At 37.7% G+C, this 63,491-nt stretch overlaps 2 protein-coding genes and 1 non-coding gene across 3 annotated transcripts; all 3 read right to left on the bottom strand.

Annotated features, from left to right (window-relative positions):
* Positions 1–5,419: 5,419 nt before the first annotated feature.
* LOC106053813 (serine-rich adhesin for platelets-like) lies at positions 5,420–50,069 on the bottom strand. Its single transcript, XM_056011650.1, has 20 exons — positions 49,928–50,069; positions 47,920–48,168; positions 47,131–47,231; positions 46,559–46,658; positions 40,245–40,439; positions 38,391–38,491; positions 32,038–32,128; positions 30,252–30,477; positions 26,379–26,475; positions 25,486–25,645; positions 24,476–24,721; positions 22,637–22,720; positions 20,130–20,264; positions 17,988–18,151; positions 15,950–16,050; positions 12,274–12,403; positions 11,190–11,333; positions 8,784–9,096; positions 7,759–7,922; positions 5,420–6,822 (listed from the first exon to the last, which is right to left on the bottom strand). Exons 2-20 carry the CDS (start codon positions 48,005–48,007, stop codon positions 6,178–6,180), a joined length of 3,285 nt encoding a protein of 1,094 aa, XP_055867625.1. The 5' UTR covers positions 48,008–48,168; positions 49,928–50,069; the 3' UTR covers positions 5,420–6,177.
* On the bottom strand, positions 18,662–18,752 carry Trnam-cau (transfer RNA methionine (anticodon CAU)). Its single transcript is given in 2 exon segments — positions 18,662–18,697; positions 18,716–18,752. It is a non-coding gene; the product is annotated as a tRNA-Met (tRNA).
* Positions 50,070–55,827: 5,758 nt separating the features above from the next.
* Positions 55,828–62,188, bottom strand: LOC106061746 (uncharacterized). The gene is made up of 3 exons (XM_056010659.1): positions 61,939–62,188; positions 57,022–57,194; positions 55,828–56,048 (listed from the first exon to the last, which is right to left on the bottom strand). Exons 1-3 carry the CDS (start codon positions 62,044–62,046, stop codon positions 55,949–55,951), a joined length of 381 nt encoding a protein of 126 aa, XP_055866634.1. The 5' UTR covers positions 62,047–62,188; the 3' UTR covers positions 55,828–55,948.
* Positions 62,189–63,491: the final 1,303 nt, after the last annotated feature.

Raw genomic sequence — 63,491 nt, 5'->3', positions numbered from 1 at the left:
TTTAGTTAAAATGAGATGCGGACTATCTCTCCACCCTATTCCCATTTCTCTTTGCCAGACATCTCCACCCCTTACAAATATTTCTTTTACAATGGGAATCTCTCAATCAAAACTTCCTGGTGTGGATTTAAAAAATTGATTCTTGTTTTGTCAGGTACAAGAAATAATTGTGCAAAATTTCAGCTTGATCCGAGATTGGGTGTGGAAGAAATAACGTGTACAAACTTTTTACCAGACAGACAGATTTAGCTGATATAAGCTTTGTAGAAACAGTGAAAACTTATAGTTGTAAGTAAAAAAACGGCTGAGTTAATTTGAAGGTAAATTTTTGCTAATAGTTCTCTAGCTCATTAGCTCAGTTGATAGAGCGTCGTGCTAACACACAAATGTCGTTGGTTCGTTTCCCATACTGGCCTTTTCTGTCTTTCTTATTTCAATGACAGTATAAGCTAATAGTGGGAACAGTAACACAAAAAGATGTACACCTTACAAAACATCTCTACTGATCTTTGACATGTCCTCAAAATACCCTTTATTATGTCGCTCTAGTCCTCTACAGATATCGGACATCTCACATTTGTAAAAATGTTTTATATGTTTCGGATGTTCCTTCAGAGTTGAAGGTAATTACTTCCTAGTCCAAACCTCCCGCAGGACGACGGGGGATGGGAGCGGGCAGGATTTGAACCCTGGACCATCCATAAATCTGAACGACAGTCCAGCGCACAAACCGCACGACCAGGCAGCCAACACATTTGGTTGCATTTTGATTGCTATGTTATGAGGAAAAAAGACAGTGTGTTAATCTCACTCTGTGGTGACACCATTGTAAAATACAGCTTTATCTTTGCAGCATCCTCAAATTTTTCAATCTACCTTAATCTTCACCTTAATCATATAACAGTCAAACCAGAGTTTTCTAGTGTGGTCAATTAGTTAATGATGTGTTTTTTTTTATCAAAGATTAACTGTAAATATTCTTGAATAAAATAGAACCATTTTCAATATACACACACCTTTTTTTTTTCCCAAGATTGTATTTCCACTTGTTGTGCGCGCGTGATGTGTTCTTTTCGTGTTTAAAAGTTGTGTTTTTATGTCTAGGAAGTAGTTTGTATTGGGCGCGTTTTATTGTCAAGAAATTGTGTGTGTGTTTATGTCACGCTTAGTTCTCGTATTGTCTTTGCAGCAGAGAGAGAGCGTTCTAGCTGTAGAATAAGGTTACGCTACAGTTGCACTGTTTCCCCGTTTTAACTGGTGTTAGGTTTAGGGTTATGATGAAGAGTGTAGTCTTAAGCTCGCCATTGGAACCATGACTGACTCTTGAGTCTTTATCATAGTATTTGAAACATCCGAGCCGTATGACTTATCTTATCTTATATAATACAGACGTTACTTCAAAAAAGAAGATGATTACGTCCTACGCGTCATGCATTTAGTCATGCATATTAACCAATGACTTAAATTCTGCCAAGTCACTGGTTTTCCTGGCTAGCTCAGGCAACCCATTCCATGCTCTAATAGCACTAGGAAAGAAGGAGTATTTGTACAAATTTGTCCTAGCATATGGGACGAGGAATGTGCCTTTATCTTTGTGTCTTTCAGAGTATTTTATTAAATTTTGTTTTTGTATTTGAAGATTATGGTTCAGTGTTTTATGTATGATTGCTACTTTACTTTTGAGCCTTCTGTCCTGAAGGCTTTCTAAATTTAGTGATTTTACTAAAGGTGTTACTCTAGTCAAATGTGAATATTCGCTTATTATGAATCGCACTGCTCTATTTTGTGTCTGTTCTAGTTTCTTAATGTTTTCTTGAGTTGAGGGGTCCCAAACAGAGGATGCATATTCTATTATTGGCCTAACCAAGGTTAAATAACATTTTAGTTTTATGTTCTTATTTGATTTATAGAAATTTCTTTTAATAAATCCTAATGCTTTGTTTGATTTTTTTGTAATTTCATCAATATGTGGATTCCATGACAGTTTTTCATTTATTATAACACCTAGGTATTTTGCGTTTTTAGTCTGTGTTACTGGTTTGCCATGAATAAGATAAGTGGAATTAATTTGTTTTAGTTTTTTTGTTACTCTTAACAACTGACATTTTTCTGGGTGGAAAGACATGCTCCAATTCGATTCCCATTTCTGTAATTCATCTAATTCTCTTTGTAAAATATCTGTGTCTTGTGTTGTTTTTATTGTTCTATATATTATGCAATCGTCTGCAAATAATCTGACTTTTGTTCCTGAAGTAATGCAATTTGGTAAATCATTTATGTAAATTAAAAATAGTAGTGGACCCAAGACTGTTCCTTGAGGTACACCTGAGTTTACTGTTATCGGTGTTGATTTAGAGCCATTTATTATTACAGTTTGTTCTCTCCCTATCAGAAAGTCTTTAATCCACTGATGCAATGGACCAACAATGCCAAAATATTTTAATTTTTTAAGCAAACTATGGTGGTGAACTTTGTCAAAAGCCTTAGAAAAATCTAGTAAGATAGCATCTATTTGTTCACTATTATCTAAACCTTTTGAGAAATCATCAATTAGTCCTATTAGTTGTGTTTCACATGATCTATATTTCCTAAAGCCATGTTGGTATGGTGTGAGGACATTATGTTTGTCTAAGTGGTTTATGATGTTGCTACATATTATGTGTTCTAGGATTTTACATGTGATGCTGGTAAGTGATACTGGTCTGTAGTTTCCTGGGTCAGATTTTTCTCCTTTTTTAAATAGGGGGGTGACATTAGCTTCTTTCCAGTCCTTTGGTACTCTGCCCTGGTTAAGAGAAGCCTGAAAGAGTATTTTGAACACTGGGGCTAGCTCATTACTTAGTTCTTTGAGTAATCTAGCTGGAATACCATCAGGTCCAGAAGCTTTATTTGGTTTGGTGTTGGCTAATAGTTTTTGAATTCCATTTTCTTGTACTACTATATCTTCTATGTTGTCTACTTGGTTCAAATTCAGTAATATGTCTTTGTCTCCTGGGGCTGAGAATGCTGATGCAAAGTATTTGTTTAGGATGTTTGCTTTAGTTTCATTATCATTATGTATTATGTTCTGTTCATCTTTTAATGGCGCTACGCCTGTTGTTTCCATTTTCTTAGACTTAATGTATGACCATAGGTTTTTGTTGTTATCTTTAGATATTACATTGTTTATGTATTCACTCTGCAGCTGTCTGCTTACTTTTTGGGTTAAGTGTTTAATTTTTATATACTTTTTGTAAACTCTTTCTGCATTAGTTTCTTTAAATTTTCTATATAGGTTTTCCTTCTGTTTACAAAGCTTCTTTAGTCTATTATTAAACCAACATTTATTTATTTTGTTTGATGTATATTTAGTTGGTATATGATTTTCTATAATGCTTTTAAGATGGTTTTTAATGAAATTCCAGAGGTCATCGACTGGTTGGTTAATGTCTTTTTCTAATAAGAATGTTTGTTGAAAGTTTAATGCAGCTTGGTGTAGTTGTGTTAGGTTACATTTATTCCAGAGTAATATTTTTCTTTTGGGTTTTGTATTGGCTACTGCTTTTATCTGACTGTGTATTTTTATGATCTCATGGTCTGATAGACCAGGGATAATATCATAATCAACTACTAATCCAGGTCTGTTGGTTAAGAAGAGATCTAATGTGTTGTTTAATCTAGTTGGCTTTTTAATGATTTGATCTAAACTTAGGTTGTGTAAAGTTTCTATGAAAAGCTCATTTATGTTCTTAAGGTTTTGGTGTTTATCTATGGTTAGTGTTTTCCAATTTATATCAGGTAGGTTGAAATCACCCATAATCCAAAAAACTGCATTTTTATTTGTCTCTTTAAGTGTAGTAATCTGATTACATAGTTCCTGCATGTACTCTAAACTAGAATTTGGTGGTCTGTAAATGCTGCCTATTATTAGGGATGTTGAGGTGGTATTAATTTTACAAAATGTTGATTCTATATTTTTTGGGTTAGGTAAGGTAATTTCTTCTGCTATAAGAGTGTTTTTTATTGCTAAAAGAACTCCTCCATGATTATCAGCCCTATCTTTTCTAAAAATTTCATAATTACTATTGAAAATTTCTGCATTATAAATTTCAGGATGTAGCCAAGTTTCTGTGCCTGCAATTATGTCTGGTTTCTCACATTCTAATAAAATTTCTAAGTCTGCTGTTTGACTTATGCGTGTGTGAGCTGTGTGTATTCTGTATATTTACCAATGCATTATTTAAATACCCATGATTTGTGCATGTTGGAATATTGCTTATTTGTATTTAACTTTATTATTATTATTATTATTTACCAATGCATTATTTAAATACCCATGATTTGTGCAGGTTGGAATATTGCTTATTTGTATTTAACTTTATTATTATTATTATTATTTACCAATGCATTATTTAAATACCCATGATTTGTGCAGGTTGGAATATTGCTTATTTGTATTTAACTTTATTATTAAATATTGTTCTTGTTGAAAAAATCGTTGATCACAGTTATTCACTGTTCAGTTTAAATGACCATTTATTCACTGTTCAGTTATCATGCAACTTGGTATGCTGTTGCTCGTTGGTTATTGCATTAGCCTGTGGAGGTGGGGAACCCAGTCAAGTTAGTAAGCCCCTTGATAAACTCGGAAGCTGGTTGGTGGACTACGCCCCAGAAGTGGACCACGGGTAGAAGAGATGACGAGATGATCATAATCATCATCTTTTAAGCTCTTCTATTTGCAACTTTTATTTAGTTGGCAATTTTCAATTTAACGTCCTTGACATTGTAATGTTTAGCGTGAACATCTCCAATAAACCACAAAAACTCCAACTAGCCAGGAAACAGAACGTTTGATAACTAAAGAAAAAACAAACTTTTATGTCAGTCAAATAAGTCCCCTGTTCATTTCCAGTCCCAGAAAAGATCTAACTCCAACCACTGCAAACCTTCAACTCAAAGCATTCCGTTCACATCCAGAGCATACTGTTTCCATTCATAGCTTGGGACTATGTATACAAAAGGATATGTCTCTTTCACACCAAAATAACAATGCATCGAAGCTCCCCTAACACGCTACTGACATATAGTGGTTTTAATCATAATATAGAAAGTCGCAGCTGGGGCTGCATAGACACTTGAAATACTGCACCCCTCGTTAATCTATGGACTCGTAGACAAGCTTTAGTATTATTATAGAAAGTAGGAAATAGCGATGATATTAAGCGAGACCACATTATCTAGTAGAAATATCATTATATAAGATATTAATTCAAACACAATCAAATGAAAATTTTTTTAAATTTTTTAAAATCAGAATCAGATTTAATCTAGCATAAAATTCCATGAGTTTTTACACAAAGTTTGGGTGTGTTTTGTAGGAAATTATTTACAGCGCATATATCATTTGCTGGCCTGTACGAGTGCACAAAAAAAAAAAAATCGCAATGTTTCCCAAACATTTTCCTTAACGGAACACTTCACACATTCTGAGTATTTAGCTGAACACTTCACACATTTCGAGTATTTAGCGGAACTCTTCACACATTTCGAGTATTTAGCGGGACACTTCACGTATTTTTTAAGAGAAATTAATTCAAGTGGTGGCATAATAGTTGATTATTCGCGTAGCTTTTGGAACACTAGGGTTCCGTGAGTTACCTGTTTTCAAACACCGAATTATGGCGTATATTGACCTAGTTTAACAAATCGTATATATACAAAAATGCATAGTGTCGCTGGGATGGATGGGTGTTCACTGCTGAGACAAAATCCTACAAGGGCTCCATTTCCCCTAGTGCCATTACAGCATGGAACGGGTTGCCTGAATCAGCCAAGTATGAGTCTCTAATTAACATTCACGACTAGATTAACACATGGATCATTAAGGGACGCAATTATCTCCTCTTATGAAGGCACGTATAAAAGATAAAGATCTTTGCGAGCCCTAAGAATTTCGTGATATGGCTGCACAGTTTCGACAGTGGCCCATAATGCTGCCCAATTGCTATGGTACTCCTTTTGTATTTTAGATATTTACAGTATACTTTTTATTGTTTATAATACTTACATGTAGAATATTAAGAATGAACCCACATTTAAAGTAGTAATTGTGCGGTTCTTTCACTATTTAAAAGTTTTGTTTTTAAAAACTTATTTAAAAGATATTTTCTATGTTCCACTATATCTAGTCCTCAATCATTGAATTCTACTTTGTTTCCTAACTAAATTTGTACGATTTGTGGAGTGCGACGACTTATTCGACCAAATATTGTGGACAAATTGAACAAGGCGAATGGCGTCAGAGAAAAATAGGAAAGCAAAACAGGATGTAACCAATGCGATACCGGAAACGCCAACGGCATGACAAGATGGCCGGTTCTCCCAGATGCTTATACTTTTTTGCCTGTAAGCGAATATTCCGTTTTTATCCAAGAGGAGCTCTTGATGAATTGAGCTTATTAAAGCCATTATATCTTCCTGGGACAGGTTTTTGGCTTGTCTTACAACGCAGCTGCTTGGAGGTACGCTAGAATTATTCTCCACGGCCGTAGGACTCGTTGAGACGCTCTGGGCTACGGTCGCTGTTGTGGTGGACGCTGTTACTCCTGCTGTTGTAGTCTGGGCGTCGGTCTCCCACGGCGCGGTGGATGATGGCGTCGTTATGGTCTGTAATGTAGTCTGAACCGTGGGTGTGTTCGATGCATTTTGGGATGCTGTTCCCGTGGAGTTGGTTGTAGCCGAAGTGGTCCATGAAGTAGTGGTAGTGAGGTTGGGTATAAGTGGGCTGGGAAACGTTGCGGTGTCGTTGAGCTCGATGTACTGCAATGCTGGAAATTTGACCTGAAAAAAATACGAGGTTCACTTTTTGTACAATGCTTTGTTATGACATGATTAGGAATTAGTTATTTGTTTCGGGAATAGGGTAAAGTTTTACTTAGCGACGATGACGTAAAGTGGGTTAAAAAACAAGAACGCTCTAAGTGACGCTAAAAAGAAGACGCTTCTTGTAGAGCAGTAGAATAGATATACGGATTTACGGACATAGCTGACATCGGACGATTCCCTTCTTGATTATTAAATATATTTGTAGAACAACATCAGCGTCGACTACATATTTGATTGTTTCGGCCTTTCGCCGGTGTTACTGAAGTAGTTGAGTTCAGCGTTACTTCCAGTCAGATCTACACTAGATATATTTCCAAGAATCAACACCGCGCGGGAGCCTTAACAGCTTATATTAACTCACTCTGTCTAGTACAAATGTTGAACACATTGTTCTTCCATTTACCATTCTCGGATAAAGTTGACACTGTGCACAATTATTCAATGTTCCCAACAAAACACGAATTAATCAACAAAAATAACCAACTAGTTATTTAAAAAGTGGTAATTAATTTTGTTTGATATCGAAAAGGGAAATACATTTTACTGTATTGAGATATTCGGGCTGAAAATATGGAGTTCATCCCATTAGATAATCTTTGCGTGATGTGGCAGATTCTTTCAGGGTGTAGCATTGTGTCTTACTAATTTTCCTTTAGGGCTTACTTCCGAAGTCCCCTGTTTGGGTATAGCCTCAGGGCAGCAAAGGTTTGGACTCTGAGTTTGGCTTCTCCTAGCTAAGTGTACGATAAGGCTAACAAGCACCACCTGCCCAAAACTTATTCATCAATTGTTCATTTATAAACGGGTGAAAAACATCGTCCTTAAAAAAATATAACTAGGTCACAAAGATTCGTTCAATCTTAGAAATTTTCTCCTTGACTGAATATTCACCTGTATATCCTTGGGGGACTCAGCTGTGCTCAGACTGTGACAGAAGCTGGACTTGGCGTTGGAAGAATGCCACATGTAAGCTGAGCTCCTCCAGTCCGTCTCGTTAAACCCGAGAGTGTGCTGCCCTGAATTCAGGTGAAGAGTACAGCCAGTCAGAGCAGAATCTGATAGATAGACGCATAGTAAAACAATGCTAAACACAGAATCATGGTAGAGAACTATGTCATGTGAAAAATAAAGGGTGGCTATGTTTTTTTCTGTTGTTTATCTGTTATAAAGTTTGGGTCTCAAAAACTAACAAGCAAAATAGATTTAAAAAAAAAAAGCTAAAAGGGAAGAACTCCGTCCTTAAAACTATATCTACCAATATGTACAAGTTATTTCCCTTACTCGATATCAAACAATATAATTAATTACCAATAATTAATTGACTAATTTAGTATTTTTGTTTATTGGTTCTTGTTTTGTTAGTAGGCTGATTGATAAAAACTTGGATACTGAACTGAGGGTTCCGGGTTCGAATCCTGGTGAAGACTGGGATTTTTAATTTCGGAATTTCAAGGCGCTTCTAAGTCCACTCAACTCTATTGGGTACCTGACTTTAGTTGGGTCAAGGTAAAGGCGATTGGTCGTTGTGCTGACCACATGGCAACCTCATTAACCGTGGGCCACAGAAACAGACGATCTTTACATCATCTGCCCCATAGATCCCTAGTTCTGAAAGGGAATTTACTTATGACGTTTTAGTCTTAAATTGTAAATACAAATTGCTTTATGTTAGCTCATTTTGAAATTATCCAAGACTGACAATGATCTTGTACTATAGACCTGATGCATGTTTTTTTTTTTGTGTATTAGTTATTGGCTTCTATGGCTAGCTTTTTGGTGTATTCGGTGAACCGAAATTTTTAAATTGTATATGCATACTTTTTGGGACCTTTTTAGCGATGAATACTCACATTATCTGAGTTCTTCCGTTTACGCTCTATAATCTGAATAATACAAAAGTAATTCCTGTACTTAACCTGCAATTAGGCTACACAACTCGGCTGATATGTAAGTATTGTCTACAATGAACTTTGAGGTAGAGTTCCTCTCCATGACAACGAAGACAGCCTGCTGATCAGACTTGACGTAGACACTGTAAAGCTTCGTCCACAGGGAACCCGGCGTCAGCGACGTCAGACAAGACCCGAGGAATCCCGAAGACAAACTCACGGCGTAGAACGGATGGTAGACGTCACTTTTCAGGTAGTGGAAACCGATGGACTCCAGAGCTATCACCCCGACGTCACCTGCCCTGGCAAGGCGGTAGATCCGCACAATAGGACCATAGATCTGTACGAAGGTAAGAAACATTGATTTAGTCAAAAACAATCGCGATTAACACATATATGCTTATAAAGTTTGACCAGAATAATTAAATACAAGCAGAGGCATAGCTAGGGTGGATGGGAGGGGGAGAATTTGAAAATCCCCCCGGGCCCACACTTAAGTGGGGCCCCAAATTAGTGTGTTTTTTTTACATTAAATGTTAAATATTAAGCAAAATGCAAGGGCCCCCAAAGGGGTCAAGCCCCCCGGGCCCCCAAATGATGGCAAAGTTCCTAGCTACGCCCCTAAATAGTTAGAACGAAGACAACGAACGTGCAAGCAGGCAAAGATCTAGAACAAAAGGGGTAACATTGAGCAATGTTTTTTTAGCATCGCCAAAGTAATGTTCCCTGGCCAGATAAAGCAGCACTCATTTATTCATGTTTCTAGTGGCTTGGCCAGATTCTTTTAGCTTTGGCATGTAAACGTTCGTCCTGAATAACCAATCAGTTTAAGAAAGTGTGTGAATCTTGAAATTGCTCTCCATTGTGGTGCTATATAATCTCTACTTTAAACTGCGACTGAAAACGTACCGTAAATTGAATCGGAATAAATTTTAATTAGTTTTGGCATGCAACGTTAATAAACCCGCCAAAGATGGATATATTTCACACATACTCGATCAAGCAGAACAAGAAAAATGGCTTAGTACGGTGTTGCAGTAAATGAAGCATTTGTTGTCAGTGTATGGCTGGTCGTGTGGTTTGCGCTCTGGACCGTCGTTAAGATTTATCGATGGTCCCGGGTTCAAACCCTCCCGCTCTCATCCCCCGACGTCCTGCGGGAGGTTTGGACTAGGAAGTAATTATCTTCAACTCTGAAGGAACATACGAAACATGTAAAACATTTTACAAACATTTATCGTTACGAAACATGTGTACAGTCAGCGTATCGTGTTGCCAGTTGCACAATAATTTTCTGTTGATTTAAAATCTATTCAAGTATCGCATTATTTTAGAGCCCTTGTTGTCAAGCATTATGAATTGGTTGTGTTATGTTAAGCAGCGTTTGTAGATAGCCTGGATAGTGAGAATCGTAACACTGGTGTCTTGAGTTGGGATTTACTGTGGCTTCTATCACTGTTTAAGGAAAATTCATAAGCTGCATTGGTCTGACCACATACCAGATACTGAAATCCTATAGTTGTCTAGCATGAATAGTATCCATGCCACAGCGATAGGGCCACAATATCGATGGGCGGGACATGTAGTCCACATCCAGACTATCGCCTTCCCTAACGACTTCTGTACGGGGAGCTGTATGCAGGAAAGAGCCCCATACAAGCGCTGTAAAGACAACCTTAACAGTTCCTTCAAGGAGTGTGATATTGAAGCGTGAAGCCATGTCATGAAATACGAAACAAGAAGAGTGGCCAGCATGAAAGAGCGACGAACCAACCAAAAGCTGAGAGAAGAAGCAGGCCTATCTGTAACTGACCAAACCCACCCATGCCACGTATGTGGCCGGCCTTTTAAAGCGAGGATTGGACTTATCAGTCATCTTCGTGTCCATAGAAAATGAGAAATGTGTTCATCTTCGATCACGAAGGAGGAGCTATATAGATGCTATGGCTTCAGAACAACTGCTGGACGAACTTCATTTGCAAGAATTGAAAACAAGAGGTCCGATGTCGAGGAATGAATGGGAGAAAAAATGATTTGAAAACATCTGGAGAAATGAAGAATTTGTTCTATTGACTCTGCATTAGCTTTTATCTTTGTGTCTCATACATCATTGTCAGAATATAAGTGGTCATTCAGAAATATGCCATCGTTTTTTAAGCCTTGTGAATGTCCGTAAGTAGTTGGTTGATATTTCTTTAAATATATCTATAATAAAAATCCATAGTGCCTAAAATAAAGTGACTATTCCCAGGCAGTTCTTCAAACATGGAAACGTAATTGCCTATTGTGATGTTAGTATCATCATAAAGTATTTTGGACTTCAAAGTTGAAGCACATAAACTAAAGTTTATATTTACATACAGTTGTTTGTTTACGTTGAACAGCCTACTGTAAAGTTAGTGTATATAGAGCTCATTACATTGAATTGCTTACCGTAATGTTAGTGTCATCATACAATGCTACAAGCTTCAAAGTGGAATTGCCCGGAAAGGGAACTGTGATGTAATTGTAACTCAAACTGTCTACACTTAACACCATGTCCAGGGTAATGTCTGCAGCATAGGATGTTATTGAACTCTAGGAGGAGAAATGAGTTTTAAAATATCTGGAGTCAGTAAAATATTTTATTCATACAGGGGAGAACAATGTTATCTAACAAAATCATTGACAGTGTCACTATGCTCTTTTTCATTATGGACTTCATTCACCAATGGACCTCATTCACCAATCGTAAACAAACAATATTTTGCCACGTGGTTCTCTATCTCTTCTATACAAATTACGATCTAATTTTAATACATAGTGGCTGTCACGTGACAGTTTTTTCTGTTGTTTTATCAATATGATCACGTGACTAAATGTTGTTTGTTTACGATTGGTGAATGAGGTCTATTGTTAACAAACAGCATTTAGTCACGTGATAATATTGATAAAACAACGAAAAAACTGTGTTAAGAGTTAGCATCCAATTCATATTTAAAACACACACACACACCTAGCACGTGATATGGAAGCACCAGGCACGGAGCTGCTCAAGTGATTGACCTGTATGATTTGCATATTTGAAAACTCTGCACGTAAATCTAGAGCCACACTAAGCGTATGCCGGAGGTTCAAATCGGATCCGCTTTAGAAAACTGAATATATCCATATCATGAACATGAATCATATGATAAAATAAGCACCAGTGATTTTTCATGTATAAAGACACAATAGCAATCAGTATAAATAATAAATCCACAGACACAATGTTTAAATGAAGCATATCAAATAAAACACTTACAATTTTTACTTTTGCCCATTTCTATACTCTGAGATATCAGAATGCTTGTAGAGCTCTCTGGTTTCTGGTAACTGCAAATTCTTTCTATTTTAAACCTCCCTTGATTTTTTTATGAGCTTGTTTTTTTTCCCTCTCACTTAACCTTTCGGTGCGTTCTCCGAAAAATATTCTGTCAAAACAACTTTAGCAAATTTATAAAGTAGATCTAGATAAGTAAATGGTTTGGGATCAAACCTGTATTCTGTTCCCAGAATAGACCACAACGGGTTTGTTGGCGTAGACCAAAGTTCCACTGAGATCTTCTGGAGACTGTAACTGGAGACTGACCAGGCTGCCAAGTGTTAATTTAGTTAGTTGGATCTGGCTGAAAGTAATAGCAAAGTTAGAGAACTCTTTGAGAAGTCAGTAGTTGTTGTTTCCTGATTTAACTTTCCTTAAGTTATCCCCCTTTTGTTCAGCCCGTCCAACGTTATAGTATGTAATAATAATAATGGCAACTTCTTCGATTCCGAAAACTAAGGATGAGTCTAGTGTTGCACATGACTGGAGTTTTGAGTTTTTAGTTTTGGCACATCGGCACAATTTAGGCCATGTCGTGCCCGTAATCCTTCAAGGATTAGTCTCCTTTACACGAGCTAAATTCCATACAGTTAAATAATTAAAAAAACAAGGTCTATTCACGGTTAAAATAGTAAAAGTAGTAAAAATTTAATAATTACTAAAAATCTTATGTAAATATTATAGGGTCACAATTTCACAAATCAGATCTTCGTAGTCAACCCCACCTCCCGGACAAAGCCCAGTATCTTCCCTGGGTCGACATTGTCGAATAGTGTTTTTAAGTTGTGCGCTCTAAAAATTTTTCCCTAACATCCTGGTATCTGGGGCAATCAATGAGGATATGATTCACAGTGAGCCACAGTACTCACAAATGCATATGACTACGCAGACCTAGTTGCCACATGCATATTCTTCCGCATGTTATATTATGTGGATGGGGGGGGGGACTGATGTGTGGGTGACAATCGTTCCGACCACAGCTAATGCCCAGGCATTCATCTCAGGCTTCTTGACTACCGAGCTTATGTAAAAAGTAAAGTTATGTTCTCCTTTCAGACCTTGTGGTCTGTAGGGCAGATGATATAATGGTCATCTGTTTCTGTGGCCTACGGTTAACGAGGGTGTCATGTGGCCAGCACAACAACCAACCGCCTTTACTTTTCCCAACTAATGTCAGGTACCCATTAGAGCATAAGAGCTGGGTGGACTCAGGGGCGCCCAAAGATCCCGAAATTAAAAATCCCAGTCTTCACCAGGATTCGAACCCAAGAATTCCCGCTTCGGAAGTCAAACGCTTTACCGCTTGGACACCGCGCCTCCACCGATATTATGTAGAAAAGACTCAAGAAAAAAAAAAAGACAATGTCGACTGAGTTTTGTTGTTCGCCATTGACTTTGATATGATTCTGGATTTTATGTCGGTCTCCAGTTTCAGAATTTCAAAACTTACAGAAGGAAATTTTTCCCACAAAGATAAACATAAACTGTCGAATATATTGGTAAGTCGTTAGAGCCGTATTCGAAATGTCGAAGTGTCCAGGATCCAACTTTTTTAACCCAAGAAGAATTTGCCAGCTTATTGGAGGAATTGTAAAAATAATTGTTTCCTTGTGAATAATTTTATGAAAGAAAAAATTCTGCTTATCAGATAGACAAGAAAATGTGTATCCTGCTTATCAAATAGACAAGAAATTGTGTATCCTGCTTATCAAATAGACAAGAAATTGTTTATCCTGCTTATCAAATAGACAAGAAATTGTTTATCCTGCTTATCAAATAGACAAGAAAATGTGTATCCTGCTTATCAGATAGACAAAAAATAAGAAAATGTGTATCCAGCTTATAAAATAGACTAGAAATTGTGTATCCTGCTTATCAAATAGACTAGAAATTGTGTATCCTGCTTATCAAATAGACTAGAAATTGTGTATCCTGCTTATCAAATAGACTAGAAATTGTGTATCCTGCTTATCAGATAGACTAGAAATTGTGTATCCTGCTTATCAGATAGACTAGAAATTGTGTATCCTGCTTATCAAATAGACTAGAAATTGTGTATCCTGCTTATCAAATAGACTAGAAATTGTGTATCCTGCTTATCAGATAGACTAGAAATTGTGTATCCTGCTTATCAAATAGACTAGAAATTGTGTATCCTGCTTATCAAAAAGACTAGAAATTGTTTATCCTGCTTATCAAATAGACTAGAAAATGAAAATTAGAGCTGGGTGGACTCAGGAGCGCCCAAAGATCCCGAAATTAAAAATCCCAGTCTTCACCAGGATTCGAACCCAAGAATCCCCGCTTCGGAAGTCAAACGCTTTACCGCTTGGACACCGCGCCTCCACCGATATTATGTAGAAAAGACTCAAGAAAAAAAAAAGACAATGTCGACTGAGTTTTGTTGTTCGCCATTGACTTTGATATGATTCTGGATTTTATGTCGGTCTCCAGTTTCAGAATTTCAAAACTTACAGAAGGAAACATTTTCTTGTTCCTTATCTCAAAATGCCCTCGTAGTAAAGTTGTAGATGTCAATCTGAACCTAGAGCATAGAACGCGTAGCCCGAATCAGTAAAAAACCTATGACTTTGCGGAGCCTTAAGTCTTTAACTAACATTGACGACTAGATTAACACATGTATTTTATTACATCCCCCCATCCCAGTGGAGCTAGAGCCCATGGAGGTATCTGGGCTGCTTCAACACATCCTTCCATTCAGATCTCTCCTGGGCCTTTCGTCTCCACGCCCTAACCCCAAACTGTTGCTGATCTGCCTCCACATCATCAATCCATCGCTTTCGGGGTCTGCTATTGGGTCGCCTGCCTTTTGGATTTTGGATTTATTCTCTTAGGACTTAATACATTTTATTTATTAATGTAATTGTAAATAAATTGCGTTATTTTATTTTTTCGCTGTTTATTATTTTATTTTAATAAGGGCCACCAAATATCTATGGCCGGTCCTGTTAAAATGATAGATACTACATAATAATAATAATAATAATGATGGGTTTGTAGCCTCGGTAGTGCAGTAGGTAGCGCGTCAGTCTCATAATCCTTATAAGTAGAGCGATCTGAAGGTCGTGAGTTCGATCCTGGGGCATACTTTTTTATTAATTTTTTTTAATCACTAATATTTTTCTACGAGAATATTACATGAAGCTCGACCCTGGCAGTACCAGAGAAGGAATACTCGTTCGTCTGTCACATAATAATAATAATAATAATAATAATAAATAGGGAAATATAGGAAACCCCAAATTGATAAATATTAAAATTTTACTTAACTGTTATATATTAGTTTCCCCTTTTGCAGACACTGCGCCCACCCCTTTGAAACCGTAAACCATATCCTCTTTGAATGCCCCTCCCTAATCCACTACAGCCCAACATAACCAACACCCTGTACGGCAGTGCTGAACAACTGGAGAAAACAGCACACTTTGTTTTCCTTGGCACAGTCTGCAAAAGAGCTCACAGCTCAGCAGCAATAAAGCTGGCTAGAAGAAGAAGAAGAATATCTTAGTTTCTGTAAAATGTTATATAATTGTAAGTAAAGTTAACTTTTCAGACCTTACTACCTATCACAAGGTAGTGTACAGACCCTCTGCCTATATCGGTGACTATTAACGAGGTTGTCATGTGGCCAGCACAACGACTAACCACCTTTACTCTCCCCAACTAATGTGAGGTAACCATCAAGAGTTGGGTGGACTCTGAGTCTTCAGATAAAATCCCGAACTTCAAAATTTCAGTTTTTTTCAAGATTTGAACCCTTTACCCTCAGTTAGTAAGCCAAGCGCTTTACCTTATTGGGCAACATATAACTATTAAAATGACAACGTACTGAAATGTCATTCCGCTGTAAGTGACTGACACTGGCACTGTCTGGTCACGTGGATACCGGATTATAACCTCAGTGTTATTGAGCATAGCAGAAATAGAAATCTGTGAAGTAAGGGAGATAATTAAAACAATTAATATAAAGATTTATTAACCAGATTTGTGTCCCTTGATAACGAACTGATAATTCAGCGTTTATCAGACCCACGAAAAAGAAAAAAAAAGTAGGAAAAAAAAGGGGGGGGGCAATGAACGTGCTGTTTATATTTTTATGTCAGAACGCTCAAATTTTTTACCACCATAATGTAGAATAGCCTAACGTGAATGAAAGGTCATCGACATGAAGACCTACTTAAAACTTACTTGACCTAATTTTACAAGCCTTTAAAAAGCAACCTATTTGGACATGCACTCTTCCTGCTATGAGAAATGAATGCCAGGAGAATGAATTCAGAATGAAGGAAAACGCCTGGAGCCGGAGGCCCGGCCCCGGCCATGAGGGAAATGGGGTGTTTGTCACAAGCAAAAGTTTGAGAAACACTCCAGTACATGCTTAGATATTACCTCAGTATTATATTGATATAAGCCCCCAATAGTGACATGAAGCCTTGTCACACCTCATCAAGTCAGTGGAAACAAGACCCCCTTTCTTTGACTGGGGAATCTCTTGGGGAAATCCATCGCATTTAAAAGGAAATGAAGCAAGCATCAAGTAGGTCAGATAACTGGAGATAAAGGAAACTTTCTTATTTTCATGCGCTAGGACAAAGTCATATAAGTTCTCCTTCTTCTCTAGAGCCATTATGTCATGGTCGGGTTGCCTGAATCAGCCAGGAAAACCAATAACTAAGTACAGCTCTGTTCTTTAATTTACACACACATCTTGATAAACACACAGATACGCATAGCACGTAATTGTCTTGTGATTTGAAGAAGCATCATTTATGGATAAGATAAGATAAGATTAATCTATGTCTACAATTACATATCTTTTTAAAATCTGCAAAGTTGCATATAGAAATGACCACTGGACTGACTTCATAAACTGACCACTAGACTATTTTAAAGTCGCGCCTGTAATTTATAAGACGAAGTGATAAGACGAAGTGATATTATGAATAGACAGTGGCGTAGCAAGGTGCTCATGGGCCCAGGTTTAAGAATATGATGGTGGGTCCCTCCACTAGATGGTTAAATGACAAACAAGTCCAGTCATCATGTATGCATCAGCAGGTTATTAAAAAAAGTCATTCCTTTGCTGGTACTGCCCTTTATAACACAAAGAAAGCCGAGTAAAATTATATAAGGAATTGATACCTTTGGTTTATAGATTTTTTAAAGTGCTTTTGTGGGCCCCTATTGGTCATGGGCCAGGGGTTCATTGAACCCCTTCGCGCCATGGATGCTACGCCACTGCATAAAGAGTCATATATATTGGTGCAGGCATGTATTCCTGAGGTCGTGAGCTACCTTGTTTAAAGAAAGAAAACTTGTTTGGGAAAGGGAGAAACAGATCACACCGCAGAACTGTTTACACCTGGACTACATGTAGATAACTTTTTTTTTTAAAAGAGACAATTGGGAAAAGTTCGAATGTTTTTTTAAAAAGAGACAAAAGTTAGAATTTAAAAAAAAAAAGAGAGAATCGGGAAAAGTTCGAATTTTAAAAAAAGAGACAATTGGGAAAAGTTCGAATTAAAAAAAAAAAGAGACAATTGGGAAAAGTTAGAATTTTTTTAAAAAGACAATTGGGAAAAGTTCGAATTTAAAAAAAAAAAAAAGAGACAATTGGGAAAAGTTCGAATTTAAAAAAAAAAAAAGAGACAATTGGGAAAAGTTCGAATTAAAAAAAAAAAAGACAATAGGGAAAAGTTCGAATTAAAAAAAAACAAAAAACAATTGGGAAAAGTTCGAATTTTTTTTTGAAGACAATAGGGAAAAGTTCGAATTTTTTAAAATAAGACAATAGGGAAAAGTTCGAATTTTTGTAAAGAAGACAATACTGAAAAGTTCGAGATAGTGTAGTATGTGTTTTCACTTACATGACTTCCTGTGCTGGGCGAGCCAGGGGTCAAAACGAAGTAACTCGTGGCGAAGTTGAGAAGAGGGTAGACCAGAGTTGTCCCTGTTTGATTGTTGGATTTTTGAAACAGGACCACAGTCACGTGTCGAGTTGACGTCAGAACGTGCACCCCTTTGTAGAAACCTAGGAAGGAAACACATCCATATGTTATACTAATAGATACCTTGCTGCATGGGAGGCCCACTCTTATCTTATTAAATACAGACGTTACTTCAAAAAAGAAGATGCTTGTTAACCTTAAATTCTGCCAAGTCGCTGGTTTTCCTGGCTGGCTCAGGCAACCCATTCCCTCTTGTGAGGTCAGACAAATGGCTATCAGTATTGAGTGGCAGTTCTCTTTAGTTGTTATTGATTTCCTACGTTACACACACACACACACGACTTTATTTTTCATGCATTTGTGTCTGTGGGTGCGTGTGTGTGCATGCATGTTTGTGTGTATATGGCATGTGTAATCGCATATAAAAAGGTGTTAACATCAATCAGGCAAAGTATAAGGACAACTTGACGGAAAACAAATGTGTTTAATTGAAACAATTTAATATTATTAGGAAAACAAAGGAAACAAATTGGGACAGTATTGTTATCGCATGTAACAGTCACGTGGAAAAAATTGGTAATTAAAAAAAATTATGCCCCGGGTGAGGATCGAACTCACGACCTTCAGATCGCTCTGCTTAATTGGATTATGAGACTGACGCGCTACCTACTGCGCTACCGAGGCTACAAGAACGAGGGTGGAAGGAGAGATAACTCAGCTCTCAAAGGGACTTTTTTAAAACGTACATGTTACATCCATATGAACTATACATTGTCCGTCTTGTGTGTTTGCTTGGGTAAATAACTGATTGTCAGTGCCGGATAATCGTGTGTGAAGGCACTGGGCAGGACTTTTGTGCAGACCCCAAAACGCTTCAAACGTTCGTATTCATGCTTGTAATGTTTAGCATATTTCGGATGTTATTCCAGAGTAAAAAATAATCTACTTCCGAGTCCAGACCTCCCAGAGGACGTCGGGGACGACAGCGGGCAGGGTATGAACCCTGGACCATCGTGTCGACCGAACGACAGTCCAACGAGCATACCGCACGGCCAGGCAGCCATCCACTTAAATAATATTATTAAATCTAATAGCATGTTATATTTCTGTCTCCGTGGCACAGTAGTGGTCACAAGTTGGGCATACGTAATCATCAGGCGCGGTTGCAATTGTAACCCTTCTTTCTACTACTGTTGTGTATGGCATATGCAATTCGGGACCCTTTCTTTATGCTCGCTCTCCATGTGGATCTATCTAGTTCCAAGTCATGGTTCCTTTGAGAGATGAGTTATCTCTCCCTCCACCATCAGTATTGTAGACTCAGTGGCGCAGCAGGTAGCGTGTCAGTCTCATAATCCTAGTAAGCAAGGCGATCTGAAGGTCGTGAGTTCCATCTTCGCCTGGGTCATAATTTATTTTAATTACAAATATTTTTATAATTTTGCCGCCCAATGCGCTAACGGCGCGGGAGGATCTAGGTCTAAGTAAGTAAGGCGAAGTGACTTAGTTGGTCCCAAAAGAAGTTAAAAAAAAATAAATAAATAAACAGCGAAACAAAAAATTACGCAATTTATTTAAATCTCAGAGTACTCCAACAATAACATTGGACACAAGTTTCTCTTTTTCTTCTCTAAATTAAAAAAAAAAGATTTGAGTCCTGTGCTAGGCCCCTTCTGATCGGAGCCCTGGACGGCTGCCTGATTTTCTTATGCCTAAAGCGGTCCCAGGTATATATCAGTTACTGTGAAATCATGTATAAATTATAAACCCTAAGGAGTCGCCATTCAGATTAAAAGTTCTACTAATAGCTGACTACTTCGTCATAGTTACACATTTGAATAATTTATTTTGACCATTTGTCATCATCTTAATGACTGCAGTAAGCCTACGATAGTGACAAGCAATTTAAAGGGACGTTACTATTTTATTACGTTTAATATTTAGACAGTCCATATTTGTATTCTTTCTCTTCCACTACGAGTCTCCGACGATACTCAGATGATGTCAGTCCTAATCAGCTCAATTACGCTTAGCAAGAAATGAATAAAGTGGGACAGTTACCAGTGTCGTTCATTTCTGCTTCCACGTTCATTGGGATTACCGCAGCTCTATATGACGTCACCCAGTCGTATATAACAGAGGCGGATCCGTTGGTCAGGTTTTGTTGAAGTTTAAGGTAGGTTACATCAGAGGCCACTGAAAACAAGGCGGAAATACAGCGTTGAGTTTTTTTTTTAATTATCTATCTATCTATCTATCTATCTATCTATCTATCTATCTATCTATCTATCTATCTATCTTTCTATCTATCTATCTATCTATCTATCTATCTATCTATCTGTCTGTCTGTCTGTCTGTCTGTCTATCTATCTATCTATCTATCTATCTATCTATTTATCTATCTATCTGTAGATATAAAGCCAGTTAATACCCGATCTAGATAGACTATGTTGGTTACTACGTGACATGGTAAATAATGAAAGGCTAGATAATGGTAACTTCGTTGGAAAGCAACTTGATAATTTGGTCACTTGTAATTCTCTATTTGGTAACTTGGTAAATTGTTGACACGGTGAATTGAACTACGTAGTAACGTGCTGATAGAGTACATCGTCAACTTGCTAACTTGGTCACACGGTAACAACTTGGTAACATGGAAAATTTTGTCACATGGTAACTTGGTAACATAAAACTGAGTCACATGATAACTTGGTCACATGGTAACAACTTGGGCACATGGAAAATTTTGTCACATGGTAACTTGGTAACATAAAATTTTGTCACATGGTAACTTGGTAACATGGTAACAACATGGTCACATTGAAAATGTGTCACATGGTAACTTGGTAACACGAAATCTGAGTTACATGGTAACTCGATGACATTTCATTAAGCCAATTAATTCCAAGCTTACGAGGAGCTTTTATGAGTTTCTCCTTTCTGAAGTGGATTCAAAATTACAATCAATTAATTTCTTTATTTACAGTCCACCCAATTTTCACACAATTTTCATGTGCGTCTATTTATTTATTCAACTCATTACTGAATACAAAGAAACATTGGAGTCGAATTCGGGAATTCCCTCTGAAAACTATTCGAAACACAAATATACATTTGAGTCAAGTGCTAGAGAGCATATTTAAAATTGCCAACTTTTGTTTTTAAGATGTTTCTATTTATAACGGTCAAACCAGAGTTTTCACTGTGTGACCAATAAGTATTTTTTTCCCACAAAGATAAACATAAACTGTCGGATATCTAGGAAAGTCGTTAGAGCCATACTGGAAATGTCAAAGTGTGATCCAACTTTTTGAACCCAAGAAGAATTTGTCAGATTATAGGAGGAATTGTAAAAATAATTGTTTCCTTGTGAATAATTTTATGAAAGAAAAAAAATTCTGATTATCAGATAGACAAGAAAATGTGTATCCAGCTTATCAAATAGACTAGAAATAGTGTATCCTGCTTATTAGATAGACTAGAAATTGTGTATCCTGCTTATCAGATAGACTAGAAATTGTGTATCCTGCTTATCAAATAGACAAGTGTTCATTGTATCAGTTTTAATAGATTTATTATACAAATATTTTCTGTACAACTCTAACTGCTACAAACTTTCTACTAATTGTTCAACAAACTCTCACTACAAGTTCTAGCTCTAATTTCACTCTCTAAATTCTAACTCTCTCCTCAAGCTCGAAGTTCTAACTTACTCTCTCTATAAGCTCCAAACTCTAACTTACTCTCTCTTTAAGCTCCTAATTCTAACTAACTCTCTCTATAAGCTCCAAATTCTAACTTACTCTCTCTACAAGCTCTAAGTTCTAACTTACTCTCTCTACTAGCTCCAAGTTCTAACTAACTGGCCCTAACAAAAATTAGGCCTTAATTGCATTACATGCATTTTCACATGTACCAGTTCGAACACACCACGAAGAGACTTTGATAGCCTTGCGTCTCTCAATCACGTCTCACGGTCACCCACCCGTATCGTATCAACAAACATCTTTCTCTCATCCAGACATTGACACTTGTGCCTCTCGTCTCTCCAGCCCTCACACTTTTGCGTATCAAAGATGTCAATAAAGCTGATCAGAGCGACTTCTTCTTCTTCTTGAAACTGTCAGGTAGAGTTGAGCCTTCGGCTCTTGGAACTCTAGGCCAGCAAAACTGAACAAGAGCTCCCTCTCACCGGCCTGAATAAGAACAGTGTACACTGTTCTGTCTGACGGGTGGGTCAGACTCGCGGCAAGAGACCGCGTACACTAAGACGCCCTCCATTTTCCTTTTCTATACCAGGCTAACTGTGCGGGACACGCCATTTATGTAACGGCCCCTTGAGGAACAGCGCTTGGATTGTGACAAGGTTGTGGGAGCTTTTTTACAACTCCGCACAGTGCAATGAGGATTCTCTCGCACCCCCTTAGGCACCCCCACAGGAGTCTTGTTTTGCTACCCTTTAGCCTAATCGTTTCCTCCTACGATCGTTTCCACCCGGGCGCCACTATGAGGCAGGGTAGCATGCCCGGGATCAGAGCGACAAGAAACTGGCAATTGATTCTTGTTACCTGACGTGACTTGCAACTCCGCACTTTTCGATGACGTCATCTCAGTTTCAAGTAGTGGAATCAAGTAAGTGACATTCAAGGCATCTGAAACATCCACAAATTAAATAAGTAGGACAAAAGAAAGTGGCAACAAGAAAATATAAAAACAGTTTAAAAATAAACAATAACAATGCTTCTGTTTAATGTAGCTGTATCAACTAGTTTGAAACAGTCATCAATTAAATTTGTAATAGGTCTAGATTAAGAATAATAAAATCTTTGCGATTAAAAATATTTTTACCAATTTTTTTTGTTTGTCGCAATTTCATGCTTTTAGCTTTGTCAATGTGCTATGATCCTATCAGTTGTTTGAAACAATTGGAACAAAGGGAAGGGGACGAAAGAAGGGGTAACAGTGTGAATCATGAATGTTTTCGTGATGGCTTTTTAAATGCATTTATAAAAAGAAAAAAAAAAGTTGAAAGACCTGAATTCGAACTCGAGGTGTCAAGTCTCCTCAAGCTAAGACACTAACCACAGTGCGAATCGCTTAAGAAAATAGAAGTTTTTATGCTAGCAATATACCTGATGAAAACATCGCCAAAATGCAACGGAAGGCATTTTTGCAAAGACCTTCCTATAGGGAACAGTCCCAGGAAAAAGAAGAACAAGCAGAGAAAGCGATGGAAAGACATCATAAAAGACTGGGCGAGCCTGCCATCGAAAGAGGTTCTATCGAAGACAGAGGAATGTAAAAAATACGGTCAACAAATGTGGCCAGTACAATGACCAACCGCTTTTACTTTCAGAACTGATGTCAGATACCCAACAGAGTTTAATGAACTCAGGGACGTCCTTAAGGTCGAGACTATGGGATAGAAAGCCAAACGCTTTACCACTCAGTCACAATGCCCCAAAATAGAATAAATGAATCTACATTAAAAGTATCTGATTTCGCACACACACGAAAACAAACATTTGGTGTACTTGATTTATTCCCCCCTCCTTGTTTCTCCTCGTGACTTGACTTATCTTATCTTCTTATCTTATATAATACAGACGTTACTTTTAAAAAAGAAGATGATTACGTCCTACGCGTCATGCATTTAGTCATGCTTATAAACCAATGACTTAAATTCTGCCAAGTCACTGGTTTTCCTGGGTAGCTCAGGCAACCCATTCCATGCTCTAATAGCACTAGGGAAGAAGGAGTATTTGTACAAATTTGTCCTAGCATAAGGGACGAGGTGTGTGCCTTTATCTTTGTGTCTTTCTGAGTATTTTATTAAATTTTGTTTTTGTATTTGAAGATTATGGTTCAGTGTTTTATGTATAATTGCTACTTTACTTTTGAGTCTTCTGTCCTGAAGGCTTTCTAAATTTAGTGATTTTACTAAAGGTGTTACTCTAGTCAAATGTGAATATTCAGTTGTTATAAATCTCACTACTCTATTTTGTGTCTGTTCCAGTTTCTTAATGTTTTCATGAGTTCAGGGGTCCCAAATAGAGAATGCTTATTCTATTATTGGCCTAACCAAGGTTAAATAACATTTTAGTTTTATGTTCTTATTTGATTGATAGAAATTTCTTTTAATAAATCCTAATGCTTTGTTTGATTTTTTGATAGTTTCGTCAATATGGGGATTCCATGACAGTTTTTCATTTATTGATATAAGTAAGATTTCAATGCAGGACCTTTTTCGTCAAGAGTGATGCACCATTTTACAATTGTACGTAATCAAAAAGAATGTATTCAGGGTTTTCCCCCTTGTGAGCCTCGTGAGGTCAGAGGTTGTAACAGGGGAAGCAAGCGGTCGAGAACGTGTAAAAGAAAGAAAAAATAAAGGACATGTCCTTGACCTTTTTGACACAGAGGTCGCCCTAATACAGTAGTTCCGTTGAAGTCATTAAGCTGTAGAAAGATCTGCTCTGTGACATAGACAGCCCAACTCATGCTGTCCTCTCCTTTCGCTTCGGTGAAGTCGTTAGGCTCGCCAGGAAACCAATCGCTGATGTTGCTCGGGGTGTCGGTGGATAGCCAGGTGAAGTAGCCCTCGTGGCTCATGTCGCTGCCTCCCAGGTAGATGTTAGTTCCGTACAAGGGATCTGACAGAGAACGTAAGAATAGATTAAGTGCTGCTCATAAGGTATCGGTAAAGGTGTACTAGTAAGGACAATTAAGTATCGACATTTGGCGAGGACATTCAGGTAAGGACATCAAGTGCCAACATTTGGCGAGGACATTTAGGTAAGGACATTAAGTGTCGACATTCGGTGAGGGCATTCAGGTAAGGACATCAAATGCCAACATTTGGCGAGGACATTTAGGTAAGGATTATGGTGTCGGAAGTAGGCTTTTAGGTGTAGAAACTGAAACCCCATAACAGTTTAAATATAATAATTTTATTTATAAACCGCTGTTAAAGAAAAAAATGTAGGCTTTAGACGCTGTGATAACATTACAAACATAATCACGACAGATACAATGACAAAATAATCTAAAAAAAAATTAAAACAAGGTAGTTCTTAATGTTTTTGAAATAAGTGTAGCTTGTTGTAGCTTGTCTGTCTGAGATCAATGGGGAGTGAATTCCAAACCTTTGGTCCGTGCACTGAAAAAGCCCGCAGACCGTAGATTGTGAGGTAGAATTGAAAGATAGTGTTAGTCAAAGAAAACTCCAAGATTCCGCACAACATGGAGATAAGGAACCTGGCAGTTTGTGATAAAAAGAAAATCTGTGCTCTCGACTTTTAAGATATTGTTCCGAGTGTTCATGTTAATTATTTCTGTCTGAATCTTATTATTTGGCTAACATACAGTAGTAATAAATAGAACTTGACATAAGTTTTCTTTTGAAACATTTACTTACCCTTCAATTGCCACACCGCGCTGGAGCTGCCCGTCACTATGGCCATTCTGTTGATGGTCATCACCTGGGATCCGATGTAACTGAAGTTCATGTAGAGATTGCTCTCGGATACCCAAATGTCATTCTTTTGACGGCTCCAGGATATCGATAGTTTCAGGAACTGGAACCGAAGGGAACAAGTCACAATGTTGGTATCGGCTTTAAATACTTTATGTCGAAAAGAGAGAGAGAGAGAGAGAGAGAGAGGAGGAGGAGGAGGAGAGAGAGAGAAGGTGAAAGAGTAAAAGGGGAAGAGAACGTAAATGGGGAAAAACAGAGAGAAAGGAGGAAAGAGAAAGCGGGATTGAGAGAAAGGGGGAGGGGAAGGGAGAGTGAGGAGGAGAAAAACTAAAAGAGTTAAAGAGAGAGAATGTAAGAAAAAGAAATAGACAAAAGAAGGTGAGAGTGTGCCAGGGAGAAAGAAAAGGAAAGCAGAGAAAGAGAGAGAAAGAGAAAGAGAGAAAAAATGAGAGAGAAAGAGAGAGAAAGAGAAAGAGAGAAAAAATGAGAGAGAAAGAGAGAGAGATTAAGAGAGAGTAAATGAGAGAGAAAGAGAGAGAGAGAAAGAGAGAGTAAATGAGAGAGAAAGAGTGAGAGAGACAAAGAGAGGGAAAGAGTGAGAGAGAAAGAGAGAAATCGATAGTACGAGAGAAGAAGAGGAGATTGAGAGAGAAAGAGACGGTAGGAGAGAGTGAAAGAGAAAGAGAGATGAGCTAGAGAATGTAAGAGAGAAAGAGAAGAGAGTGTGTAAAAAAAAAAAGACTCTCAAATGGGAAAAAAAAATAAACACCACACTAAACATTCTAATTTTCTCCTAATTCTCTCCCGCTAATTCTCTCCTTCTATTCTCTTACTCTGTTACACTGGAAATTAGGAATCGAGATGCTAGAACTCAACAGTTCACAGTTCTGATGGCTGCAAGATTTCAAAGTCGCATTCCTGAGATTCACCCTGAAATAACAGCAGGCCTCTAAAATACAGTCTCAATAATGACCTACATCTAGAACCAGCATATCAAAATGCATTCAGAGCACTGGCGGATCCAGGGGGGGGGGCGGTAGGGGCGATCGAACTTTAGTATAGGATTCACACAATTTGTATACGAATTTATTACTTATGTTAAAAATATATACTAATTATTTATATTTCAATCTATTTTTAGATTATTTCGCCCCCCCTTCTAGTATGTTGGCCGATTTGGTGGGGTCGGGAGGGGGCGATGGTATCAATCCCGCCCCCCCCCTACACTTTCGAGTGGGGGGGGGGTGGTCCAATTTATTGGTAGAAATCACAGCCTGCTAGCAAATCAATTAATTATCTATATCCTTGTAACTTGTTATTGATATTTTAACCGATCTTTATATTATGTCGTTTCCTGTTTGCCGATTGGTGGGGGGGGGGACGAATACCTCTTCTGCCCTTCCCACCTAAACCCTTTGAGTGGGGGGGGGGGCGGTCCGTTTTTATGGAGAAATCATAGTTTGTGAACAAAATTAGTTGAATTAATATATAAATTTTATATTATGACGCTCCCTTTCTGGTATTTTGGCCGATTCGGTGGGATGAGGGGGGGGGGGGGCGATTGCATGTACAGCCCTCCCCACTCTAGTCCTCTGAGTGCTGGGGAGGGGCGGTCCTATTTTTATGGAGAATCATAGTTTGTGAATAAAATTAGTTGAATTAATATATAATATAAACTACGTATTGATATGTGACCCATTGTAAATATGTCGTACCACACTCTAACCTCAAATTGTATCATTAGTAAATTTAAATGAAAAAGGGTTGTACCAGGTGAGAGGGGCGATACATGCAATCGCATTTCCCCCATCGGACAAATCAATACTTTTTCTTTTTGTATTATAGTTAAGAAATTACAAAATTAAAAAAATCTGTCACTAATATAATTTATATATACTATAAATTAAATTCTTATATCGAGTCGCCCCATACCTATTCTTTAATGCCAAATGCAATCTTTAGCAGAAATTAGTAAAGGAGCGAGGATTAATCGTTTTCACTCTACCGCCATTCCCATTTCCAGACAGAGTTTTTGTAATTTCACATGAAGTTATCATAAGTATTTTAAGAAAGTCTTTGCATTGGAAAAGTTAGAATTCAAACGAAATTTTTCAGTATAAGCGTCATGATTGAGATGAGTTCTAAACTCAAATAACGCCTTCATAGTCACCTTTTCCCAACCTTTTCAATCTGATATTTTTCTAGCTAAATAAATTTGGGACTATAACTCACAATTTATACTAGAGTTTTCTTGAATAATATTTATCGAATAAGTTTTTTTTCGGCGGCGATCCTCAAAGCCAAAATCTAAATACGTGGGGTATCCTATCTTTTCAAGGAACAAATCGGTTTTATTTGCAATGTATTATGGGCCTATAAATTCAAATTAGAATATTTTTCAAGTACAACATTATTCGAAAGGTCGTTTTTTAATAGTATGAATAATGAGCTTCAGGTCAGGAGAATGCGTTTCTGCAGTGAAGAATGCAAGAAAACGCTTTTGGCGTCGGGGCTTCGCCCCTAACTTCATTTATGGGTAATTAGTTGTAGATGTCAGGAGAATGCGTTTCTGCAGAGAAGAATGCAAGAAAACGCTTTTGGCGTCGGGGCTTCGCCCCGAACTTCATTTATTGGTAATGAGTTGTAGATGTCAGGAAAATGCGTTTCTGCAGAGAAGAATGCAAGAAAACGCTTTTGGCGTCGGGGCTTCGCCCCGTACTCCATTGATGAATAATGAGCTGCACTTGTCAGGAGAATGCGTTTCTGCAGTGAAAAAAGCAAGAAAACGCTTATGGCGTCGGGGCTTCGCCCCGAACTTCACCAGTGAACCTTATAGCGCTGCCCCAGTTGTTTTGTTTTTCGCAGAAGGTTGAGAAATGCTGCTTTTTTTATTCTCATATTTATATATATATATATATACATATGTGTGTGTGTGTATGTGTGTGCGTGCGTGTGTGTGTGTGTGTGCACGTTTATACGTAGGGTTAGGGTTTACTGGGCGTTAGGGTTAGGGTTTGGAAAAAAATCGCCCCCCCCCACTCCAAAGTTCTGGATCCGCTAGTGATTCAGAGTAAATATTACTCTGATTTAAACCCAGCTTGTTGTGATGCGCTTATCTTATCTTATAAAATAGAGACGTTACTTCAAAAAAGAAGATGATTACGTCTTACGCGTCATGCATGTTAACCGATGACTTACATTCTGCCAAGTCACTGATTTTCCTGGCTAGCTCAGGCAACCCATTCCATGTTTTAATAGCACTAGTGAAGAAGGAGCATTTGTACTAATTGGTCCTAGCAGAAGACTTGGAACAAGACTTCATAATTTCTCTAGTCATAAGTACTTCACTAGCAGAGTGGTTAGCACGTCGGCCCGGGGAGGCGTTAGTCACGAGGTCAAATTCAGACCATTCCCTTTTCTGTTCTTTTTTTTTTTTTTTTTTAATACTTTCAAAACAAATAGATCCATTCCTTTCTTTCTTGTAACCCTCCCACACCCCTCCCATTTCCCCAACTGGTCCAGACCAGTGATAGGATGATAGCCTATTAAGAAAGCTTAAAGCATGAAATTGCTTTAAACATAAACGATTGGTAAAAATATTTACATTGTTATTGGTCTAGATTCTAGATCTATTACAAATTTAATTACATGACGGATCAAGACTAGTTGATACTATTACACTTCGTATAAGCTTTGTTTAAAAAGTACTTTCTATGTTTGTCTTGTTTATTTTGTCTATTTATTTCTAAAATTCTCCCAATCTTGACTCTTTTCATTTTCTCACTTTTTTTTTAGTTACCTTCTATTATTTAAAATAATGGATATGCACTTATTCAAAACTGATAATTTGACATTTTTTACTTAGATATATTACGATTCTTATTAAGTATTTAATACTCGGAAAACTGAATACAGTATTGTATGTATAATTTTATTTTAAACTATCATTAACATAGTTTAGTGCTGTATGTACGATTGCATGTGTATATGGTGTTAAATTAATTAAAAAGTACACATGAACATTTGAAATTGCTCTAACAATACAAACACTATATAAACTAATGCGTTGTAATTTATTTGTAATAAATACAAAAAATGTAAATATTTCAATCATACTAAACTATAGATACCAAATAAATAATGGACCTATTGTGTATTAATAATGATATTGTGACGAAGTTTTATAGAAAAATGTGAACACCCTTCTCAAATAATAAAGACCTGGCATAGATCTTATAAATCACTTAACTAAACAACACTCCCTACCTGCTTTCCAGCAGACACACCAAAACAAGCCAGCTAGTTAAGTTATCCGCCATTTTTGAAAATCCCCGATATCATGCAAGTAAAAGTTTCTAAGGCAGGGGTTCTCAGCCTGTGGATCGCGACCCCCTTTGGGGTCGATTAACGATTTGCCAGGGGGTCGCCTAAGACCATCGAAAATATGGATTGTTTTTGTCTTTTCTTCTATTGCTGTGTGGATGGGGGTCGTCTCAGAGTGGGTATTATAAAAAGGGTTCGCCGAGCTTAAAAGGTTGAGAACCACTGTTCTAAGGGAATATAACATTCGTCCGATACTGCCAGGTACTTATAATATACTACCAATACCCCCCCCCCACCCACTCTCACAAAAAAAAAATGTGGTGCCTAGCTAGTAAAAAACAAAAAAAACAAATTAAAGTGTGTGCGTGCGTGTGTGTACTCACATGCCGTAGTCAATGACGTAATAGTCTCCCTGGGGGACACTATATGGGTTCAAAGTTGACGTGCTGAATGACCTCAGTGCCGCTGTGGTGTTAGCGTCTGACCAAAGGTACACTTTCAGGTCCCTGCAGGTCCTGATAAGAAATTCAAAGTTTCCAGAGTCCCCGAGCGTGACGCCACTGTCCTCGAGAAAGAGTCTGGAGTTGGAGGCTATGAAAACCTGTTTCGCTTTTAGAATGTTGAAGACAAAGAGTTCGTTTAATACAAATTAGATCCACTTGGACTTGGCGGCTATGCTTTGACGAATTTAAACCAAGACCAGTCGTCATGGTAGACCTGGACACGGACCTGTGACGTGGAAACCTGTGGTCAGCGGAGACCGATAGCTAGTTGCCACGTCACAGGTCAGAGTTCAGACTTTCAATGACACTTGGTGAAAACAGAAAAAAAAACTATATTAAGTGTAATTATATCAATCAGTTTGGGCCAGTCAAGTGATTAAATTTGTAATAGGTCTAGAGTAACAATAATATGTGCGATTTGAAACATTTTTACCAATTATATTTGTTTAGCGAAATGTCATACTTTCCACTTTCCCAATACGCTCTGATCCTATCACTTGTCTGGACTAGTTGCAAAATGCGGGAAAAAGGGGGGGGGAGAATGAAGGGGTATCTGTGAATGTTACTGTGATCCCTTTTAAAATGCATAAAAAAACGTGTTCACCCAGGGCTCAAGCATCCTCAAGGGCACTAGTTCAACTTATACTACCGCATCTGTCAATTACGATTTCTTTCTTTTGTTTGATTCAAAAGAGAATAATTCTTTTATTTTTATGTCTATGTCTAAGGCCGGCCTTGTTGCTAATTGCTGAAAAAAATTACGTAGGCAGGCAGAGTGCTTTAGATAGATGTTAACTGTTACTTGCGCAGCGCAGTATGAATGTGAAATGGTGCCCATGCGTGTCGAGAAAGGAAAACGTAAGTATGGAAAATGGATTTATAAGAACAAGGATATTGTTGTAAACCTGGTGGTGACACAGATGGGGGTAGTGCTGTGTGTGTTCTTAGCCTACCCAAATCGCCCCAGTCCAGCGCAGGACGAGCGGTCAACTGTGACCAGTGACAGTACACGCCAGTTCGGCAACGACCAGTGTGTAAATATTACGCACGCAAGTCACGGCGATTGTGATCATTCTGAGTGGTCAAGAACGTTCCTTCCGATTCTAGAAGGCCAGTAGAGACACTATATAAGAGCGAGTGTGTTAGAAAGACTTCACTTCACGTTACCTCGCAATGTGACCAGACGAGGCGAAGTTTCTATCATTTTTAACTTGTTTATTCCAATGGGAACATGTATTATAATGTCACTATGTCATTAACTCTTGTCATCTGTCACTAATAAAAACTAATTTAGTTTCGGTATTGAAGAATCAAAAAGACGAGGCGAAGTTAAGAGACAGACGGTGTGTGAAGTCAGGCGGAGCAAGGCCAGGTTTTGGACAGTTATTGTAATGTTGTTGCCAACTGTACAGTATTTGGAATGTATTTGAAATTAAACTGACTGATACTTTAAAGCCCTGATGAGTTGTGGGGTTCTTTAAGTTCGTTGTGTCGTATGGTGCAATTAGCAGAGAGCCTGGATAGTAGGAGAGATCGTAACAATATTATTAGTTTTGTTATTTGATGAACCGGGATTAAATTACTCATAATCTACGACTTTTAGTTCTGCGTTGGTGTATGATTAAAGAGTTTCATCCGCACGCAACAGTAGGATAAAAGTATTTACCTACTAAAAGCTGTGTATAATTTTTGACAGAGTAATAGGTGTCTGTGTCGTAGAACTCTGCCAGAATGGCCTTCTCTTCTTTACACTTTGCCTGAAGGGAATAAAATTATATAAGAGAAATATAAGAGAAATATTCAAAATGCATATTCGTTGGGTAGCGTGGTCGAGAGGCTAACTTAGCTTGGCCCCCTATGAAGGGGGCTCGAGGTTCGACACCCGACTTGGGCAGAGTTGTGTTTACTGAGCGCCTAAAGGCAGCACGGAAAAACCTTCTCCTAAATACCCCCCCCCCCAACTGGTCCACAAATGAGATTGGACCAAAGCGCTCTGAGCATGCTATAAGCATGAAAGTAGCGCAATATAAAAACCATAGTTTATTTATTCATTATGCCATTGCATAGATTTTCTGGATTCTTTTGTCTTTGTTTCTGTTCATCATCTTGTTAGCTTCTCTTAAGTACTCCTTTCAGACCTTACAATCTATAAGGCAGAGGATTTCAAGGTAATCTGTTTCTATGGCCAACGGTTAACGATGGTGTCATGTGGCCAGCTATACAGCCAACTGCCTATAATTCTCGCAACTACTTGCAGGTACCCATTAGAGTTGGGCTGCACTCAGGAGCCTCCTGAAAATTCCGAAACTCAAACTCCCAATCTTTACCTAATTCGAACATGTCAGACACTTATTTTAGTTTAGGAACGCTCTGTAGTAGACTGACTTTGAACGTGACATTTTAGTGACGACATAGGCATTGGGTTAGAGATTATTCTTGTAGACTTTTAGGACAGTTACTACTAGGCTCTTAAAAGAGATAGCATCGTTTTAGTGGCTGACTCGACTGTGGCCCATTCTTCATTAAAGTTTGTTATTATATCTTCATCTCGAGTGAACTTAGTTACTGAGCATTGATCCTGTTCGTTATTGTATACTGTCTAGTACCGGAGTATGTTTTACTTATAGGACTCGCAACAGTAATACACTATACACGATTCCCAAGCATCTAGGATTATCAAGGTACTGAAGAAATACATCAAGTACAACTATACATAAGCCTACATACGTTCCAAATCGGAGACCCCTCGTTTCGGAAACCAAGCGCTTTACCACTTAGCTACAGCACACAATCTCCTACGACTCTGAACAGTTTCAGTTGAGTATTATAAAACCAAATTGTCTAGTTAGAGGGCTAAACTTTGATTCTGGGGAGGTTTTTTCTAATATTTAATATTCTTCTTATTTTATAAGTTACAGAATTTTCTTATTCCAAAGTTGAGGACGTCCCTGAGTAAAACCATTCGTGAAGTAAGGTGGTGGGGGGGGGGGGAGTCAGATGCTGGTTGTGTTGGCTACTTTACCACCCTCGTCAGCTGCAGAAACAGATGACGTTTAGATTACCTTCCAGTCAAATTTCTACAACGAGAATGTAGCATTACTATCAGGGGCGGATTTGTTGCAGTGCAGAATACATGCTCAAAAATATATTTTTAAAAAAATAGGCACATTAAAATTTGAGTAAACGATAAATAAATGATATTAAATTTACAAGTACTTTATTCACAAATATATCATGCTTTTAAATACATTAATATAAGAGATTTTCATCTATAACGGAAAAAAACCCAACTATAAATAGCTAGCTTCCTGGTGTATCTGGTGTACAGAATAATGGAAGTGTTGATGAGCTAAGTCTTTTTAACTCTTTCTCTCCGTTAAATGGTGATTTTTTGAGGGACTTTTCTACATCACAGAATCACACCCATGGACTTATATATTATATCTAGACTGGAAACCGGAAATAAATTATTATCCGCGATTGATCGATTCACAGATCTATACATATATAGATTTTTAAGTACAAAAAGTCTTTTTTCGGGCTCTTAGGGGAGTCGCCCCATTCAATCTTTTCTGTCTTAGAAAAGTAATGATTTTTAGTTTTCAAAGTTTAGAAATAATGCAAAATCATTTCTCGGATATTCAAGCAAATATATGAAACAAAGCCATTTCCTGTTTGTTTCCATTGAGATAATGTTTCAAAAATCCTAGATGGAAATAATTCATGTTGATTTAAATCATCTTATGTACATTTAAATAGATTGATTACCTAGATCTTTCTGGGTTATGCGTCTACAGATTGCAAAATAATAATTATGAGACGAGAGTATTTTTTATGTTCAAATACTAGCTCTAGATCTAAAAATTTAATTATATTTTACATAGGTTAGGATTGGAAAAAGAAACAAAACAACTTTACTTCTTTTAACTACTTTATAAAACAACGCCTTGATCCAACTTTCTAAAATACTTTCACGACATTTTTTGTAGTGTTAAAAAGTCTCCATGTCCAGTCAGATATTTAGTATATATAAGTCTATGATTACACCCTTGTGGCGTTATTTTTAATTCGTTGGCAACATTGAAGTTTAATTAAGCATTCTGGACATTGTTTAGTTTATCGTGAATATCGCCAATTATGGTAAGGGGCAGTTATATTGAAGCTTAAGGATGGGGTTTGGGACAACAGGGGACCTTCACAAAACTTCCTACCCGGGGCCTCCATTTACTAATACCCATCACGAATGACTACAACCATGCTTCATGCATCTCCGGTCACATGATATTGTAAGAACTAAATGTACGTTAAAAATGTGATTAACTTTTTTCAAGTAAGTGTGTTTTTAAGTGTTGTTTAAATGCTGACGATTAATTTTCAGTCATACATTATAAGCCTCACACTTTATACGTAAACTAGCAAAATATAAAATAAAAAAAAAATCAATGGGGAATAAGCACTACATTCTCAGCTCTATATCTCATTATAAAATTTATCTCCTCTTTGCTATAGGCTACCAAACAAAATTAATTAATTACCACGTAATAATCAGCTACTAGGTTAATTTTAAAAAAAAAATGATCTACGTTTCGTTAGGACCAACAAATAATTGTGCAAAGTCTCAACTTGATCCGAGAATGGGGAGTGGTAAAAATGAAGTGTTCAAACTTTGTATCAGACAGACAGACAGACAGACAGGTGAAGTAACCGTTCATATTATACCTTTTCCTTAATTTCATCTAGAAATGCACCCTGTTATCATAACATTTCATGATGTCAAATATGGATAGCACCAAAGTCATGGGCACATGACTAAGTAATGGACCCAGGTCTACGTCAAGGACACATGTTTAAGTCATCGACACATGTTTAAGTCATCGACACATGTCTAAGTAATGGACCCAGGTCTACGTCAAGGACCCATGTCTACGCCATGGACGCAGGTCTACGTCATGGACCCATGTGTAAGTCATGGACCCATGTCTACGGCATGGACCCATGTGTAAGTCATGGACCCATATCTACATCATGGATCCAGGTCTACGTCATGGACCCAGGTCTACGTCATGGACCAAGGTCTACGTCATGGACCCATGTGTAAGTCATGGACCCAGGTCTACGCCATGGACCCATGTGTAAGTCATGGACCCATATCTACATCATGGACCCAGGTCAACGTCATGGACCCATGTGTAAGTCATGGTCACAGGTCTACGTCATGGATCCATGTGTAAGCCATGGACCCAGGTCTACGTCATGGACCCATGTGTAAGTCATGGACCCATGTCTACGTCATGGACCCATGTGTAATTCAAGGACCCAGGTCTACGTCATGGACCCATGTGTAAGTCATGGACCCAGGTCTACGTCATGGACCCAGGTCTACGTCTTGGACCCATGTGTAAGTCATGTACCCAGGTCTACGTCATGGACCCATGTGTAAGTCATGGACCCATGTGTTAATTATGGACCCCAGTTCTACGTCAGGGACCCATGTCTACGTCATGGACCCATGTCTACGTCATGAACCCATGTCTACGTCATGGACCCATGTCTAAGTCTTGGACCCAGATCTAGCCTACGTCAAGGACCCAGGTCTACGTCATGGACCCATGTCTAAGTCTTGGACCCAGGTTTAAGTTATCGACACATGTTTAAGTCATCGACACATGTCTAAGTCATGGACCCAGGTCTAAGTCATGTACCCATGTCTACGTGATGGACCCATGTGTAAGTCATGGACCCAGGTCTACGTCAAGGACACAGGTCTAAGTCATGGACCCATGTGGAAGTCATGGAACCAGGTCTAAGTCATGGACCCAGGTCTACGTCATGGACCCAGGTCTAAATCATGGACACAGGTCGAAGTCATGGACCCAGGTAGCAACTAAGGTTACCTAAAACCCTTATCACCATCACAGCGTCGCCATGCATTAATCTCGTGTATATGTTTTGCAGATCAATTCGTAACACGACCAAGTGAATGAAAACATTTTCAATACGGCACTAAATAAATATAGACTTGGGATGTACCTGAGCAAAGAGTTTCACCACACCCTCACACACACACACACACTCTCACACACACACACACACACATGCTTACACATACACATTCCTGCTATTTGTTAGGTTAAGGACAAAATAAAACAAACAAATTTAGAATGAATTTAAAAGAAACTATCAACAGCGTTCATTAAGTTGAAGGTCACAGACTTAACGATCCAGCGATAACTATTGCCCTCGAGCTATTGTTAAAATGATTTTAAACACTTGCGGGTGTAAATGAGATCGGAAATTCATCCTTGTACATTTCATTGAATTGCATTTAACATTTAGAATTCAAAGCAAAGCTCACGCGTGTTTATAAAACTGCTCCGACACTCTGCTTTTATACATTTGTTCCAGCTGAAGACTAGAGCTTTCAATCAATCGTAAAACATATTCAGTGGTGTAGCTAGCGATTTGGGGGCCCCAGGGGTCCTGACCTTTTTAGGGGCCCTTGCATTTTGACATTCGACTTCATGACATGATATAATGTACTTAATAAAATATAAGTCTAAATTCCGATTGATCCCGGGGAGGGGGGATTTTTTAAATCTGGACCCCCCCCCTTCCCCACCCTAGATACGCCACTGATCTTATTACAATAAATTAAAATACCTTAACAGTAAATTTTAACGCGGGTGTGTACAGAACATAAAAGGTGTAGCGTAACTGTTACGATTTCATTGTGGTCAAAAACAAAAAGTTTGAAAAAAAAGGAGGGGGGGGCTAGATGCTTAGACAAAAAACTTAAATGCCAGGCCGTTTAATGTCATGCAGATCAATGTCATGCAGTTCACTGCCATGCAGTACAACGTCAGGGGGTAGAACTTTATTTTAAAAAATGAAATAAATTTTAATTTGGCTAGAAATCTAGATCTAGGGCAACATCCAACATCGGTTTTGAAAGGACTATCGCGTTTCTTGAAATGACTCTCGCTTTCAGGAATTTCCGAAAGCATATCTGACTGAGGAGTTGAATAAATTAGAGTTCAGGAACATTGTGCGCCTCGTCTTCTAAGTCTAGATCTAAATGCTTATCGTTGGAATATTCTAAAGTGCACTAGATCTATAATAATGAGAAGGAGTGTCTTCGTGTCCGAAGATTAGTGAGGAATGCAGTATTTCCCGTGGCTACGCAGCCCCAGCTGTGACCTACATATTTTGCCACATCCAGGGCAAGCATAAGTAAATCTACATTCTCTTAATAAGGATTCCTTCTGGGAGGGACTCAGGGGGCGGGATAAAAAATGTTCCATTGTTTTTTAATGTAACATTTATGACTTTTTAGGAGAAACATCAATCACTCTATAAGTTGCATAAAGGAGGTATTGTCTTTTTAACCAGAAAAAACATTAAAAATACGTTTTAAAAAGACAATACCTCCTTAATGCAATTTATTTATTATTTTGTTTTGTTTTTTTAGTATTCATAAGATTCAATAGACTATGAATAATTAAGCAAAATTTCAACTTCACCCGAAATTGGAAATAACTCTACAAATACAGCCTTTTTCGATGACAAACAAATAATTAATTGCCAATAGTTAATTAACTAACCGGTTAAATTTTTTGGTCCGATTTCTATTATTATAGCTTTTATATAGCGCTACTTTCATGCTTATAAGAGCGCTTTTTGGTCCAATCTCATTTGTGGACCAGTGGGGGGGGGGAAGGGGGATCTAGGAGTTGGTTTTCCGTGCTGCCTTTAGGCGCTCAGTAAACACAACTCTGCCCGAGTCAGGTGTCGAACCTCCAGCCCTTCTAGGTAGCCAAGCCAAGTCAAGTTCAAGCGCACTTGAGCTCTCGACCACGATTCATGTTTTATAAGATTCAAAAAATAATTGTGTAAAGTTTCAACTTGGTCCAATAATGGGTGTGGGAGAAATAAACGTGTACTAAAAAACTGTAACAGACAGACAGACAGACAGAGTGGATTATAACTTTGTATTAAAAAGAAACGAAAAGCGGTATTTACAATCGCTCCATCCCAATAAACGACATTTGTGTATTGCTTGTAGCAGAAGCCACCGAAGTAGTCTGCTCCGTTAAACTTGTCTACACAAGGATTGCCTGGACCTGTGAGAAACAACGAATATAATACAGCTTCCAATACATTCGTGGTTGTCTCAAACCTGGAACCTGTTTATCAGACCCGCTGATTAGAAAAATAACCCTTGTTCTGTATTAGCTTCTGGAGGCGTGGTGGCGGGTTCGAATCCTGCTGAAAACTGGGATTTTTCTTTTTCTTTTTTTTTCTGGCGACCGTGGAGCTGGGTGGACTCAGAGGCGCCCGAAGATCCCGAAATTAAAAATCCCAGTCTTCACCAGGATTCGAACCCCGGTCCCACCTCTCTTTCATAGATCCCGCGTTAATTCTAGGTGTAAATTATTTAATTAAACTATATATAATAACAGAGTCTCAGAGGCCTCCCGAGTTTTCAGGGTCTCCTTGAAATCTGTCATTGCAAAATATACGAAAAAAGTCTCGGAAATCTCCCGAAATTATATATATTAAAATCTCCTGAGAACTCATAAAACTCTCCAGAAAAATAGACAAAATTGTCAATTTTGGGATGCCTATACTACCCGCGATTAAAAAAAAAACCGGCATTGTCAGCTTTCATTTAATAAAAATTTATTGCAAAAACAAATGTATTTTCTAATACAAAATCTCAAATTTGATATTATGGTTATCCCTACCCAGACTTAGCCCCGCTCTATCCGTTTTGCATAAGGCCCCGCAATTGTTAGGACCGGCCCTGGTCAGTAGGTCAATGGAAAGTCTATTATTCTCTTTTGTTCACTGTGCGTTTATCAATGTTAGCTTTTTACGCACAGATCTTAAAGGGCTCTGTGAAACGAGCTTTGAATATACAAACACATTTTCATGAAGGAGGTTGAACATTTTTTTTTTATTCCTAAGTTAGTCTGTGTATTTTAAACACAGGATATGAAAGATTGCTGGATAAACTGCCATTGCAGTAAATAGGCCTAAAAGGGTAAAAGCCGGACATTCTCACAATTAAGTCAATGATGCCGGACAGAGAACATGACATTATATAGGACACGATTCGCTTTTTCCGGACGTCAGGTAACCCTAACCTTTATCCTATATTAGCTACTGTGTGGTTTGAATATTTCACAGAAACTGATGCTACAATTTAATTAGGTCTTTGCTATTTCCCATAGTTACATCTGATGGCCCGGTGCCAAATGTATACATGAGACTCATGCTTTGGTGAAGAAATAACCTAATTACACTTTAAAAATTAAAAATAATTTAATCCTTAAGTAACAATCATAAAAAGATTGAAAACATACAATTAACATACAATATATTTAATTTCAGTAATAGATTCACAAAAGTAGACTTAACAGAAGCTTGAAACTTACGGACTCCCCGCTTATAGCCTTCCCTTGTCTTTATACCTTCTCTATCTTATCTTCAAATTATATAATACAGACGTTACTTCAGAAAAAAAGATGATTACGTCCTAAGCGCCATGTATTTAGTAATGCAATAGACAATAGACAGGAAAGAACCAGAAGCTACTGAAAAGACCCTTGCTTATTTTTAACTCATTTTGGCTATTTTGAGTTCTATTGGAATATTTCTGTTATTTTTCGAAATGTAGGCACGTTGTTTATTGATTATATAATTAAATCAATCTTGACACTTATTTTTACGTGACACTGATGCTATCTAATAAGATAATTGGATTATTGGAACTCTCAGAATTAAAAGCCAAGAAAGTAGCTACAAGTTCATTAACTCTACGAAGATTGAAACTTCACTGAAACTTTAAAAAGAAAAAAAAAAAAAACTCACGGAATTCGCAGACAAACTTTTTGCTGGCGCTGCAACTGCCGTCGGTCATCAAGGGAAGTAACCAGTCTAGCCTGGTGTCAGACATCTGAATGCATTGTCCTGTTCCAGTGAAAGTCACGTTACCGGAAGTGATGCTTTCATTGGTTGACGCCCATCTGCCAATTGATGAATTAATTATTCCGCCTATCCACCAATCTGAAATATTATTAATACAGCGATATTATTATTATTATGTTAGAAAAGAACGAGTAGTCATTCTCTGGCACTACCAGGGTCGAGTTTCGTTAAAGAGAAACAAAATTCATCGTAGTCCCTTTAACAGTTTCCACTGAGGAATTTCCTGGTGATGTGGCAGGTCTGCAGAAGTATCACTCTCTGACACGCAACGAGAATCTTCATAGGAATCTTAAGGGCTATAAAGGTACCTGTGAGGTCAGTTGACATTATCTCCTCGACTGATATAAAAAAAAGACGCTATTAGTCTTCTTAAGGATTTGAATAAGAGATTGGCCCTTTACAAAATAATTAGATTAGGCCAGGTTGACATCTAACTTCACATTTCCTTTCACCTATCCTTTGGTTTGCAGGACAGCTGGGGCACCACACAAGATCTGTCAACCTTCTTTCTCCGTTCTACTCTGTCATTTGTCATTGATAGAATTTCATTCTAATGTTCTTTCTGGAAATATTGAAACCTGCCTTTTTACCCGCCTGTGTGGACTACTTCGGGGGCCGATTTTGAGTTTGTGTTTTTACACAAACCGTCTTTGTAACCTTGTTTTAGATTACTTCTATAAACGCTTAATCTCCAAGACTAGGTTCTCATATTTTCTTTGTTTTTCCATTTCAGTTTTTCTTAAATTATGAGACAGTGGTACGGCGATGTCAATAATGGCAGCATTTTTTTTCTTTTTTTTTTAAATCAATATACAGCAGATCAGGGCGATTAAAATCTACCCTTTTGTAGGTCAATATAGGCCTATCCCAGTATAATAAATGATCCGTTGACTCGAGAACCTCTTATGACGAGTATTTGTAATAACAATGGGTATCCTTATTGATCAAATTATGTGTCAAAGCCAAGTGTTGGTGTATTAACTTTGCAACTTGATTATGGCGAACTAGGTAAGCAGATTCTGATAAGGCCATTACGTGTCCAACTGACTCACCCGCACTCCGCACTATCGGCATTTGCCAACAACAGTGAGTTTTAGGACACGCTTCTCGTAGTTTTTTTTGTCATAATTATTATTATTATGTTAGAAATGAACGAGTAGTCATTCTCTGGCGCTGCCAGGGTCGAGTTTCGCTAAAGAGAAACAAAATTCATCGTAGTCCCTTTAACAGTTTCCACTGAGGAATTTTCTGGTGATGTGGCATTATAGAAATGAACAATTTGTCACTCTCTGTCATTGCCACGAGGGTGTCGCTACCTATTTAAAAATAAAATTCAGGTAAAACATACTAAGTACAAAGCGTTAAACATAGAAGCCTACAATTATTGAGAAAAAGTAATCGCTGATTTCTCGCTGCAAATTTAGCAAGACCATGTATATACCCTACTGTAAAACAACAGCAACAACAAAAAAACTCAGTCCGGATATTGGACGTTCCGCATAAACGGTGCTCTACTTGATTGGAATTTCTGAAAGCAATGAATAAATTTGAAAGATCCTTTCATAACGTATCAACACAGAATGTTATGCTTCATTGGCATTTTCTTTTCTAAAATTAAATAATAATAACAATTCAAGTTTTGAAAGAATACACGTGTCTAGAACAGCTTTAAGTAATTAATTGATGTCTAACGATTTTTACAAGCACGTCTGGGTGTTGCAAGCAGAAATGAATAAAACCGAGACCATTTATTTAAGAATGCCTTCAGGACAGAAGACTCAAAAGTAAAGTAGCAATTATACATTAAACACTGAACCAAAATCTTCAAATACAAAAACAAAATCTAAAAAAATACTCAGAAAGACACAAAGATAAAGGCACATTCCTCGTCCCATATGCTAGGACAACTTTGTACAAATGCTCCTTCTTCCCTAGTGCTATTAGAGCATGGAATGGGTTGCCTGAGCTAGCCAGGAAAACCAGTGACTTGGCAGAATTTAAGTCATTGGTTAACATGCATGACTAAATGCATGACGCGTAGGACGTAATCATCTTTTTTAAAGCAACCTCATGTCGTACAAACCTGTGACTTGGTAACAAGCTATCGAGTTAAACCGCCCACAGTTATGACGTCGCAGGTCAGTGTTGAATCCTTCTATTACGAACGGTCTCGATATAACACGATTATAAATATATATGTGTCTTACGCTTTATGTTGAACAGTTTGGGGGTGGGGGGTGCAAGTAATTCGGTACAATCAACCAACGTACTCCATCCTGCATTGAGCTCTAGGATACTCCTCTGAATACGGTATATTATGTCATTGACACGTTTTAAAATCTGATATGGACCTTCTCAAGTCTTATCTAATTTAGACGGTCTTCCTTTCTTTAAGCTCTACAAACATAGTAGAATTGGCCCTTCTATCGTAACTGGTTTTCATGAGGTCGCTACTGTCTTTCATCCTACTTTGTGCAACTGCCTGAACATTCTCATGTCTCCTACTCTTATTCCTAAGATCTTTTTTTTCTACTTGGTCGACCCCCCGGTTCACCTGTTTATCTTCTCCTGCATGGTATTTACTTGGGAACTCATGATGGGAACATGATGGGAACTCATGATGGGGACTCATGATGGGGACTCATGATGGGGACTCATGATGGGGACTCATGATGGGAACTCATGATGGGGACTCATGATGGGAACTCATGATGGGAACTCATGATGGGAACTCATGATGTGCCGCAGCTGCTGCCTCGCCCATCAACCTAAAAATGCATATCAGGAATTTTACGCCCTAGATATTACTACGCCCAAATCAACCTACATAGTTATACTAAATGTCCCAAATGCCCAGATTACGATTGTTTTGGTTTTTTTGAGCATCGGATTCTTCGGTGTCTGTAGAAGTGTTTTCAATTCCTCAATCTGGAACGAATCTGCCATCGTTTACGATGTTACCCAGTTAAGCTTTGTAATAGGAGGAATCAATTATCATTTCAACATCTTTGAAAAAACATATTTGCCTTGACTATTACCAGCAATTTTTTAAAATACTTTTTTTTTTAAAACAAAGCTTATATCTTTGATCAACTCATTGAGTCTGTCTGGTACAAAGTTTGTACACATCATTGCTCGCAAACCCATGCTTGGATCAAATTGAAACTTTGCACAATTATTTATCGTACCTGACAGAACAATATTCAATAAAGAGATTAACAAATCAGTTAGTTAACTATAGGTGATTAATTATTTTGTTTGGTATTGAATAAGGGGAATAAATGCTACTCTTTGAGATATGCGACAGTTTATATTAAATTATTCCCCTTATTACGTTTTTTTTACTCATTTTCCCCCCTACTTCTCATTCTCGATCAAATCAAAATTTTGTATAATTATTCATAACTGATGACAATACATGAATCCTTAAAAAATAATGAATTAATTAATCAATTAGTTGTAATTAATTAATTTTGTTATATGTAGATAAACGAGGGAATTTATTCCTGCAGACTCAATATATATGACCTTGATTTTAAGAGTTCTTTCGTTATATAAACTTTGTTTTTAAATTTTTAAAAAATATTTTGTTTGTTCATTTATGCGGCCCGTGACATATTTTGTGTCATAGACTTACATGGCCCTCCCACCCCCAGAGAGTCAAGGTGGGACGCCACTGAGCTATAAGAACGTGATCAATTCAATAGACCAGGGCGAGCATTTTTTTCACAGGCGAAATGTCTCTAAGGTGTTTTATTTTCATTTGGCTAGATCCTTGGATTGAATAGAAAACCGCCGTTCTTTGATAGGCTCTTAAGTTTTCACCTTATCAATATTTGAACTCATGACATTCCGCTAAAGACTCTTTTTGTGTTCTCTTTCTAATCAAGGTCAAGTTCATAATCTAATGTCATAGTACAGCTTAATTGTTTAACTCTTTCTCTCCGTAATTATTTTCCACGTTCCGATGGAATTCATCCTTTTCCAATTAGTATATTTTTTACCCGGCTATGATTAAGTTTGAAGGACTTTCTCGTTTGTTATCAGAAATGTTTTATTTAGAATAGAACTTAAGGGGAGTGTATACCCTTTTTTGTAGCACAAAGTGAAGATTATAAAATCAAACATTAATTTAATTTAATGAGGTAAAAGCAACGATGGTGTCGTCGATTCGGAGATAAAGAGTTAAATGTGGTGAGGCGTGCGGTCATGACTTGGCCACGCCATTCTTAACAGTCTAGCTGTTGTTCTGGCCAGTATCTTGTGTGAAGCTCAGTTCCAATACTATTTCATCGAATGGTTCAAACTAGCCAAAGAACACTACAATTAACAAGATAAACGAAGTCAATACTTCATACTACTTTAAATGGTGGATTAATTCACAAAAACGATACTTGTCTCGTCTACTTATCCGTCGTGGCTTATCCGTCTCTATCACTATTCAACCTTTCTCTAAACTATCTCTAAACTATCACCATATTGTTCTTCATCTAACGCCATTTCTGCTACGTCATTGGTCTGCCTGACTACGTCACTACTTTTACCGTCGCTAAAAAAACAATACACAATATATTTATCTACAAAATTACAATACTCTCTAAACAAAACTAGGTCACTACACTGTTAAGAGACTTTAACTTAGACCAATCGTCAAAAGCAGGTTGAGAAATGATCTGTAGCGTCGTGCAGACCAATAGCTCGTTGCCACGTCACATGTATGTACGATGTTGCGACGAGCTTATGGTCATCGCCCGCATGTTGCGACGTCACAGGTCAGTGTTGAGGCCTAACGATCGGTCTCGGTTTATCCTATGACTGTCATACGTTAAAATGTCTGTCCTACGTCTGCATAAGACATAAGACATTGTATTCGACTCCAAAGATTAAAGAATGCATCATTTCACGTGATTATGCAAATCCAGTCTGAGACCTGTGTAATTTTGGCACCATTGATGCAGACCAAGCCGTTGCCCTTTCTTCGGCAAAGGGCGTTTCTCTGGGTCTCAACAATCAAATGTATGTCCCACAACCTTCGTGAGACCAATTCAGAGGCCATCTGCATTCAGCTGCTTTCCGTTATATCAGTATTGGCCAAATGGCGCCTGAGATGGTTTTTATAGTGCTTTGTGGAAGGAGGGCACCTTTCTTATGTCACGCATCGCTACATCTGATACTACTAATTATATAAATGGAAATTTGCATTTCTGGTTTCCGATCTTCTTCGGAAGAGGAACGTCTGTTATTGGCAAGAATCGATATTTTAATAAATGGATAAACCAGCGACAGTGGGGAGATGTAATGGGGGGGGGGGGGGGAAACACCACTATTTATCGCACCGGATGACAGATACTTTCATCAATGTCGAGGAAGTGAGTGCGGAGATGTATGAATGACGTTTGGAATAGGCCAGGTAGAGACGCGATCACGTTCATTTCTCGACCCACCATTCAGATCCCCCCCCCAAAAAAAAAATAAAAAATTTTGTGTTTAATATTGTTACTTCTCTCCTCTACTATCCAGGCTCTCTTCAAACTGCACCACACGACACAACGAACTTAAAGAACCTCACAACTCAGGGCTCCATAGTAACAGTAGCAATTTAATGGACCTCATTCACCAATCGTAAACAAACAACATTTAGCCACGTGGTGCTCTATCTCTTCTATATAATTTACGATCTCATGTTTAATTCATGATGGTTGTCACGTGACAGTTTTGTTGTTGTTGTTTTATCAATAAGATCACGTGACTAAATGTTGTTTGTTTACGATTTGTGAATGAGATCCATTGCAAATACATTACAAACCCTGTAAAGTTGGCAACAACATTAACACTGTCTTTACAAAACCTAGTCTTGCTCCACCTGACTTCACACACCCTGCTGGTTCTCGCCTCGTACTGGTCACATTGTGATGCGATGTGACGTGAAGTGAAGTCTTTCTGACACACTCGCTCTTGTATAGTGTCTCTACTGGCCTCGAACCGTCTTGACCACTCCAGTTGATCCCTTTCGCCGTGACTTGCGTGCGTAATATTTACGACACTGGTCCTTGCCGAACTGGCGCGTACTGTCACTGGTCACGGTTGACCGCTCGTCCTGCGCAGGACTGGCGATTTGGGTAGGCTAAAAACACACAGCACTACCCCCATTTGTGTCACCACCAGGTTTACAACAATATATTTGTAACAAAACTTACCTTCTCCGGTTAAAGTCAAAATCTTGATAAGAAATGCCAGACTAGAATCAAGCCTCGGTTCCGCTAATCTAGCCGAGACCAATTCTCTATTGCAGATTCTCTGGCAAAGAAAAGAAAACAAAACAAAAATTCATTAAAGCCAAATCTGTATGAACTTATAAATTATAATCACAAGAGTTTAGGTCATCTTGCAGAAATCTGGCACACAAGCTTGTGCTACGTTATATCATATTTCATTTACTTATTTAAATTTTTAAAAAATCACTTCTATAAGAATCGACTCAATAATCAATTGTATTTGCCGCAACTTAAAAGCTTTGTGCTCCATCAGAGGAACTCAGGGGAACTAACAATTATTTTGTATTTCTCTAATTACTAAGTATCAGTATTATCCGTTCTGCCCATGACCACTCCATTGCAACTTTTATGTTGTGATATATCTATATTAGTTGGAAATTATATGAAAAGTGCCATTTGCTTTACTATATTATAATTATTTGAACATAAAGTTGGAATTAAAATTTTGTTTATATCACTCTTCTTTTTTTTAAAGAATGTTTCAATCATCTTACCTGTGCGTCTGTCCAGTTACTGGTCACATCACTCAGCTTGTAACAAAAGCCATTAAAATATCTCGCGGAAGGCCACATAAAGCATGGATTTCCAAAACAACCTGGAGAATGTTTTGAACGGTTAATGTATGCATCGTTAATGTCATGAAATATGAATTAATAAATAATAACTATTGTGATTTTTAAAACTTTAGTTATGGTAATGATTTGCCATAGTATTGTTAGCACAAAAAATAGTTAAATAAAAAAAAATGCATTACTATCAAATATTATTGTCATTGTTGGCTACCTTTTGTCTTGGAATATATATATCATCTCAAGGAAATGAAAAAAAAAAAGACTGGACATTAGCCACTGTCGGAACGTAGTCGCCCACACCGCAGATTCTGTCTCTTTTCTACGCCGATAGAGTGTCCATAGGTACGACTATACATTGTGATAGGCGCGGTGGCTAAGAGGTCAAGCGCTTGGCTTCTTAACCGGTAGTCCCGGGTTCGAATTCTGGTGTAAACTAGACTGGAATTTTTACTTTCGGGATCATTGGGCTCCACCGAGCTTTATTGGGTACCTGATATTAGTGGGGGGAAAACTGTTGGTCGTTGTGCTGGCCACATGACACCCTCGTAAACCATGGGCTTCAGAAACAAATAACATATATATCGTCTGCCCTGAGATCGCAAGGAACTTTTAAGTGTAAGATCACTATTGTTACGAGAACTAATTAAGATTTATCTTAGTGTCTAAAAGCATTTAAAAAACAACAGCACATTGATGAAATGACCAACTCACAAGTAAAAAGTCCTCCAGTCAGTAGCACGAAGTACGTCAAAAAGTGTATTGTATCCATGACCGATCTGAAACGAAATTCTGCTATCATACCGAAAAGCAGTGCTGGTGATTTCCCTGCTCTGACGTCAGTGTCTCGCGTTCTCTTGACCTCACAAAGGCGTGCTTCCTTTTCTTCATGAAGCTTTTCTTAAGTCTTTAATATTTCATGTGGTCTATTTTAAAAGTCCCATTTCAGGAAACAATGAAACTCTCATCAGAACAAAAAAAAAAAATAGAACACTAGTTAATTGTTAATTAAGTAGCATTAATCTTTTATCAATTTATCTTTAATCATTTTTTTTATGTAATTGTTGCTACACTAACTTGGCACTTCATCCCAGGAGTAAAACACAAGGAAAAAACAAATGCTGTATAGATAGTGTGTATTCACTGTGTACAAAGTTATTGATACTAACAAGCTTCAACCTATAGAGTGGTTCAACCTACAGAGTGGTTCATAAATCATTCATTGAGACGCCAGCATCAAGACGCGCATGTAGAGTCCAGTGGCAGCGCTGTAAGGTAACATCCCCTTTTGTATTTACTGTTTCTATGGAACGCAGAACAAGAGACATAATGTAGAACTGAAGAATGGAGGTTAATATCTGTAAGTATTGGTTTGAGCTCTAGACAATGTTTATTCTTGAATAAAAAACATGCACATTAAAAAGTAATAAATAACTATCGATACATCCACCTTTTTATTGGCTGCCCTGTCGATAGTTGTAATTGATTTTTCTTATATAAAATATAAAGTTGATACGTCCAGCATACATTGTACAGAATACAACCTACAACATAGAGAATACAACGCAGTGTACAACACACAACGGCTTACAAAACAGCATGCAGCAGACGGCTTACAAAACAGCATGCAGCAGACGGCTTCCAAAACAGCATGCAGCAGACGGCTTACAACACAGCATGCAGCAGACGGCTTAAAACACAGAATGCAGCAGACTGCTTACTACACAGCATGCAGCTGACGGCTTACAACACAGTATGCAGCAGACGGCTTATAAAACAGCATGCAGCAGACGGCTTACAAAACAGCTTGCAGCAGACGGCTTACAACACAGCATGCAGCAGACGGCTTACAACACAGCATGCAGCAGACGACTTACAAAACTGCATGCTGTAGATTTTCCGTGCTGTCTTTAGGCGCTCAACTCAACTCTGCCCGAGTCGGGTGTCGAACCTCGAGCCCCCTTCTAGGTAGCCAAGACAAGCCACGTTCAAGCGCACTTTCGCCTCTCGACCACGCTTCCCACTTGCTTAGAATCTGCTGACGTGAAAAACTGGAGGGATTTGATTGCGCGAACTGTCAACTCACCACTTCAACGAAAGTCACTGAAGTGTGAGTAAGCCGTCTGCTGCATGCAGGTTGCATTTTGACTTTGTGTACAAATCTTATGTACAATTATATTAGTCGAGTAGTGATCTTATCTTATTTTATAAAAGTCAGACGTTACTTCAAAAATAAGATTATTACGCCATACGCGTCATGCATCTAGTCATGCATGCTAACCAATAACTTAAATTCTGCTAAGTCATTGGTTTTCCTGGCTGGCTCAGGCAACCCATTCCATGCTCTAATAGCACTAGGGAAGAAGGAGCATTTGTACATGGAACGAGGAATGTGCCTTTATCTTTGTCTTTCTGCGTATTTTATTAGATTTTGTTTTTGTATTTGAAGATTATGGTTCAGTGTTTTATGTATAATTGCTACTTTATTTTTAAGTCTTCTATCCTGAATATTATATATTCACTTTCTGGAAAATGGCTTTTATTTAAAATGTGCAAGAATCCTGTATTAATTTGTGTCTTACAAAGTAATAGAAAAAAAAAATTGACACTATTTTTTTATGATTTTTCTTTTCTATTTGTGTTTGTATAAGTATTATTCAATGTATTTAAAGGCATTAATTTTACTTTTTTTTTACTATAAATTTCATTCGTCTTTCCTTACCTGTTATCAGCTATTGTCAAATTCATGATTACGAAATAATTCCTGAGTTAAGTGGAACCATGACTCGTTGCCATGGACAACGAGGCAAAAAAAATACACACCTAAGAGAGTCCTGTCGTCTGCTGAATAAGATTTCTTTATAAATAATGAAATGAAATAGACAAAGCTACTCTCTTGTCTCCCTTATTTCATACCAGTATTAAGTTGAATGAGCAGGACTAGTTGTTTGGAGACAAGTGGAGCCGGAAATGCTCCGCAATGAAACATAAAATAAAATCCCATAATGCCATATGCGCGCGCGTGAATGTACACATGGTTGATAGGACAAATCGATCAGCGATTGGTGAGACCTAAAGTTGTAATAGATCACTTAGATTTAAATAAACACACATACACACATGAACATATTTCTAGATGCTTGATTGATTCATTCAACACTACCTTGTAGTAATGCACTTGTAGTCAATGAAAATTTTTTTTCCCCACCATGTACCTAGAACAACTAAGTACTTTTCCCGTACAAAACAAAAAAAATAATGACATCGATTTTTTTTTTTTTCAAAATCAATCACTTCTTCCTTTATCTCCTTGCTAGGAGGAAAGACATTACAGAAATACTGTACTTTTACAAGTGACACTATACAAGTATACATACATAATGGTATTCTGTTCTAAGTTCCATAAAGGTAAGTATTTTTTTTGCAGCCAGCGTCTGCACGCCAGCCTCGTTCTCACTCTCTTGACATATCTTGACACGTGTGATCCTTAGTTACCTGTTGTCCACGCTTCATTGCTTCCATAATAACTTCTGTAAAGTAACACGAATATAACATAAAGCCAATATTTCCGCAGGCGTATTTATTCATGGTTTAAAAGTTCAAAATGATGTAGTGTTGTGACTATGTGTGCGTGAGAAACGTATGAGATGTGTGTGTGTGTGATACATATATAATAGCAATGGATTAGTCTTTGTGAAAGCAAGGGTCGTCCAAGGAAAAGCTGGCTGGACATCGTGAAAGAATGGACTGGCCTTTCTCTTGACATTCTGCTAAGAATAATCTGCTGGAGGGAAAAATTGGAAGGATTTGATTGCGCGAACTGTCAACTCACGACTACAACGAAAGTCAAGGGACTGATGAGATGCTAATATAGCAAGCCTTCCTTAAAAACAAACAAAAAAGCAAGAAAAACATGCCCTTAGATCCTATCACTTGTCTAGACCCGTTGGAAAGGGGTATGGAGAGAACCAAAGGGGTACCTGGATGATCGCTTTGAGTAAGTGAGATGAAAGCCTGGGCATTGTCTATGGTCGGAATGATGTCGCCCACACAGCAGTTCCCCCCTCTCCACGCATCTGATGAGACCAAAGGAATTGAATACCCGAAACAGTTTGTGATCAGTAGCGCCGCAGGCTCTGCTAGGCTGTAGCACAGTGTGCAGCAATCTGCCTAAAGGTCACCAGCTTCCTCAGGGCTGTCTTCCAAAGCCTTTTCCATGTTTGGGTATAACCGCAAGGCAGCGAAGGTTTGGATTCAGAGTTTTCCTTCTCCTAGACGGGTAGCCAACCAAGGCTAACGAGCCAGCAGAGAAGACCTCTTTAAAATCTTACAGTTAATAGGCCACCAAAATATGATGGGTACAGTGCAGTTCAACGGCGCCTGCTCCGAAAGTTTGAGTATAAACAGCGGAGTCAAACAAGGAGCTGCCCTGGCCCCCAAACCTCTTTGGAGCACTCTTTTCAATGCTAATCCACCACGCGTTTGACAAATCCAACTAAGGCACATATCTTCTTTCCAGATTTGATGGTAGCTCATCTACCACCAAAGCGAAAGCCACCTTGACCTGCAATATATGTGGACGGGAGTGTCTCTCCAAAATAGGGCTCCACAGCCATATGCAAACGTGTTCGAGATGAACCATAGTCGTTTCACGACTGAAGGAGGCAACTGATATATATATAAAAGGTGAAAGACCTAAATTTGAACTCGAGGGCTTAGGCCTCTCAAGCCAATACGCTAACCACACTTCCAGCAAATCGCGTATGAAAAGAGAAGGTTTAATAGTTATCTATTGTTAGCTTCAAACTTTAAAATCGGCGACCTATAAAGGGGGCTAATTCAGAAATACCACCACACCAGTCAAGTACAATTTCTTTCCCTTGTTCAAGATACCAAAAAAAAAATTAATAGTTAATTACCAACAGTTAATAAGCTAATGATTATTTTTTTTTGTTTATTGATTCTTGTATTGTCAGGTAAAAGAAAAAATTGTGCAAAAATTTCAACTTGATCTGAGATCGCGTGTGGGAGTAATAACGTGCACAGACTTTAACTAGACAGAGAGACAGACTGGGTGAATTGATAAAAGCTTTGTAAACAGAAAAGATTGGAGTCATTTGAACTTATGCATAAAACAATGCTCATGATCAGTGTTTCCCAAAGTGGAGTACGCGTAGGTCGTTTTCAAATTGTAATTTTACTCTTCATGCCACAATTTTTTATTGTTTAAAGAATTTTCTTTTCTTTTCTCTCTTTCTCTTTGTTGTAAATAGTGTCCTATTCGTAAGTGATTGCTCTAGCTAGGTATATTCTCTTTTGTCTAAAATGTTGATACACTTTGATATAGAACTAAAATGAGCACTAATAGTATCCTTTTGTGCACTTTATTTCAAAACATTTATATATATATGCGTGTGTATATGTATATAAGTATGTGTATGTATGAATGTATATATATGTATATATTTGAATGACTGTTATTTAATAACAGTCATATCGTGAGAGGGGGGATGTCAGAGGGAGATATGGCGGGAGTGAATATGTTACTTTGATATTTTGTTATGATAGTTGTATCCCCTTGTTTAAGTAGTCCCAGGTTGTGAATGTGAATAGTCTTGCAAGTGTTAAGAACTGAATGATTTCGTTGAATGTGCGAGAGAGTGTGTTAGTTAGTGAGGTGCTGTCCCCGGTCCAGAATGACTACACAGTTGCTTCCTGGACTGGTGGTTGTTAATTAATATTGGTATTTATTGTGTATTATTTGTGGTCTATTGGATATTAAAGTATTTATATGTATTTCCATGGATATCTATAGTTGGAGTTGAAGTGTGTTTAGTAATAATTGTTCTTAATAGTAATAATTGTTATCAACTCCTAACGAGCCAAGCCAAACAATAAAGAGGGAACCCGACAAAACATTAGTATCTAACAAAAATACATTTTCAATCTTCTTACAATAATTGTTTTCAGTTTGAAATCCTGACGATCCTTTACCATCAAGATCTACAGGGGTCGGGTAATGTTATTGAGCTAGATCAGTGATGCCCAAACTACGGCCCGCGGGCCAGATCCGGCCCGTGACGAGCTTCTATCTGGCCCGCCAAAGCATTGGAACAAAATGTTAAAAACAAAGGTAAAAAATTATAATGTTGAAAAAAATATTCTCACTAAGTTATGATTCTCCCTCATTCTTTGATGAATTCCATCTTTTTGTTTGGTATTTTAATATTCATAGTAAATATTTTTTTATTGTAAGAACACAAGTGTTTTTTTTTTTTCAATGACGATAAAACTTGACAGCTATTTTTAATTCTTGGAAAATTCCGCTACTGTTTTGAGCTAGCGGTGTCCTTGACACCTTGTGTGTGCAACACAGAACATCATCGATGCATAGTTTTGGGTCGTGTTCTTTTCATATCAAAGCGATAGATACCGTCAGTGTTTCACGTTTATGATTGAATGAAATGGGAGAGAAACGAAATGTGGACTGTGAATGTAGAAACTTTCAGGAAAAGTGGACAGATCTTTACTTTTGTTGTGGAATATGATAGTAAGCCAACATGTTTGATTTGTAAAGAAAGTGTGGCTGTTTTTAAAGAACATAAAAGGCATTATGAAGCCAAACATATAAACACATATGGTGGCATTCTTGGTTTGAGCCCCGAAGACAAGATTGCCAAGTTACGACTAGAGATTGGGGAATTGACAAGAATATTTAACAAAAAGAGACAAGACAATGAGTCTGCGATAAGGGCCAGAGTTGCTCACATCTTAAGTAGAGCAATGAAGACTTTTTTTCCGATGGCGAATGTGTAAAAAAAAGTGCTTGCTAGCAGTGATGGAAGAAATGTGTCATGAAAAAAAGAATGCAGTAGAAGCTGTCAGCCTTTCTCGCATGACATTTACAATTAAAAGACAGAGCAGCAGAATTCGAAATGTTTTCTACTGCTGCTGACGAGTCCACTGACATAACTGATACTGCTCAAATCTTGGTATTTTTTTTTTTTTTGCGGAAGAAATAGCAATTTTGATATATCAGAAGAGCTAGCAGCTATGAGGAGCATGCATGGGACTACAGCTGGAGAAGATCTGTTCAAAGAAGTGTCAGCCACCATAGAGGACCTTGCTCTTCCTTAGAATAATTATTTGGAGTGACTACTAATGGCGCTAGAAATATGGTTGGATGTCACAGCGGACAGACAGCAAGAGTTATTTAAAAAGTTGTTGAATCAAATGGAACTGAACCCCTGCGGCTTCACTGCATCATTCACCAACAAAATCTCTGTGGAAAGGTTTTGAATTTGGACTATGAGATCATGATTGTGCTCAAATATTTATGACCGATAAATCAAAACAAGTGCCACAAATGAACGACTCCTCATGGCTGTGGGATTTGGCTATTTTATGCGAGATCACATCACATCTAAATGAACTCAACACCAAACTACATGGGAAAGACTAATTGATTTCGCATGTGTATGCAGACATATGTGCTTTCCAAACAAAATTGGAACTCTTCATTTAATAGGCGGAAAAGGTGCATCTTGTCCACTTTCCAACCTGTACCACTCTACAAAATGATAAGCAGCTAAATATGTCTTTCCCTAAAGAAAGAATGATCAAACTTCTGAGGCTCTTGATGGATAATTTCAGTGAAAAATTAGTGGATTTTCAGAATTTAAAAAATGAGATCCGTCTTTTTGAAAATCCGTTTGCTGCCGATGTGTCAAGTGCCCCGACAGATCTGCAACTGGAACATTGACTTACAAAGCCAGACATCCCTGCTTGTGTCAAGTGCTCCGACAGATCTACAACTGGAACTGATTGACTTACAAAGCCAGACATCCCTGCTTGTGTCAAGTGCTCCGACAGATCTACAACTGGAACTGATTGACTTACAAAGCCAGACATCCCTGCTTGACAAATTTCAAGTGATGCAGACCATTGACTTCTGCTCCATCATACCTGAGGAAGCGTTTCCAAATCTTCGAAAACAAGCGTTAATTATGATCACAGTGTTTTCAAGCACTTATTTGTGTGAACAAACCTTTTCAATGATGAAACGGGTGAAAGCCATGTTACGTAATCGCCTCACGGATGAGCATCTAGATTCAGTGCTCCGACTTGGTGTTTCATCTATGCATCCAGATATTCAGAAGATGGTTTTGGATAAACTTCATGCATCACATTAATTTATGTAAACTATTAAAAATAGTTTATTGTATATATATTTTTTCTTATTGGTGATATGGCCCGCGACACGAATGCCGAAAATTAAAGTGGCCCGCAGACCAAATAAGGTTGGGCATCACTGAGCTAGATAATGCAAACTGTTCAATATTTACGCCCACGTTCAACATGATGTCCACAGTACTGATAATTTGTATATGCTTCAGGAGCAATAGCCCTTTTTATCAGAATTATACAGATTTTGGAAACCTCAAAAAGTTGATATGATAATGATGTTATACAAAAGAATTATTAAGTATTACAGGTGAATACTCACTCTCATGAAGACTATAACTTTTTTATCTTTATGTAATGACCATCACCTTAGATAAAAGACTTATATTAAAACATTTAAAACATGTCCGTCATGTAAATAAGAAAGCAACAGAAAAATGTCATCACACAATTATGTTTCTTTATTTAAAGGTATAAACAAACAATGTAATTATCTCTCTTGAGGTCTTAATCACAAATTATTGGACTATCTTTAGTTTCTGACGTCAAAACTGTATTGTTAAGATTTCAGATCTTCATCGAACTCAATTCCAATGTCATGAAGATGTCCATCAAACTGACAGAACAGGGCTGGCACCCTGACAAACTTTATGACGACCCTGTAACAATGATAAAAAGATGACAATGGATGTTTTGTTTTACATCGGCGGTAAAAATAGTGTAAAATTGTATCTGTATTTCTAAATCTTTAAATAGGAAAATAGTGAAAAGATTTATTATCTCATATATACTCATTTCAATACTTAATGCCGGATTTAAAGTAGAACTACTGCCCCGAGACCTTGTTTGTTTGTTTGTAAAATGTTTTACATGTTTCGGATGTTCCTTCAGAGTTGAAGATAGTTTACTTCCTAGTCCAAACCTCCCGCAGGACGACGGGGGATGGGAGCGGGCAAGGATTTGAACCCTCGACCATCGATAAATCCGAACGACAGTCCAGCGCGCAAACCGCACGACAGGCAGCCATCCTTATTCCCTAGTGCCATTAGAGCATGTAAATGGGTTGCCTGAGTCAGCCGGGAAAACCAAAGACTTGCTAGAATTTAAGTCATTGTTTAACAATTTTACATGCATAACTAGATTGATTTAGGGACACAAGCAGGACGTAACCATCTTTTTGAAGTAACGTCTGTATTTTATAAGATAAGACAAGAGAAGCTGGTTCTTATCTTGGGCAATTGGAGCCGATGATACTTAGTGGCAATAGGAAATGATGCTTTTATGGAACAACAAGAGCTAATACTCTTTTGGGGCAGTAACATCTAATGGTCACTTTGGAAATAGAAAATGAAATTAATTTTAGGCAATAGCTAGCAATAGCAGACAATGTGAAGATATTATCATTTAAGAAAAGAGTACATTTATTTCATAAGTCTCGTGGGATAACATAAATATTCATCACTGTCGTGCGTTTAGGACAAAAAAAAATCTGGTCGTCGTGCCACCTTCGACAAGCTTTCTTAACTTCTCCATCCACTCTACGCTGTCTAGAGCTCCGAGAATTCCCGTACGACTTCAAAAGGAGAGCCTATCGGGCAAGCATTATAACGTATCAAATTAAATCCTCATTACCTGTTTTTAGGAATGCCCAGATTTTGCAGCAAGTACTCTTCCAATTTCGTGCCAAACTGCAAATTTAACTTTGGTTTTAGTCTTCCGATACACTCCACTGAAACAATAGCAGTTGGCTCTTTGGTTGCTCCCATAGTTAACTGTTTGTCTGTCTCCAGCATGACCCATATTATCTAAGAGAGACACAAAGCCTGGTCAGTTTTATAAGAATATTGGGTAGAATGGAATGAGTAAACTTAAGTAGACCTTGTAGAACAGTGGTGTCCGAACTTTTTTACAGAGCTTATATTAACTCACTCTGTCTGTCTGGTACGATTTTGTACACGTTTTTTTCTCCCACACCTACTCTTGGATCAAGTTGAAACTGTACACAATCATTTGTTGTAGGCTACCTAAAGAAACATGATCCAATCAAATAATTGACCAATTAGTTAATTAATTATTGGTAATTAACGATTTGGTTTGGAATAAAAAAAAGGGAAATAAATGCTACTTATTCACAGATTTGGCTGTATATGTGGAGTTTTTTTTTTTTACATGTTATTTGTCCTAGTCTTTAACTTGTATGAATATTTTACAAGACTTTACACTGTGATACCTAAGGCATTGGCTGGCTGGTCAATGTCGTGCGCATCTCAAGTTTTTTTCTTGGAGTCAAGCCTGATTGTATGGTTTCGTTCTTGCATCCATGGCTTTAGGTTGTGGGCTGAATTGTGACACTGAGACTAAGGTGTGTGTGTGCTATGTTATTTTGAATAAGCTGTATGTTTGTACTTGACCTTGTAAAATACTGTTTACCAAACCCGTATTCATCTGTCATGTCATATTAAATTATTTATTCATTAAATTGTTGCATTTACACTCTTGTTATTTAACTAAGATAAGTTAGCGTATAGTCTGTATTTGTGTTGCATAATTATCTACGTATTAACTAATAAACTGTCTGGGCAGACGAGCCACGGCCAAGTTACAACCCCGCCAGGAAGTTAATAAACACTGTTCAGGTGGGGAGCCGGGGAAGTACATTATACCCTAGATCAGCGGTTCTCAACCTTTTAAGCTCGGCGACCCATTTTTAGAATCCCCCACTCGGCCGCGACCCCCCTCCCCACACACACAGCAAAAGAAGAATAGACAAAAACAATCCATATTTTTGATGGTCTTAGGCGTCCCCTGGCAAACGTCAATCGACCCTCAAGGGGGTCGCGACCAACAGGTTGAGAACCCCTGCCCTAGATGAACCCGAAAAAAAAAACTGACAGTGATGTGGTATGCGCTCTGGATAGTCGTCTCGATAATCTCGAGAATGTACCCAGCCCGCAGCCACACCCGCCATACTGTGTGGGGTGAGGCTAGGGTGTAATAATCTTCAATTCTGTAGGAACATAAAGTAAAGTTCCCCTTTTAGACCTTGCGATATACTGGTCAGATGATGTTAAGGTCATCTGTTTCTGTCGCCAACAGTTCACGCGCATGTGGCCAGCATAACGCTTAACCGCCTTTATTTTCCCCAACTAAAGTCAGATACCGTTAGAGTTGGATGAACTCATGGGAGCCCTAAAAATCAGAAATTCAAAATCTCAATCGTCACCGAGATTCGAACCCAGGATCCCAGGTTCCAAAGCCGATGGTTCAGAAATGTCCGCTTGCAGCGTGCCCAAAATATAGGCCTACAAATGCAGCTATGGCTATGCCCCAACCCATGTCTTCAACCTTCCACAAACTCAAAAATATACTTTTTTATTAAAATATATTTTAAAGAATGAAAATGAGATAAAATCTACATTTACTCTATTTTTTTTTCATCTACAATATAAGTATATAAAATGGTATATAGTATAATAGTACATAGATACAAGTATATAAATTGGTATAATAGTACATAGATACAAGTATATAAATTGGTATAATAGTACATAGATATAAGTATTATTAATAATTAAAGGATTTATATTAAAAGCTTTCGAAAAAGTGTAAGAACCTCCACAAAAAATTTCTGCCCTGATCCTCGACTTACTTAAATCCGGCCCTAGAATGCAGTCTCTAATGTAGAACAAAGTAATGCATTTTTTTTTTTATTTTTTTTTTGCGAACTTAACATGCACAGGAAACTAGGAGAGGCGTATTGATTTCCTAATGAAGTCATGCACTCAATGACGGCAAGAAGTGGACGTCTGCTAACTTATTTTTCCACCACAGCGAAATAATGTTAGAAAAATAAAAGCTGATTCCGGATTTCGATTTTTTATTTCGTTCAAGCTTATTTTTTTTTTACCTTTTTTTAAAAAAAATTCAAAAACACAAAGTTAATTTCACTGCATGACTGCATCAATTTGTAATCAATAGTAGATTGTTGTCATGTTCAAGATGACATGTCACTGTTGGTGCAGCGAAGGCATGGACTGTGAAGATTATTACAACCTAGCCTAGTGATGGGAAAACTACGGCCCGCGGGCCAACACCGGCCACCAGAAAGGTTTAACCCGGACTGCCACATGTTTTGAAATAATAATTTAAAAAGTACAAAGTCTATTAACAATGTAAGAGTTCAAGTTTTCTATACCGGATGAACCATGAGAGTAATATTGAGAATTTTAATGTATGCTGCACTTAAACTTGTTGTCCCATTATTAGAGTTTCATGAGTTGGCTAAACTACATTTTGATGCAAGTGGGGAACAGTAAAGGCAGTTGGTCGTTGTGCTGAACACATGACACCCTCGTTAACAGTGGACCACAGAAACACAGGACCCATAGATCGCAAAGTCTAAGAGGGGAACTTTCTTTTTTTTTTTTTATTTTTAATTCAAACATATTCATAAAATAGTTAAGCTATTAATTGTCAAATAAAAAAACGTAGAATTGATTCTAAATGTATTTCTTATGATGGGCGAACTATATTGCATTCTTTTTTCTAATAAATTTTTAAGGCCGATGGAGGACATGTGGCTCAGATATTGAGTCCTGCGGAACTGTTCTCACTAACAAATTAAGGGGCAAAGGAGAGCGTCTGGTGCCTTAACCAGTAAGCTTTGGGCAGTAGGGGTTCGTTAGCCATAGGAGAAGGAAAACTCTGAATTCAAATCTCTGTTGTCTTGCAACATGGGAAAGGCTTCGGGAGTCAACCCTGAGGAAAAATCTGGAGCTGGCGACCCTAAAGCAGTTTGCAGAACCCAGTGCTACACTGACGCTGCTACGGCGCCGCTGACCCCAAACTGTATCGCCACTGCCTTTCCTTTAGATACATCAGCTGCGTGGAGAGGGGGGGGGACTGATGTGTGGGCGACATCGTTCCGACCACAGCTAATGCCCAGGCATTCATCTCATTTCCCTGAAATGATCCATTGTGACTAAAGGATGCCATAGATATATTAATGGTACAACGTTATCAATGACGTGATTGTTATAAAGATATGGTTCAGTTTGAGCAGTGGCCTGATTAAATGACCATGTAATTGCTGAATTACCTACGGACAAAAGGTTTGGTGAATGACCAGTGTCTTATTTATAGCCTCTGGAAGCATTTCTTCCTTTGGTTGACCACAGAAAGATACAGTAACAATAGATGGTGCTTACACTATAAACTGCATAAATTGTCATTTAACAAATTGTCAATTGAATGCATATAAAATATTTGTTTGTATCATTTCCGGATGTGCAGTGAATGTGTTCGGTAAATTATTGGTAGCTCGTATAATAAAAAACAACACATTAGTTAGTTGACCTAATTTACATATTCTTTTTTTTTTTTTCGAGAGATTAAAAAAAAAAAAACTTTTCACAAATGTTATAGAAACATAGCCACCGACTCCACGTTTTTTAAGCGGCCCCTGAAAGGTGAATAGCTGCTATTAGTTTCGTGTGGTCTGTCTGGCGTCCGTCCTGTTTAGATCTCAGAAACTGGAAGGCTTAGTGGAGGCCTATTCCAGAACTATGGTACAGTTATAAATACATGACATGTATAGGTAGATCTAAAAGCATTAGGATAACCAACCCGAGAAAAAAAAAGTAACATTTTCATCTAAGCCTTTCCCTGTCCGAAGAAGTAAATAGATCATGTGTCTGACTGATTCGAACATTTAAACTGGTCAGTGTAAGGCTGGTCCAGACTACGTGTAGTCGGTCATGACAAGACAACCAAGCGATAGTGTTTGTTGTGTGTTGAGTGGTCAGGCAAGAAGATACACACTGCCGTGGTTAGTCAAGCATGTAAATCTCCTTTAACGCGCATTTTTTTATATGCATACAAGATCCTAGATCTAACTGTATAGACGAAAATATATTTCTATTACGAGAATTTAACTTTGCAGTATGGTCTCCCGTTATACAATAAGTCAATAGATTAAATTAGTAGGCTAGTGTGACGTCACACAGAAACCCGGTGAATATCTGACTGTTTTGGATGCGCAGGAAAATTACGCCAGAAAAACATCAATTACTAAGTTATTATTGCAAATAAAAAAAAAGAATAATATATTCATAATCTGTAAATCAAAACACATATTATATCAAAAATTGTCAAAACTATCGGAGTTTGAAAAAATATTACATTATATATTTTCAATATCTTTTCTAGCTTTTGAAATCCAAACTTGACAGACAGATAGGCAGACAGACAACACAAAAACTATTAGCGACTTTTCGCCTTGAAAGGGCCCCGCTAAAAATGGACACACGTTAAAAGAACAGCCTACCTTTTGCGACTTCTGCAAAAACTCAGAGGCTCACATATGTTAAAAGAACAGCCTACCTTTTGCGACTTCTGCAAAAACTCAGAGGCTCACATATGTTAAAAGAACAGCCTACCTTTTGCGACTTCTGCAAAAACTCAGAGGCTCACATATGTTAAAAGAACAGCCTACCTTTTGCGACTTCTGCAAAAACTCAGAGGCTCACATATGTTAAAAGAACAGCCTACCTTTTGCGACTTCTGCAAAAACTCCGAGGCTATCTCTGTGATGTCTTTGTGGAAGGAAGCACCAGCTTGACAAGCAGAGACATTAGTCTGTATTGTTATGATGGGCATTCTGTTGAGAAGATCTGCTTTAATAAATGCTATTAACCAGGTTGTAATTAAACGTTTGTAATTTTAGAGATTGCACATAAACATTGAGACTATGTTAACACGAAGTCTACACATCTCTTCTATCCTCTATAGTCTGACACAGTAAGAGGGTCAACAATACACATCCCATTTTTCATTAAATGGTTCTCAGACAGAAAAGTCCTATGGACATACATGTGTTCCAAAAATATATGCGAATTTTATTATTTTTTTTTTACAAATCTTTTTCTAGTTAATAAAAGAAAAAGTAAAATAAAACATCCTCATCTACCAATTATAAAAACATTGAACATCTGACAGTAAAAAAATGTACATTTAAAAATAAATTCCACAAGGTGAAATGACAATGTTTTAAAAATATATTTTGTTTTTAATTAATATATATTTTTAACTATTGCTATTATTACTATTACTATTACTATTATTATTATTATTATTTTGTTTTTCTAAAAAATATTTTTAGCTTCTTGAAAAAACTGCTTTTAGTGAACTTAAATATGAAAAAACTATTTGAATAACAAATAAAATTATTACTAATAGCGATTAATTTAGAGTTACATCGTTTAGGAGGTTCACACAATTTTAATAAAAGGCCAATCGCCAATATGATAATTATATTACATCCATGCCTGAACGCCCTTATTTGAGAACCGGATTAGTCCAATTGGAAAGGCCTGGGTGCGTGTAGTTTCCCGGATGATTATAACAAGAAGTCATGTGTGTAACCTGGCGTTAGGGACTATCATAATGTCAACTCGACACTTGATAATGAAATAGGACCTCCCTTACCACAATCACTTACCAGGGTCCTGCATGGTTGGCATAATTTCTTCCATCTTGCCGAGATACTTTACGTACACACAAAGAGTAAACTCCCTTTGGGAACCTCGGCAAATATTAACAATGAAATAGAGAGTGCCTTAGAGTGATACTTAATACTGTTAATAAAACAAACAACAATAATGTAGTTTTTCTTTAAAAACAACAAAAAGTTTTGCTTTTTTTAAAAGAGACAATTTCACCTTTTCAGAAACTAATGATATTTATGTAAGAGAGATTAATGTACTCTTAATAACTAATGCATTGTGCATAAATTAAAGAACATTTATTAAACAGGCCATATTACTCCCCCCCCCCCAAAAAAAAAAATTACTCCCTTGTATAAAGCTACTCAGAGTATATAAAATTCTCGTTTGGTGATATACTACATCTAGACTTATAAACATATCAAGCAAAATATAAAAATACCCATCTTAAGGAATATTTAAGGGGAAGAACTCCACATTTACAGCTCCATTGTGAAGACATAGCCTTAGACCGCACTACTTGGAGACAGACGGTGACCAAGAAAGCTATAGAAAACGAGAAAACATGGGCCTCGACTCTTGAAGAAAAGCGTGCCACAC

The sequence above is a fragment of the Biomphalaria glabrata genome, chromosome 14 (genome assembly GCF_947242115.1).
Source record: "Biomphalaria glabrata chromosome 14, xgBioGlab47.1, whole genome shotgun sequence".
NCBI lineage: Eukaryota > Metazoa > Mollusca > Gastropoda > Planorbidae > Biomphalaria > Biomphalaria glabrata.
Note: the sequence above shows the minus strand (reverse complement) of the source record. Positions and strands in the feature narration are given on the sequence as shown.

What these genes read in the sequence shown, in the direction of transcription:
- LOC106053813 (XM_056011650.1), bottom strand. Translation starts at nt 48,007, where the DNA reads ATGATAGCAGAATTTCGTTTCAGATCGGTCATGGATACAATACACTTT. An exon ending in GCGACCTCTGTGTCAAAAAG is followed by an intron (nt 22,721 to 24,475) that starts GTCAAGGACATG and finishes TGGATGTTTCAG; the next exon opens with ATGCCTTGAATGTCACTTAC. An exon ending in CGCCCAGCACAGGAAGTCAT is followed by an intron (nt 16,051 to 17,987) that starts GTAAGTGAAAAC and finishes CTTACTTCACAG; the next exon opens with ATTTCTATTTCTGCTATGCT.
- LOC106061746 (XM_056010659.1), bottom strand. Translation starts at nt 62,046, where the DNA reads ATGCCCATCATAACAATACAGACTAATGTCTCTGCTTGTCAAGCTGGT. An exon ending in TTTTGCAGAAGTCGCAAAAG is followed by an intron (nt 57,195 to 61,938) that starts GTAGGCTGTTCT and finishes TGTCTCTCTTAG; the next exon opens with ATAATATGGGTCATGCTGGA. An exon ending in CTGGGCATTCCTAAAAACAG is followed by an intron (nt 56,049 to 57,021) that starts GTAATGAGGATT and finishes TCATTGTTACAG; the next exon opens with GGTCGTCATAAAGTTTGTCA.